This window comes from Cervus canadensis, chromosome 3 (genome assembly GCF_019320065.1).
Source record: "Cervus canadensis isolate Bull #8, Minnesota chromosome 3, ASM1932006v1, whole genome shotgun sequence".
NCBI lineage: Eukaryota > Metazoa > Chordata > Mammalia > Artiodactyla > Cervidae > Cervus > Cervus canadensis.
Genome location: NC_057388.1, coordinates 69,622,888 through 69,694,976, shown reverse-complemented (window position 1 = coordinate 69,694,976; position 72,089 = coordinate 69,622,888).

Genomic DNA, 72,089 nt, shown 5'->3' with positions numbered 1-72,089 from the left:
CTTTATAAATTGAAAAGATGACCAGGACCAGGCAGAATGAAGTTCATTGAAGTTAAGTGCACTACAGATATGTGCAATTGGAGAGTTGGTGAAGTATAATGTTTTCTCCTGCATGGTTGATACCACACATATGTCACTTGGACTAGGAGATAAGAGTATAAGGGACAATTCAGTCATTATAGCAGGCTTCACTCTGATGCTATGGCAGGCAATGTAAGAGGAAGGATTGTCTCGGGATCATTGATTTCAGGTTTTTCAAATGACCTCGAAGTTCATGTTTTCTAAGGCCTTAAATGCTTCAGGCTATAATCCCAAAGGAAAACTTGCGGTACGAATGTGACGTCTATAAAAACATACCTAGAATTTGAATTCCCCCCCAAATGATTTTGGACTCCCAAAATACAAAGCAATACTCTAGAATAGATAGCCTGATTTTGTCAATAGCCACAGCTGCTAATCAAAGAATTCTCTGTGCCTCACAGTAGTAGAAGTAAGTCACTATTTTAATTCTAAATTATTCCTTAGCCATTTTAATTGTAGAAGAAAGTTAAATATATGACATTATATAGGTACTAGATATCACAGTATTTTATTAGATTATAGGAGATTATTAATTTATACACCTAGATCCTCAAAGCAGAGTTTTTAATTGTTTGTCATAATATTTATGTATTTTAAATACAATCTTGGTGATAAATCCATGAAGAATTTAGAGACTCTTTTATGATGTGTTTACTGATTTTTTAGAGCTCTTCAAATATAATAATAAAGTATTCTGAATTTGTAAAGAAAGCATATAATGAGAATGTCACCCAGTAGCACTGACATATTTTAAGTCATCATTAAAATGACTTAACATTAGGCTGATATACAATATGAAAAGAGAAAAACTCAATTCTTAAAATCAGGCCATCCACCAAACGTGATAGTTTTTATAGGAGGAACTTGAACACAGACATAAAAAATATAGATGCATATTAAAAACAAATACACTGAAGAGCTTAGGAAAAGACCTGCTAAACTCATAAAATAGAACTCACTTGGATTAGTAATAATTTTATAAAAGGAGATTTTCTTACATGTTAATATTAGGGACTGTATTGGGTCGAGACCGATGGAAGTCTTAGGTGCAATTACATATTGCTTTCAGTTGGTTGGATTATTTGGGGACAGTTCAACTCAGTTTCTTGAAGCCATTGTTAAAGATTAAATCCTATAGATTTTCAAACACCCTGTAACTGTAGAAAGAACAAAATTAACCTTATTTTCTTCTTCTGAATTCTGTACTCCAAGTTCTCATAGTATATATGTTTAGGTGTGTTACCATATTTTGATAGCAAGTTGGGTTTATATGTTCTTTGATTTTATTTACTCTGAAAATCGCTAGAAAATGAAGATTTTAAGTAGATCAAAGGGACACTAAAAGGAACACTGAAAGAAGAATGGAGAAACTCATGGGAGAATAATGTGGGGGAAGTTAACGACGCATACTTGTACTGTTCCTTGTAAGAAATTATGGACGTTTAAACCAATGTAGTAGCATTGAGGATGAGGAGAAAAAAAATAATCAACTCTTTTTTTTGTTTCTATTTTTCCTTGTTTCATGAAAAATTTAAGGTAGCTTTTAGGGATATACAAAATGCCATGGAAAAACATCATAGCTCATAGGATTATATTACTCTCAAGGGGAATCATGATTGATCAATCAACAACTAGTCTAGGAAGAGGGATAGAGGATAGTGCTTTGGCTTTTTTTGCTTGGAGAGTAGACACATGCAATTATTCTTTACTGAAATAGGAAGTAACATGGAGAAATTAGCTTACCTGGAGAGAAGGTAAATTCATTTTTGTATATATTAAATTTGAGATACCTATGAATCATTCAGGGCTTCCCTGGTAGCTCAGATGGTAAAGAATCTACCTGCAGTGCAGGAGACCTGAGTTCCATCCCTGGGTTGGAAAGATCCCCTGGAGAAGGGAATTGCTACTCACTCCATTATTCTTGCCTGGAACATCCCATGAACAGAGGAGCCTGGCTGGCTACAGACCATGGGGTCACAGGGTCGAAAACAAGTGACTAACACTTTCACTTTAACAAAGCATCCTGGTGAGGACATTAAAATGAGAGTTTGAAATTTTTGTTTAAACTTCAGGAGAATGATTTGAGAGACATTAGCAAAGAAGTGGCAAGTGGTGTAGTAGCAAATACTTGTATCAAAAATTCCAGATAGAAACTATCCCAAGACTCAGTGGTTTACTGACAATTACTTACTTTTTTTATTTTGGGTCTGTGGATTAGCTCTGGCCCTGCTGAACTATAGGGTTGGCCAAAAAGTTCACTCAAAGATTTATATATGATGTTATAGAAAAAACAGAATGAACTTCTTGGCCAACTCAATAGATTGCATTGTCTTCAGGCTGCAATTCATCTCAGCACTGCTTCATGGGTCTCCTTATCCTGCAGTTAGAAATTTCTTAACAGATTTTTTTTTTTTTTTTTATAGTGGATGATGGCAAAATGCTAAAAGAGCTAGCAAAAGCTCATGATGTCTCTTGAGACCTTGGGGTACATCATGCAAGTTGCCTTATGCTCGTAGTCCAGTGACCAAAACAAATCACATGGCTAGGTCCACCATCAAAAGGGCCAAGAAGTATAATCTGCCCTCCATAGAGGGAATGATGGAAATCATAGGAAAGATTCTAAAGAAAAATGCTGTCTCCCATAGGGAGTTATCTGGATTATTAGAGTTGGATGACATCACTCAGAATAGGTAAAAGGAGGATGATGACAGCACCCTCAAAAAACACTGATATTTAAAGAATAACCCCAAGAATGAAAATGATGGAAGGATTATAGAGGGTCCCTACAATCAAATAAGGGGAGCTTCAATGAGTAGGAGGAGGAAAAAACATTATCTTATTCAATGCAAACTTCAAGTCAGGATTGAAATTGTCTGTTGCATAGCAGTTTCAAGGTCATTAATTAGACTTATTTCTGAATAATGGAGGCAAAGACTAATAAATTGAGAAAGTGAAAGTGTTAGTCACTGAGTTGTGTCTGACTCTTTGTGACCACCATGAACTGTAGCCCACCCACCTCCTCTGTCCATGAAATTCTCCAGGAAAGTATACTGTAGTGGGTAGCCATTCCCTTCTCCAGGGATCTTCCCAACCCAGGGATTGAACCCAGGTCTCCTACATTGCAGGCAGATTCTTTACCATCTGAGCTACCAGGGAAGCACAATTTGTGAAATGGATGGAAATGAGGAAGTAGAGATCACTAGAAAACTACCCCTTCAAAAACCTCTGTTATGCGGTCTGAAATTGGTAAACTGCCTATGATTGAGAAAATGATATTCCTCTAAAACCTCTCAGTTGAAAGTTAGAACAGTTGAAAATGATTTATTATTTGTAAATGATAAATCAAGAAAGCCTACACTTTGATGACTATACTTTGAAATCTACTTAAATGTTAGCTTTATATGAACCAATTGATTTATTGTGATTATTATAAAATTCAGCCAATAAAAATTTTATTCCTCTATGCCAGACATTATGAAAATATAGATGTAAAAGTAAGAATAAAACATAACTCTGAAATTCAAGAAAATTGCCAGATGAAAGACCTCTGTGTCTAGAGCGATGGTTGCAAAAGCTGTGTGCGCCCATCAATTCACCTGAGAAATTCTTAAACTATATGAGGCCTAAAAAAATCATGATTTACTCCAAGTACTCATTTTCCAGATTTATTCCAAAGAATGAAAATTTGAATTTAATGGATCAATTTTGCGGATTTCCATTGCTGTAAGTTTATTATTTCACATCTGATGTTTGCGGCTTTAAAAGGTAGAAGTATCAATGAAGATTGCTGCTCTCTTTGGTGGAAATTCATCAACATAAGCAGAGAAATGTGTGGAAAGGACAGAGAAAAAAGTTCTTACATTTCATATAAGGTCAAAAAGGATGCATTGAGGAAAATTATGCATACGCATATTTAAAAGGCAAGGCATTTGGAATCATTGCTTAGCTAGAAAGACTACTCAGTAATGGTATTTATGGGAATTACTCAGTTTTCATATCTCTTGCACTGCCATACATCACTCCTCTGCTGCTGCTGCTAAGTCGCTTCAGTCATGTCCGACTCTGTGCAACCCCATAGATGGCAGTCCACCAGGCTCCTCTGTCCCTGGGATTCTCCAGGCGAGAATACTGAAGTGGGTTGCCATTTCCTTCTCCACATCACTCCTCAGAAGCATCTAAATAGGCTTTTGCCCCTCTAGCCCTCTGATACTGTATTTTAACCAATATGTTACCTACATTTGTCCATTCTTCAGATTCTTAGAGAGTGATAGGTATTTGTAGATTAAATATCCTTAGGGTAGCTTCAGTTCAGTTTCTAACATTTTCTGCTATTTACCAAAGGACATCAGACCATCAGCAAACAATTTTTTATTACTGAAATAGTTAACAACTTGTCCTGATTTTTCATGCTGTATTTTGATGATTTATCTACAACTTGACACAGAATAAAATCCACCTGCAATGCAGGAGACCCTGGTTTGATTCCTGGGTCGAGAAGATTCCCTGGAGAAGCGACAGGCTACCCACTCCAGTATTCTTGGGCTTCCCTTAAGGCTCACCTGGTAAGGAATTCACCTACAATGCGGGAGACCTGGGTTTGATCCATGGATTTGGGAGATCCCCTGGAGAAGGGAAAGGCTACCCTCTCTATATTCTGGCCTGGAGAGTTCCATGGACTGTATAGTCCATGGGGTCACAAAGAGTTGGACATGACTGAGTGGCTTGCACTTCACTTCAAAAGCTTGATTTAAGGCTTCTCTCCTTTGTACCCCCATAGCATCTTCATATGCATATTTATTTTAACATTTATTGAATTACATTATTTTCATGCCTGTTTCACTCTATATTAACCTAAATGGGAAAATAATTTGAAAAAGAATAGATGTGTATAACTGGGTTTTCCAAGTTGGCTTCTCAGGTGGCACTAGTGGCAAAGAACCCTCCTGCCAATGCAGGAGATGTACAAGATGTGAATTTGATCCCTGGGTCAGGGAGATCCCCTGGAAGAGGGCATGGCATACCACTCCAGTATTCTTACCTGGAGAACCCCCATGGACAGAAGAGCCTGGTGGGCTATGGTCTATGGGGTCACAAAGAGTCAGACATGACTGAAGTGACTTAGAATGTACAACTAGGTCACTTGAAAAAAATCAGCAATAGGGTATAAGTATATTTAAATGTATAAGGAGGGGAACCAAGAAGTCTAAAGAAAAATAAGACAAGTATATAAAATCCAGTGGCAGAAGGGAAGAAAGTCTGGTGGAGAGAAGAGTGGAAATGTGTATGAGGGTAAGCATGAGAAAACTCCTGGGCCAGTCACCTGCTTGATGCTTTCATATCCACTCCTATCCTGTTCTTCTTTGTATCATAGGAACTAACCTCTGGAAAATATGTTTTCTAGGGCTCTGCCTTTGGCAATGTATTCTCTAGCTTCTACTATTGCCAACTTCCCAACTTGCCAATAACAGAATCCAAAACATTGTTGCGAGAGATGAGGGGCATCTCTTCTACCTTCTACCATCTTCTACCTTGTAGAAGATGGGATACTTTCAAACTCTTTCTTCATTGAGATGAAGTATTCTCATCAGAGTATGTACATATTCTATATACACCGACTTGTATTGATGTTGCCAGCCTGCAGTGCTTGTGCCATCATCACCATTGCTGGGTTACAGAATGTCTTAGAAGTGATCAGTCTCTTACCCATGTAAGTCATTGATCTTATCACAGACCTCACATCTAAAAGCATCTGCCTTACAGAAATGTGGAATTGCTCACTGAAACTTACATTACAGTTTAGGTTGGGAGACAACATCTTGAAGAGTTGGGTGCTGTCCTGTAGAGAAAATATGAACTTTAACCTATTGACCAAAATACATGTGTCCAGGAACTTAGCAGTAAAATTGAAGGTGCCCTTCTTTTATGTCACTTAACTACTCAGTTACAGAATTTTTGTCTTCTTTACTCATAATTCTGCTCTTTGCTACTTTCCCAATCATGATTTCCAAAAGGATGGTTATATGAGAGGATGCATCAATGGCTTCATTGAATTTGGAAGCTGAAAATGCCATATGGACTATATTTTGACCTCAAGAAATGTGGTGGTTTACACATTGTTTACATGTTGAATAGTTGAAGGTAGACTTCAGCAACCTAATAAAGGCTGTGTCATTAAGGAATCAGACCCTTCAGTAAGTTGCAATAGAAGATTCTTATTTACCAAAAAAAATGGTTTTAAAGATAAAAGGAGTAGAATAAAGCTAACAATAAACTGACAAACTCTCTCTGAAGGATTCTGAAATTCTATTGAAGAACAAAATGATGACTTGAAAAAATGCTTTGGATAGGGGAGACTCATTATCATCACAATAAATATTATCTAAATTAATATATAAATTATTAAAACTGCAACATCCCATAAAAACAATAGAATTTCTGAAGAGCTAGAGAATCTGATTATAAAATTCATATATTAAAAAGAGAAGTAACAATACCAGAAAATTGGGGTCAGGCAGGGGAAGTAATTAGTTGTAACAGTCATTAGCATGTAAAATAAAGCCAAAGTAACCAACATGAGGTAATTGTACACAAATAGAAAGTAGAAACCAATGCCGAGTGCAAATATATGTGTACATACCATACATAGTCAAATCTAGATTTCATATTTTAGCAGAGGAATATAGTTTTAAGTTAATAAAATAAATGACCAAAAACCTAGAGTTAAATTACGTTTAATGTTGAAAGAGTGAATACCTGACCTCCAATATCAAGAAAAAGGTGTAAGTATTACCTCCTACTATTCCTACTCAATAATATGTGTCATTCAAAGGAATAAAAGTCATATATATTAGAAATAAGTAAAACTGTATTTATTTGGAAACTATATGTACAAGTATTTAGGGAACTTGTAGGAATCCACAGTGAACTATGAAAACTGAGGTAACTTTAGCAACTCTTTCTATATGCTATCAGCATACAACTAGAAAAGAAAAATTTTAAATACCAGTTGTAATAGTATACAAATACAAGAAACACTTGAGATAAATGCAACAAAGATGTATAAGACTTGTTAAAGGAAAATTTTAAAATACAGAAGATATTAACATACTAGACAACCCAACATAAAATTTTGAGCAACATTCCCATAAAATATATTACTGGAAAATAAACATATTTAAAGATATCCAACATATTTATTTATTGTGCATTTCAAAGTAAAACTACAGTGAGATACCACTATACATTAACTTGAATAGCTAAAAGTGAAAGACAGACTTCTTATATATTGCTGGATGGAGAGTAAAGTTTTCCAAACACATTGGAAACCAGTTTGAATTTTTTTAAAGGTTAAACATTGTCATATAAAAAATGAAAATATAAAAACAATAGTCACATGAAGGCTTGTAAATAAACTGATTTGTATTAGCCCCAAACTGGAAACAACCCAAATCAAGTGTCTATCAGTTGATGAAATGATGAACAAATTTTGTATATTCAAACAATATAATACTGCTCAGGAATGAAGAAGACTACACTACAGACATAATATGGACAACTTCTAAAACATGATGCTAAGCAGAAGAAGCCAAGTAGTAAGAGTATATACTGTGCATTTATATACAGGGTTTTAGAATAAGAAACTAATATATAGTTATAAAAACCAGATCATGGTTCCTTGGAAAGAGAAGAGAAGAGAAATGCTGAAAGGGGAGTGAGAACACTATTTAGGTATTTATGGAAACATTCTATATCACATGTGTACAATACAACTGTACACTTAAAATGGGTGCATTTTATTGCATGTCAATTATGCTTCAATACAGCTGAGATAAAATAAACAATCAAAGGCAAATGACAGCATGGAAAATTTTTTTGTGTGTGTTTCAAATCTAATTCCTAAGTATTTATATGAAAATTAATAACATAACTAAAAAATTTTAATAACCTATAAAAATAGACATAGAATAGACACAAAAACAAAGGTAACATAAAAAGACATTTTCAATACATTCTTAAGGAAACTGTAAATTAAAATAATGAGGAGACAACATTTTAATCTAAATACGTAATATCAAAACATTTGATTAGACTGCTGGTGAAGTTTATGGAAATGTCTTTTCATGTATTTTTTGCTGGATGACATTTTGATGAATTCTGTTAAAAGAGGGTGACCTTTGAGTTAGAAATTCTGTATCTATGTTGTTACTAATAAATTCACATACATCCAACTTGATTTACATACAGGGATATTCATTGCAGTGTTGTTTGTAATCTCATAATAATAACAATGTCTACAATACATAGCAGGGTAAATAAATTATGTAAAATCAATTCTGTGGATTGCTCCAGAGCCATTATACAGGATGAAACGGCTCTTCATGAATTAGTGGGAAGGAGCTCCCAGATCTTGAATAAATGGTTAAGTGCCAAAAACAAGGTGCAAGACCACACACACACACACACCACTCTCACAAATGCACACAGACCTGTAAATGCTAGGGGGCAATTTTAGATAAAAAAGCTGAATTCTGCTTTTATTTTGACATTCTTTGCTCAGATCATGGTGACAAACTGTCTTTTTCCAAGTGTTTTGTGATTGAGGGAAAATCCTGTTTTCTAGAAGAATTATACTTGCAACCTTAATTAATTTTTAACATTTAATAATTGATCCTGTTCACCCTTCAGGATACATGACTGTCAGAATAAGACATAAATGAATGCTGTATCATTAGCCAGCACACATCACTATTGTACCATATTCAGGGTGGTTTTTCCTGGATTCAGTAAGCCTTTCGATCCTTTGAGAATCCAATCTTGTTAAATCCCTGCTGCTGCTTGCAATGACTTTCAATTAATAAGGTCATTTTGTGGCCTGACATGGTAGTCCAGTCAAACTGATGTCTGTTGTGTGAGCCAAGCATTGTAATTTATCTCTGAAAAGAGCTTTTGATTGTGCCAAAGGAGGAAATGCACTGATAAATTGTGACTTTTCAGAATACTGTCCCTAATTTTAGATGTTGGATTTTCTTAAATGATTTGCTGAAAGTATAAATGTGCAAAATGCTTGAATGACTGTTTAGTGCATGCTGTTTGAAGTCTTGTGCTTGTATTAAGCACAAAGGGAAAGTCATATTAGTGGAAAAAGGAAAATATATAAATCTGAGAGGTGTAAGACAATATCAGTTATAGCTATTTTTTCTACTTAAATGATTGCTGTGACTCCAAAGATTAGATCAAAATTTCCTAGATAAATTATACAGAAACGTATTTAAAACAGGGAGAGGTTCTAGGTCCTCTTTTTCTAAAATTAATTTTTATTGGAATATAGTTGCTTTGCAAACTTGTGTTATTTTCGGCTGTACAACAAAGCACATCAGTTATATGTATATATATTTTCCCTCTTTTATGGATTTCCTTCCTATCTGGGTCACCAAATAGAACACTGAGTTCCCTGAGCTATACAGTAGGTTCTCATTGTATTTTATACATAGTATCAAAAGTATGTCTATGCCAATTCCAGTCTCTCAATTCATTCTACCCCCTTTGATTTTGTCATAAGATTTAGTTATGCCAAAATATATTTTGGTAAGGATACATCATACTCGTGTAAGTTTTTTCATTACAGTTCACTGAGTTATATAATGGTAGTTGAATAAAAGTGAAAGGCAAAGTTAGAAATTCTAAAAAGAAACAAGAGGTGATATTTTATTCATCTGAGTTTTACAATAAAAAGAAAATGAGGTGCTATTCTAAAAAATACCATCAATATTTAATATTCTAATTTAATAGAGTTTCACAATGCAGTTCCTTAAGCAGGTTATAAGCATGGTAAAGAAGAGAGAAAAGGAAAGAAAATATAAATGTGGCTTTAGTGTGTGTGTGTTTGTGGAGGGGGTGCTCAAATTGTTGAGATTGACTCAGACAAATTAAGAAGTCAGGGAACAAAACTGTGGAAGTACATTCTTAGAATTAAAGAGAATGAATGAAGAGGGGGTGGTAAAATGAAGAGATGGCAAGGCAGGGAGATAATTAGGAGACAGAGACTCCAGAGGTTCCAAAGTGTTAGGTAAATTACTCTTGTCAACCGTCTCCCTGAGGCTGGGACTTCAGGGTGTCATTACTTCTTACTTCTTATCAACACTGCTATTAAACACTCTCAGATTTCATTTGCTCTTCAGCTCAAGGAGTTCCCCAGGTGAAAGGTTTTTCTATGACCTCTAGGGGTGTGACCACATCAATTTTCACAGAATGACAGCCTCGTCTGAACTTCAGATCGGAAATTCCTACTCCTGCTCTCATTTTGCATTCTTCTTTTCCACTTGCTGAAAATTAAAGGTTTCCCCTCCCCCCTTTCTCTTTGCATTGCAAAAGAAGTCCTGTAGAAAGGGTAATACGGGTTGCAATAGGAAAAATATTGACTTGTTACTGCCCCAAATCTCTGAAGCACAGTAAAAATATATATTTTTTTCTCTCTTTTATTTAAAATCACTTTCATGGAGAATACATTTTAAGTGAAAAAATTAAGCTGTGTCTGTTAAAAGGCAGGTGTAACATTGTCTTATTATATTTTAAACTTTGAAAATTACTTCTATTATTTCTTTTATAAATACAGCATAGTAAGATATAACTAAAAATGAATGATTCAATAATTGGAGGATGGTGACATTGTGAATTGCATAGGAAATGTTTATTTTACAAATATACTATCCACTTTTTATTAGTTTTTTTGGAAAATGCTTTGCTTGTACTTAGTATATTTCACAATAGTATTGTAGTCTAGACTCTAGACAAATCAGACTTCCAGACCAATTTACTCCTCCTGTTGAACTACTTTCTGAAAACCTAAAAAAAATATTTCTCTTTAAACATTCATTCTGATTTAATCATTCCTATGAAATCAGGGTATTTCTTCAGAGAGCTTAAGTCCAGTCTGCTACTACTTGGTATAATTTAATTTTATGTTTTGCATTTAGAAGGATTTTCTGTTTTAAAAAATAATAGATTGAATCATATGAAATTAACATTTCTGAAAAATAAATTTTTAAAAAATGTCAATATCATATGGACCATTTGTCTATACAGTTGTGTTGTGTGCTACATTCAGCCATTCTAGAGACAACAGTTATCCTTAAATACATACAATCTTAAAAATTACAGTATGTTTTCAGTCGACTAATATTTGTATTTATGTAATTTCATACATTGCCCAACTACCTGTGAACAATTTGCTACCATCTAGTTGTGAAATATTTGATTTTAGAAAAATTCTCAAGGATAGCATTTAAAATTTGGAGAAAGGCAATGAAATTTTGTTTTGTATCTGGAAACTATTTCTTTTATTCTTGCTCTTTTCCTTATAACATTGTTTATTACTTGATATATTCAGTAATTACTTCAAAATGGATCCTTAGAACTTACATAATTTACAGGTTTATTTCAGGATTCTATTATATACCTTCCCTTACACCATTAGTGTTTGTATAGGCAGAGCAGATTGATAACTCTGTGCTAAGATAAATCCAAATGAATTATTATTTTAGAGAATATTCTTTATGACTTCTTAAATCTTGCTAATATATACCTGAGAGACATTAGGATTTATCTGAGATGTGATTCAAACAAAACCAAATGGAAAGAAGTTTTTATTAAATGTCTGTTAAAATGGTGCTTTAGATATTGGCTATAAAGTTGGGACAGATGAATCAAATGCTTTTGACTACATCTGGAGACAAATAAACAGGCATCACAGTCACTAAAACATTGTTGTAGTGTCAACAAAAGCCAGAATTGGAAGGTGGATGATTTCATTTCTCATAATTTTCCCTATCCAAATAGTAGATAGTGGTCTTCAAATGTAAAATCACAAAAGACAACAAAATGCATTTTGATAGTCTGTCTGACTGCTCTATTTGAAACTTCAGATTTTCTAGTTTCCTACATTCAGTTTATCATGTGACTGACAGCCATTGGTACACTACTCAAATGAATGATTGCGAGCCAACCATCGGGGAGACAATAGGTACAACTGACCTTTAGTAAGAGGAACAAAAGGAACAGATTTTTCTGGGTGGTTTCTATTAATTTTAGCACCATCTTCTCTCTCATTTGAAATGTTAAATGTGTATGAATTGATAGAAAGTGCACCTAAGTAAAGGCATTTCATATTTTTGTTCCCATTGTTTAACAACATATTTCCTTAGTTTAAAAGACAAAGTAATAATAATAAGCAAAAGAGTACATTAAATGAATAAAAAGAGCAAGACAGTACATTAAATGAAAATTAATTTACTTTTTAAACATATCATCTAAATCAGCTATACCAACACAATCAAGTCAGACCTGACTGAAAAGATGTACTCAGTTTTTTTTATTGTAACCCAAAATATGTATTGACACTATACATCTAATACTACATGATTATATAAACAATATATGTATGTGATACAATTGATGCTATAAACTTAGAATTTTCTTCCTCGTTCTGACATTGGCCCATTCTCTTAAAATGCTCTCATATAATTTGGTGTAGATGGAGATAGTGAATAGAAAAATGTGCTTCTTTTTCTAACATGGACAATGAATAAGGATTCAGTTAAGTAAAACACGCTGTGATTGTGTGTGTGTGCGTGCACACATTTACTATATTTTCCAATAAAGTTTTGTAAGACAGATGACAGCATCACATCTATAGTCCTGTGACCCTGTATCATTTTACTATAGTTGTTATTTTGTTTTAGAGAATCCCAAGTAATCTTAGAGCCTTCAAGTCTAGGTAACACAAGTAGGTTCTAATGCTTCTGCCAGTTTTGATTACTCCTGGTGGCTATTGGTTGTGTTGAGGATTCTCAAAGATGGTTCCTCAGGATTCTGTGTGGCAATTGCTTGGAAATAGGTGCTATGTGTGTGAGATTAGTAGTACCCTTACATCCCATTTGATATTTCAGACCTAACACTTTTTCTTTTTCTTTTCTTTTTTTTTTTTTTACATCTGAGGAAACAGGGTGGGAAAGATGAATGTCGTTTATTGAATATGTACTATGTTCCAGATCAGGCACTCTGCTAAGCATATTATTGCTTTTATTCCATTTACTCCTGATAGAAACTTCATGGTGGAATTATCTCCACTTTATAGAGGAGGCAATTGAGTCTTATAGAGGTTAAGTTATGTACCTAGAACACAAAGTCAAGTCAGGACTTACATTCAGCAGAGTAACTCCAGATCTCCCACTCAGAATCATTTCACTGTGCTACCATTACTTTCCCAGGGCAATCTGCTAGATTTAGAATGCTATTTTTGGATTAGCATCTATAAGGGTTTTTTTTCCCCATGTTAATTTTTAGTTATCATGAAGGATTTATAGATAAAATATGAAGGGATACTTATGTTTTTCATTAGAAGTATAATTCCCTAAAAAAGAGACATAATTTTTCCCACTGAAAAGGACTTAAAAAATCCAACCCTTAAGGATAAAAATCCTCAAGCCCTCCCTTCACTATCACTGTTAAAAATCTGTCTAGCCTATGATTAAACAACTGTACTAACTCCAAACCTACCAAATTTCAAAAAAAAAAAAATAGTATTTTATACACCTGTGTGTGCTTCTGTCTGCTGAGTTGTTTCAATCATGTCTGACTCTATGTGACCCTTTGGACTATAGCCTGTCAGGCTCCTCTGTCTATGGAATTCACCAGGCAAGAACACTGGAGTGGATTGCCATGCCCTCCTGCAGGGGACCGTCTCTACTCAGGGATCAAAACCAAGTCTCTTATGTCTCCTGCATTGGCAGCTGGGGTTTTTGACCACTAGCGCCACCTGGGAAGCCCTTTATATACCTATACATTTTATTATTTTCAATTAAAGCCATTTGTTGTATTAGTTCTTCTAGTTACTTCTGATTCCTACAGATATGTAAATATATTATGTCAAAAATACTCAGAGATGCTGTTTCATGGAAAGAGCTTTACTTGGAGTATCAGCTAACTTCTATCCTAATTTTACTACTTCTCAATTCTGAAACTTGTAAGTAGATTACACACCTAACATAAAATTCTAATTTCTAAGAGATATTTAATATGTACAATCACTACTCCAGTGTGTTCAATTCAGTAAATGTTCCTCGTGGTCTTTTGTGTGGTAGGTATTGTAGAGGGCTGTGAAAAGAGAAAGAATAAACTGGAATCTTTGTTGATGTGGAAACAAATATCTATTTATCTATCTGGTTGATACAGTTTTATAATTTATTATTATTTAACGTGATAAAGATGTTTACAATGGTAAGGGGACATGGAGGAGAAAGAAAATCTTTAATACATTTCTGGTCTTTGTGTAAGAATAAATGCATACGTACTTTAAGAACAAAGTTGCAGAAAGACAAATAAAATGTTATAATTATTATCATTACCCTGTATATGCTTCTTAGCCTCTTAGCCCCAGAAAACAGCAGAAATTCAATAGATCTTAAAAACAAGAGATTAATTATTTTAAGAATTTGGAGGTGATTTTAGTGAGAGTCACAATTATCATAATTAAAAAGGCAGAAGAACCAGAGATCAAATTGCCAACATCGGCTAGATCATCAAAAAAGCAAGAGAGTTCCAGAAAAACATCTATTTCTGCTTTATTGACTATGCCACAACCTTTGACTGTGTGGATCACAATAAACTGTGGAAAATTCTGAAAGAGATGGGAATACCAGACCACCTGATGTGCCTCCTGAGAAATCTGTATGCAGGTCAGGAAGCAACAGTTAGAACTGGACATGGAACAACAGACTGGTTCCAAATAGGAAAAGGAGTACGTCAAGCCTGTATATTGTCACCCTGCTTATTTAACTTATATGAAGAGTACATCATGAGAAATGCTGGGCTGGAGGAAGCACAAGCTGGGATCAATATTGCCGGGAGAAATATCAATAACTTAAGACATGCAGATGACACCACCCTTATGGCAGACAGTGAAGAAGGACTAAAGAGCCTCTTGATGAAAGTGAAAGAGGAGAGTGAAAAAGTTGGCTTAAAACTCAACATTCAGTAAACGAAGTTCATGGCATCCGGTCCCATCACTTCATGGCAAATACATGGGGAAACAGTGGCTGACTTTATTTTCTGGGCTCCAAAATCACTGCAGATGGTGATTGCAGCCTTGAAATTAAAAGAGACTTACTCCTTGGAAGGAAAGTTATGACCAAATTAGACAGCATATTAGAAAGCAGAGACATTACTTTGCCAACAAAGGTCCGTCTAGTCAAGGCTATGGTTTTTCCAGTAGTCATGTATGAATGTGAGAGTTGGACTATAAAGAAGGCTCAGCACTGAAGAATTGATGCTTTTGAACTGTGGTGTTGGAGAAGACTCTTGAGAGTCCCTTGAACAGCAAGGAGATCCAACCAGTCCATCCTAAAGGAGATCAGTCTTGGGTGTTCATTGGAAGGACTGATGTTGAAGCTGAAACTCCAATACTTTGGTCACCTGATGTGAGGAGCTGTCTCATTGGGAAAGACCCTGATGCTGGGAAAGATTGAGGGCAGGAGGAGAAGGGGACGACAGAGGATGAGATAGTTGGATGGCATCACTGACTCCATGGACATGGGTTTGGGTGGACTGCGGGAGTTGGTGATGGACAGGGAGGCCTGGCCATGCTGCGGTTCATGGGGTTACAAAGAGTTGGACATGGCTGAGTGACTGAACTGAACTGAAAATGATTACTTGTGCCTGATAAAAATGTGGGGCTTTGGTGACTGCAATAGAGCCATCACTCTAGACTGAAAAATTCATACCTTCTAGAAAGTGGCACTTTTAACATCTTGATACCAAATTGTTTCTCTGTTATATGAAACAAACAACACATAAATGAAACAGAAAATAAACTTTTAATGGAGAAATTTGTACAAATTCTGTTATTCCCTGAAAACATATTTAAGTGCAAAGTGGGAACCAAGAGTAATACTCTGAATCTCTGGGTGAAAGGGATTTCCAAAGGTCAGAAGTAATATTTACTGTTGAGGTTTGAGGGCAACCTAGTGTCAAATGTGTTTGATTTTCTTGAACCAAAACTTTGATGTTTGTATAGAATGTATGAATTTTGCTTGTATACAACTCTGCATTTCCATAGTGTTAATTCCTATTTAAACCAGCACCTATTTGTCATGATATCTAGCAAGTGTTTCTGCAGCCTAGAATTAAAATAGACAGATCTGAACACTTATTACAAAGTGATAGATTGATAATCATCAACTCGTGTTTACTTAACTGAATCTCTATGGCAATATGTATGACAAAGTATCCCATGTCTGGTGAGGCAACTTTGGCTATGAAGTCTCATATGTGTTTTTTCATGCATTATCTTTAGGTTTGTTGTTATTCCATCATTAAGTTTTGTCCAACTCTTGTGATCCCATGGACTACAGCACATCAGGCTCCTCTGTCCTTCACTCTACCCTGGAGTTTGCTCAAACTCATGTCCATTGAGTCAGTGATCCCATTCAACCATCTCACATTTGTTGCCTTCTTCTCCTCCTACCTTCAATCTTTCCCAGCATCTGGGTCTTTTTCAATGAGTCAGCTCTTTGCATCAGGTGGCCACAGTATTGGAGTTTCAGTTTCAACATCAGTCCTTCCAATGAACACCCAGGACTGATCTCCTTTAGGATGGACTGGTTGGATCTCCTTGCAGTCCAAGGGACTCCCAAGAGTCTTCTCCACACCACAGTTCAAAAGCATCAATTCTTCGGTGCTCAGCCTTCTTTATAGTCCAACTCTCACATCCATACATGACTACTGGAAAAACCATAGCTTTGACTAGATGGACTTTGTCAGCAAAGTGATGTCTATCTTTTTAATATGCTACCTAAGTCTGTCATAGCTTTTCTTCAAAGGAGCAAGCATCGTTTAATTTCATGGTGGCAGTCACTGTCTACAGTGATTTTGGAGTCCAGGAAAATAACATCTGCCACTGTTTCCTTTTTTCCCCATTTGTTAGCCATGAAGTGATGGGACTGGATGCCATGATCTTAGTTTGTTGAATGTTGAGTTTTAAGTCAGCTTTTTCACTCTCCTCTTTCACTAAGAAGCTCTTCAGTTCCCCCCTTTTCCCCCTGCCTTTAGGGTGGTATCGTCTGCATATCTGAGGTTATTGATATTTATCCCAGCAATTTTGATTCCAGCTTGTGCTTCATCCAGTCCAGCACTTCGCATGATGTACTCTCAACCATATAAAGATTTTTTTGAGCAGTGACATTGTGTATAGCTCTTGTAAGGTATAGGGGAACAACAGGGGGTAAGAAAATTGACATGGCCTCTTTATAGAATTTAATTCCAGTGGGAGGAATCTAAATTTAGATGATCAATAGGCATATCATTACAAGTTGTGCTATATAGAAACAGAATATGAGCCATGAGCGAGCATAATAATAGGGGATCTGCTCTTAATTGGGTGGTCATAGAAGGCCTTTATGAAAACTGGTACTTATTGTGAGATAGAAAGGAGCTTCCACTGTGGAATGGAAGGTGAAAATGGGTTTGGCCAATATAGGTTGTATAATGGGCAGAAGCATTTGCAAAATTCCTAAGACAAGAAAATAAAATATTGACATTGAGTAATTGGAAGATGGTTAGTATGGCTGGGAATCAGTGCAAGGAAGCAGGTTCTAGAGAGAAGTGTCTGGATCCAAGTGATATGGGGTCCTGTTAGCCATGATCGGGTATTGAGACTTTGCTGCCACAGGACGTATTGAAATCTATAAGTCCCCACAAAAATTGAACTCATTACATCATTCGTATGCTTTATACCATACTTTAGAAACTTATAGTCTTTCATTCATTCTTTGATTCATTCATTTTCTGAGTGCCAATTTGAAATATCAAGAATCAAAGAATTAATAAGATAAATCTCTCCTCATCCTGATTTCATAAACAAATGGGGATAGGCAGATTTCTAGAAAGACAAATTATACATACTATAAATTTATATTAATAATAAAACTGAAAGTACAATAACATCTTGTTAAACAAAGGATTTAGGCCTTTGGTGATGGAAGCCAGAGAGTTAGGAAAGAGTTTTTAGAAAATAAGTTGTATACCTGGATACTCTGAAGAACTAGTAGACATGTACTGAGTAAGTCAGGCATTCTAATCAGAGGGCCCAGGACCAGGGAGTTGGTTCCAGGGATGCATCTGTCATGTGCTAGGCAAGGAGGAGATGAGGCCCAAGAGATAGACTGGAAAAAAATTACTAACATGTTTTAATACCATGCTCAATGTTTTAACAAGTAATCTATTAGACCAAAGTCATTTCAAGTGGGAATATGACTCAATAAGGAGGTGGATTTCAGGATGACATTTTTAGGTTTTCAGCATAATTGCTCTGGCCTCTATCCCAGGCCACCATTTAGCTCCTGTCAGTCTCTATACTGTTCTCTTCTTGTGTCTTTGGAAATTTTAGTGGCGCTCATTCTTTATCATGAATATCATCCTTATGATATCCCTAAGCAGTTAGAAACCTAAATTCATTATGGACACTTGATATATGCTAACTGGTTCTTGTATTAGTTCCTTATGCTCTAACAAGTTACCACAAACTTACATTAAAAAATCATATTCTGACAGTTCTAAAGTTCAGAGTCTAAAATCAAGGAGTTGGCAGGGCTGTGTTCTTTCTGGAAGCTTCAGGGGAGAATCACTTTCCTTGCCTTTATCAGTTTCTAGGGGCCACGTGCATACATTCGCTTGTGGCCCCTTCCTCTGTCTTCAGAACTCAGCACTCCTGCAGTTAGTTCTGTGGTCACAACCCCTTTTTCTGACTTTGATCACTTTTAATTACTTTGGCCTTCTCAAAATATTCCAGGGTAACCGCTCTATCTCAAGGTGCTTAACTTAAGCACATCTACAAAGTCACCTTTCCCAAGTAAGGCAGTAAATCTATAGGTTCCAGAAATCAGAATGTGGATATCTTTGGGGGCCTTATTTAGCTGACTAGAGTTCTGCAAATGTCATTGCCAAATTGTGAGCTCTGAACTCTTTGAGTCCCCAAAACTTGACTGAACATTTTTATCTTCATAGCAAAGCAGGGGATGACAGAACTTTAGAGGTGCTGAGTAGGTGACAAAAAGCTGCGTGATTTCGCTTTACCTTTTTACCTGGTTGCGTTTTACTAAAGTGACATTGTCCCACTAAAGCGAACAAGGGAGACTTTGAAATTCTGCCATGTGCAGGACTCTGTGATGCTGAGATCCAGTAGAGCTTTCATTCCCATCTTTCTTCCTCAGAAGGGAGTCTGTCACTCTGCGGGAAGCCTCTTTGAAGCAGCCACAGCTTTGGGATTACTGAGTGCAGGGACTTCTCAAAGAAAACAGTGTTCTTTTCATTTCCTATCAACAAGGAGTTCAAGTTCAAAAGAATATGTTCTCTTTTCTTGCTTTTTCATATGTCTATTAATAGGACAGTGCCAGGGTTCTGACCAGGAGTTTATAGTAGATTCATGGGACTAATGAGAATGGAATTAGGTTACTAGATTTTTCATCTCTTTGTGCAGTTATGAAACAACACAATGGAGACATTAATGACCACTTGCCTATTAGTGAGATCTTACTCTTGAGGACACCAAAAGGTTTTTAAAGACATGAAGTCACTGGTCTTCACACTCTAATTAGCAAGAATGTAAAAAAAAAAAAAAAAACTATGGCCTTATTTTAAAAAATGAAGGCTACATCTGTACAAGTAACCAAATCAAGCAGCCTGAGGATTTAGTCCCTTTCTCATGTTCATATGAGGGATCATATAGTATCATGTCTGGAAAATATTTGCAAAATAGGGAGTCATTGAGGAGGTTCAGCCTAGTTATCAAGTCATTGTGGCATGACCTGTGAGAGCCCAGGTACCTGAGCAAAGCAGTTGATGTATTGGAAATGAATGAAGACTGCCAAACTGGCTGAGTTTTTAAAGAGTTAAGGTCCGGAATCTAGGTAAGTGAATAAACAGCAAATATTTAGAAACAGTGAAGTGCTCTGGAGCTTAGATATTTATCTCTTTATAAATATACCTGTTAAATACAGGTGGTTCTGAGTATATATATACATATATATAAGTTGGTTCTGGATTTACTAGTTAAAGATTGAGCGAGGGCCAGAAGCTGAAGTGAATTTCTCAGGGTTTAATGGGAGGTGAGTCAACTTATTTCCAAGTCTGTAGTCATCTTGACTCACTGCCTTTTCCTAGTTAGCTTAATTTAAAATTTTACTACCAGCTTGTTAAAATTTGATCCATTGTCTTTATAATTTAGTGGGCTATTATTATCAATTTAAAGTGATGTCTATTGATTTAAGCCAGATTAGTGTTTAGAAATTTCAGATTTTGAGTGTCCATGGCAAATGTCCTTCAGTTCTCAGAATTTAATCATGCTCCTCACTGAGGAAATAAAGTCTAATAGTTCATTAGTTTAAAAATTTTTTTTTTCTGTTTTTATTTTTAACACTGTAATATGTTTGGAAATCAGAATGCTTTTTTCCACGGAAACAGTAAATGATGGCTAAAGTGACTGATTGATTACCTTTTTAAATTCATACTTGGCTTGTCTATAAGCCTTCTGAGTTTCTTTGAGGTTTTTAATTAGTGTAGAGATGAGGTAAGAGGTTTTGGTTTCTGGTGGAAGTGACAGTGGAGAGGGCCCTGGGATGTAGAGGGTTTACAAGTCAAGAGGGACCTGGAAATAATTTTCCATTCAATACTACTTTTATTTCTTTAAGTATAACCCCTGAGAGTCCAACACAAGCTGTGATAAGTGGGTTTACTCACCTTTGGTAGAAGTTTTGTAGGCTAAGGGGATGCTCTTGGGCACTCTTAGTACATTTCTTTTTCCATAAACCATGCACATTATAAAGTAATGGGACTTGGGCATTCTACACTTTCCTAGAAGTATACTTTTATTACATCCTTTCTGGAGGGTATTTTGGACAGTATATCAAGGTCTCAAAAATGTATATAACTTTTGAAATAGAAATTCTTCTCCTAGGAATTTTTTCTAAGGAAATAATCACAGACACATGTAAAGATTTATGATTAAAGATATTGGGCTTCCCTGGTGGCTCAGACGGTAAAGTGTCTGCCTGCAATGTGGGAGACCCAGGTTTCATCCCTGGGTCAGGAAGATCCCCTGGAGAAGGAAATGGCAACCCACTCTAGTACTCTTGCCTGGAAAATTCCATGGACAGAGGAGCCTTGTAGGCTATAGTCCATGGGGTTGCAAAGAGTCAGACATGACTGAGTGACTTCAATTCACTTTGGGTTGTTTTATTAATGATAGTGAAATTATGAACAGTAAAGAGGTTTAATTTGAACTGGTCAGTTGTATTGTATCCATCTGGATCCAATCAGGAGATAGAAACATACAGAGGAGGTTTACAATAGTATCATTAAACTCTTATAAAGAAAGTAACTAATACACACACACACACACACACACACACACACACACACACACACACACACACACACACACACACACACACACACACACACACACACACACACACACACACCCCTACACACACACCCCTACACACCTGACTAACATAACAAATACATTTGAAGAAGGGATGATTGAGCTTACTGGATAGTAGAGACAAGCTGGGCCATCACTGGGCAAGTAGGAAGCAGCCCTCTAGAATGCAGGCAAGGAATGGAAGAATTCAGCAAGTGGTAGCCAAAGTGTACAGAGAGGTGAGAATACTTTGGGCTGAAGGAGAGCTGTGAGAGTTAGTGGAGGCTCAGTGAGACTCCCCTGGGGTGTGGGTGGGCTGCATAGGGAACTGCAGAGAGGACAGCAAGGGCACAGGGTCCTCAGGTTGCAGGCATGCTGCTCAGGGAACGGTAGAGGAAATCAGGGTGCTGATGGGGGCGAGACACCTTTAGGGCAACAGCTGTCTGGGTCAGGTGAGCCACAGAGAGTTTATTTCTAGGCTAGGGCTGTAAGGCTGCCAAAGACTCTTGCATTCTGGGGCAGTGGCTACAGCAGAACTCTACCCATTGTCTTCACAGCCATGATGCTGACACTTCTACTTTGTGCTAGCTGGAAGATAGCGAAGGGCCCCTTCCACCTGACTATTTCCCTCCAGCACTCTGTACGAAGAGAGCTGAAAGTCCTGCTTAATAGTCCTGTTCTATTAGCACAGAACATATATCAAATGGTGAATTCCAAGGTAAGAGGTGATAAATTAATCAGTAGCGTATACATGATGGTGGAGCATAAGATAGCATTCTGTGAAGTGAACATCCTGCAAACATATAGCATATATATAGTGTATTCCTTTGCAGCAGAGGTTTGCTTAAATCCAGTATAAGAATTTTGAGTTTCTTAGGGTTAGAATTTCTCACCTATAACACAACTCATTCTGTGTTCACTTTCTGACTCTTTGAGTCACTCTGAGGGAACTGGACTTTAAGTAGACAAATGCTACTGCTGTGAGTACTAACAGAAGTTGCCTTTGGTCTGGGAGTCTCTTGTCTTTTGCAAGCAACCATAAATATATGACAGACTCATGCGTTGAGTTGCAGGTAAAGTAAAATTTCAGACCCATCTCTATTCTTGACTCACTTGAACTAATTAGCTAACTAAACTAACTAGGAGATTTTCTAGACTTGTCAGGTGCTTTTAAACAGATAAAATGAGGGAATAGCTTTAGGGGCACTGCTTTAGTAATGTGGGTAAAGAAGTCTACTTTGAAGAGCCAACTCAAAGTTGAGACATGAATAATAATAAAGAAAATGTCACAGTAAAATTTCAGTGAAAAGTTATGTAATGGAAGGAGCAAATGCAAAGTTCCTGAGGTAGTATCAGGGTTGGCCTGTTTGAGGGACAGCTAGAAGGTCAACATGATAGCAGTGAATGAGGGAGCCACAGGGGTGAAAAGAGGGAAGTAAACAGCAGGACAGAATACTTTAGTATCTGTAGGCTTTAGCAACGAAACAGAAGCCAGGGGAAGGATGATCTGATTGTTTTACAAAGATTATTCTGCCTCTATAAACAGGTGGCTCACATGGTAAAAATCTGCCTGCAGTGTAGGAGACCCGGGTTTGATCCCGGGTCTGAAAGAGCCCCTGGAGAAGGGAATGGCTACCCATCCCAGTATTCTTGCCTGGAAAATCTCACGGACAGAAGATCCTGGCAGGCTGTAGTTCATGCAGTCACAAAGAGTTTCGGACATGACTGAATGACTAAGCACTCAGTCACTCATAAACAGGTTGGAACGGAAGGATTAATGGTAGAGAGAGGAAACCATTAGGAGAGGACCAATATAAGAAGTTTGATGATTGTGGCTTGGATCAGCATTCTAAGAAAAAAAATGAATAAAAATCTAGTTAAAAAAAAATCAGCATTTAAACATAATAATGAATAACTTTCCAATATAAGCTCTGACATGTGATGTCCAAAGAGAAACAAAAGCTTTTATCACGGAATGTTGAAAGGTGTTTGAATTCATGCTTAGAGATCAGAAGTGCTTTGTAAAAGATAATGAATCAGAAATTTCAGTCAAGTATTATTATGTTCATCTGGCATGGAAAATAGGTATGAAATATCTTTAAGAGCCTATATGTTTGTAGAAAATCTCAATGGGACTTGCTACCTCAGGACCAGATAAAGAAAAACTATTACAACTGATAGTACAGAAACACAAAAGATCAGAAGAAATCTTTGGGGGTGATCAAAACCATCTCAAGAAAAAGAAATACAAAAAGGCAAACGGTTTTCTTAGGAGGCCTTGTAAGGCCTAGTTGAGAAAAAAAGAGAAGCCAAAGGAAAGGGAGAAAAGGAAAGATATGCACATCTGAATGCAGAGTTCGAGAGAATAGCAAGGAGAGATAAGAAAGCCTTTTTAAGTGAACAATGCAAAGAAATAGAGGAAAGCAATAGAATGGGAAAGACTAGAGAACTCTTCAAGAAAATCAGTGATATCAAGGGAATATTTCATGCAAAGATGGGCACAATAAAGGGCAGAAATGATGTGGACCTAACAGAAGAAGAAGATATTAAGAAGAGGTGGCAAGAATACACAGAAGAATTATACAAAAAATATCTTAGTAACACAGATAACCATGATAGTGTGATCACTCACCTAGAGCCAGACATCCTGGAGTGTGAAGTCAAGTGGGCCTTAGGAAGGAAGCATCACTGTGAACAAAGCTAGTGGAGGTGATAGAATTCCAGTGAACTATTTCAAATCCTAAAAGATGATACTTTTATAGTGCTACACTCAATATGCCAGCAAATTTGGAAAACTCAGCAGTGGCCACAGAATTGGAAAAGGTCAGTTTTCATTCCAATCCCAAAGAAAGGCAATGCCAAAGAATGTTCAGACTGCCGCATAATTGTACTCATCTCACATGCTGGCAAAGTAATGCTCAAAACCCTTCAAGCTAGGAGGCTTCAACAGTATGTGAACCAAGAACGTCCAGGTATACAAGCTGGATTTAGAAAAGGCAAAGGAACCAGAGATCAAATAGCCAACAACTGCTGGGTCATAGAAAAAGCAAGATGATTCCAGAAAAACATCCTACTTTTGCTTCACTGACTATTCTAAAGCCTTTGACTGTGTACATTACAACAAACTGTGGAAAATTCTTAAAGAGATGGGAATACCAGGCCACCTAACCTGCCTCCTGTGAAATCTGTATCCAGGTCAAGAAGCAACAGTTAGATCTGGACATGGAACAACAGACTGGTTCCAGATTGGGAAAGGAGTACATCAAGGCTGTATTTTGTAACCCTGCTTATTTAACTTCTATGCAGAATACATCATGTGAAATTCTGGACTGGATGAAGCATAAGCTGGAATCAAGATTGCTGGGAGAAATATCAACAACCTCAGATATGCAAATAACACCACCCTTATGGCAGAAAGTGAAGAAGAACTAGAGATCCTCCTGATGAAAGCAAAAGAGGAGAGTGAAAAAGGTGTTAATACTCAACATTCAGAAAACTAAGATCATGGCATCTGATCCCATCACTTCATGGCAAGTAGGTGGGGGAAACAATGGAAACAGTGAGAGAATTTATTTTTTTGGCTCCAAAGTCACTGCAGATGGTGACTGCAGGCATGAAATTAAAAGATGCTTGCTCCTTGGAAGAAAAGCTATGACCAACCTTGACCGCATATTAAAATGCAGAGACATTCCATTGCTGACAAAGGTCCATCTAGTCAAAGCTATGATTTTTCTAGTAGTCATGTATGGATGTGAGAGTTGGAATATAAAGAAAGCTGAGTGCCAAAGAACTGATGCTTTTGAACTGTGGTATTGGAAAAAACTCTTGAGAGTCCCTTGTACAGCAAGGAGATCCAACCAGTCCTTCCTAAAGGTAATCAATCCTGAATATTCATTGGCGGGACTGAAGCTGAAGCTCCAATACTTTGGCCACCTGATTCAAAGAACTGACTCATTTGAGAAGACCCTGATTCTGGGAAAGATTGAAGGTGGTAGGAGAAGGGATGGCAGAGAATGAGATGGTTGGATGGCATCACCAACTCAATGGACATGAGTTTGAGTAGGCTCCAGGAGTTGGTGATGGACTGAGAAGCCTGGTGTGCTGCAATCCATGGGGTTGCAGGGTCGGACATGACTGAGTGACTGAACTGAACTGAAAATTCAGTCCTAGGCCTGATATTCCCCTTACAAGATGGAGAACCAAACATTTTTAATAGCTCTTGCTTTTTTGTTGCAACTCTTAATTATGATTGTATAGATAGATGACAGGTGTGCACTTCAGGGTGTGTAGTTATTTGAAGACCATGCTAATCAGAGGTGCATATTCTCTGTTCTTTTCTCTGTGGCTCTAGGTGCTAGGGTGAATTTTTTAGGCAATCATATAAGAAAATAAAATGACTTTTCTGTCTGAAGGATTCATTGCCATTCCATAAAAGCATTTTTAATATATAATTGTTCTCTCTCATCACAAATGTTTTCACCACAGAGATAATCACCTTGACTTATAAGGAAGGTATGACCATAAGAATAAGAATTTGTCATTTAACATTTCATAGTCACTGTGTGTAGCACTGCTTGTTTTCTGAAAGAATAAAGCAAAATAACAGGGTTTACATTCATTAAAAATAACATGTTTTTAATAAAGGGAGATGAAATAAAATGTTGCACTTGTTTTAACTTTAAAACTTACTTTAACAATTGATACTTCTAAAGTCAGTATCTTATCTGGCATCACATTTTAGTTTTTTTTCACATTAATCTTTCTTCCAACTATCTGGTACTCTTTGATTTATAAACTTTAAAAAAGATTATAAATCAGAAAAGGGTCAAATCACAAGGGCTATGAAAGAAAGTACCAATCTGAAATACATTCATGAACACCCAAAAAAAAAAAAAGTTAAAAACAAGTTTGTAATTTATAGCTGCCCTGAGGCAGCGATAACTAATACACTGAAAATTTACCCATTTTATGCATCTATTTTGCTTGTTTTACTACTTTGCTTTTCATAAAAAACACATTTATTTCAGCAACCGTCGCTTCTTTTGGCATTTATGTGATCTCTGAGCTATGTGTGAAAATACACATATTTCTACTTTACAATTTTTATTGAAAAATTATTTCTTTTACAAAATTATATCAATGCTTTTTTTTCTAAGCTAGAATTATTTTCATTGTTCTTTTTTTCTATCAGTTACTTCAGAAAGTCAGTGTTACAGATTATTTTAACATCTGCTTTAAATCTTTTTTTCAATTGCCATTTGAATAATGTTTTATTGTTAAAGAGGAAGAAGTGGAAATTTTCAGAATCACAGGTCATACCAATTATTTAATAAGAATAACACTGTAGATTACACTTAAATGACACTGCCCTCATAAACACTGCATGCGATTCACAGCTGTAACCTAATGAGTTTTCATATTGTTCCTGGGAGTCAGTGGAATAGTGTGAACAAATGATTATTTTTATATATATGATAGTAGTATATGCTTGAGCAGAGTAAACAGAAGCAGGTGGCATCTCAGTACTTGCTTCCCAAAAGAATAGCCATGAAGACGCTGAGGCTTGGATTTCATATTTTATTGAATAAAACTTTAGATAATAAGGCAAGGGCCTGGTAGCGGGTACCTCCTGCTTTTGCCTGCTTAGCGTTCATTCTAGCATCTTCTGGTGAAAGCATCCATATATTTTCACTCTTGCATGTGTATTTAAATGTGGCTGTCTGAATCCTGCTTTATGATGGTGCCCTGATGCAGGCCTGGTCCTTTAGGACCTTACTTCCTCTTGAGTGCAGTAATTGATTCAATAATTTGCAAGTAACTGATTCAGTAATTTACAAGCAACCACTCAATTTACTGTTCTGTCTACCAGATACCTCTCAGTCTTCCTTTGTGACATAGTCCTTGTCACAATTTGAGAACTGCAGAGGTTATTAGGAGTCTCTGAAGAGATCTAGGTTTGGGGTAAGGGAGAGAACCTAACTACACATCCTAGGCTACTATGCTTTACACTTCCTTAGAAACCAAGACTGAAGACATTAAGATGAGTTCTTGATTGGGGAGACAGGTAGGATGGTGAGTTGGCAAGAACACCAAAGCCTGTTGCTAACAGTAACAATATCAGAGTAAGCTATAGATTAAAAAATCCTGATTCAATAAGGCCTCTGTGGTGGACCAAATGCAACCACCCCAAGCTCTACTCAACTCTGAAGGGAGTGGTATTGACAAGAAATTAACATAAAAAGGGTTTGTTATTGTTCATGCCCTATAACAATACCTGTAAAGTAATCTTCTATCCTTATCCCACATGAGTCAAGGAATTATCTGTTATCTACAATGAGTGATTTGATTCTAGAAATTGTGTTTTTTAAAACACTTTTCAGATAGTGTCATCACCCAGACTAGGAAGCTCTGATTCATCCAAAGTTTGCCACATATGCACAAAGAAGTTGGCTCTAAAATCCTTCAGTTCAGTTCAGTACCCCTAGTCATGTCCAACTGTTTGCTACCCCTTGTTCTGCAGCATGCCAGGCTTCCCTGTCCATCACCAACTCCTGGAGCTTGCTCAAACTCAAGTCCATCGAGTCAGTGATCCTTATGTATTACAATTGTGGTATAACATTGGATTGTCTGTCTTTAGAAGTAAGGACATACATTTTTAGTTAAATGTAAAACTGAAATAGGAGGGAAGCGGGCAGGGCACAACCTTTAAAAGAAAAGACATGGCCACAGGACATGACAAAAACTAGTTAGAGCCAATGAGGTCCAAGATGGCAGATGTGACATCCTGTAGACCTTGAGCTTCATCATATGCTCTTTGTAATATATTAGCATGCTAAATGAAACACTCAGCAGCACTATGACAGTTCTGAGACTAAGCATAAAAGGTCAAAAAGTGGGTGGTGACTCAATTCCGGGAAACCATGCCCCCTTCCCCCAAACAATTGGAATAATCCTCTCATTCATTAGCCTATGAAATTACTCAGTCCATAAAAACTAACCATGCTGTATTTTGAGACTCTCTCTCACCTTCTGAGATAGCTCACACTCTGTGGAGTGTGTTTCTCTTTACATAAATCTTCTTCTTACCTATTACTTTGTCTCCAAATTGTTTCACGAAGAAGAAAGAACCTTAAATCCACCAGCAACAGAACCATTGTAAAAGTTTGATAAACATGTGCTTTTTGATCCATACAACAAACATATTTCAGAATAGGTGTGGATTTATAAAAAAAGTTGTGAAGGTAATAGAGTTCAGATAAACACATGGCCAGTTTCTCTTCTCATTAAAATGTTACGACACATTTTCCCAATGAATGAAACAGTAGTTTTACATTATCCTAAAGTCCATATCTTATTCAGATTTTCTTAGCTATTACCTAGTTCGGTTCCAATTATTGCATTACATTTGCGTCTCCTTAGGTCCCACTTGACTTTGACAGTTTCTCTGACATTCCTCAATTTTGATGCCTTTGATAGTTTTGGTGAGTACTGGTCAGATATTTTGTAGAATGTCTCTGAATTGGGATTTGTCTGATGTGTTTCTCATGATTAGACTTGGGTTATGGGTTTTTGGGAGTAGGAACCACAGAGCTTAAATACCATTCTTGTCACATCACATCAAAGATAAATACTACCGACATGATTTATGACTGTTGATGTTGGTCCTTTATCACCAAGGCTGAAGTAGTGCTTGTTAGGTTTCACTACTGTAAAGTTACACTTTTTTTGCTCCTTGTACTCTTTAGAAGGATTTCACTATTGTGCAACACAAACTTACATATGGGAGAGTTATGCTCCACTTCCTTGAAAATGGATTATCTACATTAATTATGTAGTATTCTTCTGCAAGGCAGATTTGTTTGCCCTCTATTTATGTAGTCAGTCTCCTATCTGTATCAGTATAGACTCTGTTTTATACTTCAAGTTGAGTTATAATCCAATGCCACTTTTTTGATCGTCATGTTGTTCCAGCTTTGACAGTAGTAAGCTTTTTAAAGTGGTCCTGTGTCTCTTGACATACCCCCAGTCACTGGGTTTTTTCCAGAGTACTTTCTGGCATTGTAAGGTGCACCATGCTCATCTTATATGTTTCCTGCCCCAGCAGAAAAATAAGCCATTTTTCCAAGAAGCCTTAGTTCCTGTGTCAGAGGATAATATTAGAAATAAAGATGAGTGCTAGGTATGATTGTTCCCAGCAGTGTCAGCTGCTCAGTCGTGTCTGACTCTTTGCAACCCCATGGACTGTAGCCCGCCAGGCTCCTCTGTCCATGGAATTCTCCAGGCAAGAATACTGGAGTGGGCTGCCATTTCCTTCTCTAGGCAACCTTCCCGACTCAGGGATGAAACCTGTGTCTCCTGCATTGCAGGCAGGTTTGGGTCTGGGTCACCAGGGAAGCCCAAATATAATGTAAGTGCTATGTAAATAGTTGAAGATGAGTGGTAATTCAAGTTTTGATTGTTACTACTGGGGTGCCATTATTTATTTCTAGGCCCTCTCAGCTGACAGATCAAAGAAATATATCTGCATTCTTAATTGGCATATATATATACATATCTTTAAATATTAAGATATTTATTACATATTAAGGTACACACATACCTATAGCTATTAAGCTAAACTTGATTCTGTATTGGTGTTTCCTTTACCACAAGAATCATTCTGGCCTCTTCCCTAGCTTTGCTGTAACCGTGAATGTCAACAGTGTGAAACTCAGTTCCCATCATGCATTATTCATTTGCTTAATTATTTCATTATAGAATAAATTTGTAGTGAGCTCAGAATTGTTTACTCATACCCTTTTGGTAAACAACTTTATCAGTTATAGCACAATGGTTATGTGTAGTTCCTTTTGCCTTTAGTCTTACAGAAACCACGCATTTCTGAAGTTATTTAGCTTAGCCTCCTTGTCTCTTTAGATTGTTTCATGTATTTGTACTATAGTTAGGTTTTTGTGTCACAACCTATATTTCATCCTGGGGTCCTCAGCTTCCAAATTATTTTCATCTTTAAGGCTCATTCTTAAATAAGAGTGTAAAGTTGTAATTGTTCTGACAAAAACATAGTTTGTATATCTACCATTTAAGTATCACATAAAAATAACAACCTTAAAAAATTCTTTATACCTTGTCTGTCTCACCCTCCAGATCTCTCCTACCCCTAAACCTTTGGCAAACACAGATCTATTTACTGGGTTTCCCTGGTGGCTCCGTCAATAAAGAATCCGCCTGCAATGCAGGCTACCTGGGTTCTATCCCTGGGTTGGGAAGAACCCCTGGAAGAGGGCATGATAACCCACTCCAGTATTCTTGCCTGGAGAATCCTCATGGACAGAGGAGCCTGGCTGCAATCTAGTTACTGAATCTATAATTACTTTTTGCAAATACCATATAACTGAAATCATGTAGTATGTAGCCTTACTTCACTTTTCAGTAAGTAACGGAGATTCATGTGTCTTTATATGGCTTGAGAGTTCACGCCTTCTTATTGCTGAATAGTATTACATTTTATAAATATGCAACATTTCATATATCTATGTACTTCATTGTTTCCTGTTTTTGGTAATTATGAGTAAAGGTCCTGTAAGTGTTCATGTGCAGTTTTTTGACTGAACTTAAGTTTTCAAGTCATCTGGGTATATACCTTGTAATGTGTATGTTAGATCATGTGGCAAGACTATAGTTATTTTGTAAGAACTGGCAAACTGTCTGCCTAAGTGACAGAATATTTTGCATTCTTACCTAGCACTGAAAGTTAACATCTGTTGTTATTGTTAGGTTTGAGGATTTTGGATATTCTAGTAGGTATGTTGTGGTATTTCATGGTATTTTTATGCAGCCTTTTCCTAATGACAAATGATCAGTTCAGTTCAGTCACTCAGTGACTGTGTGCAACTCTTTGTGACTGCAGCACGCCAGGCTTCCCTGTCCATCACCAACTCTCAGAGCTTGCTCAAACTCATGTCCATCGAGTTGGTGATGCCATTCAACTATCTCATCCTCTGTTGTCCCCTTCTCCTGCCTTCAATCTTTCCCAGCATCAGGGGCTTTTCCAATGAGTCAGTTCTTTGCATCAGGTGGCCAAAATACTGGAGCTTCAGCTTCAGCATCAGTCCTTCCAATGAATATTCAGGACTGATTTCCTTTAGGATGGACTGGTTGGATCTCCTTGCAGTCTAAGGGACTCTCAAGAGTCTTCTCCAACACCACAGTTCAAAAGCATCAATACCTTGGCGCTTAGGTTTGACAAATGATATTATGTATATTTTCATCTGTTTATTATTTCTGTATATTCTTTGGTGTCATATCTGTGTTCTTATCTTTTGCCTATTTTTTAAAATGGGCTGCTTTAAGTGTTCTTGGTGTATTTTAGATACAAATTCATTATCACACATGTATTGTGCAACATTTTCTCCCAGTCTGTGGCTTATCTTTACACTCTCTTATCAATGATTTTCACAGAGATTTTAAATTTAAAAAAAGTCCAAACTATCAATATTTTCATTCACGGATTGTGTTTTTGGTGTTGTATCTGAAAACAGTTTTACCAAGGTAACATAGATTACTCCTGTTTTCTTCTAAAATTTCGATGCATTTTATATTTGTATATAATAAGTTCAGAAACATTCCCCCCCTCCTCTGTGTTTTGGAAGATTTTGTGAAGGACTGGTGTTAATTCTTTTTCACATGTCTGAAGACATTGTGTCCTGGGCTTTTGTTGGAGTTTTTTTAAATTACTGATTCAATTCCTTACTGGGAATCACTGTATTTGGATTTTTTATTTCATGATTCAGTCTTGGTAGGTTGTATATTTCTAGGAATTTATCTATTCCTTCTAGGTTGTTCAATTTGTTGGTGTATAATTGTCTCATGATTCTTTGTATTTCTCTGGTATCAGTTGTCACTTCTCTTTCATTCCTGATTTATTTGAGTCTTATTTTTTTCTTGATTTCCTTTAGGGTTTACTGGTTTGATCTCCTTGCTCCTCAAGAGACTCTGAAGAGCCTTTTCCAGCGCCACAATTCAAAAGCATTGATTCTTTGGCATTCAGCCTTCTCTATGGTCCAACTATTACATCTGTACATGACTAATGGGAAAACCATAGCTTTGACTATGTGGACCTTTGTTGGCAAAGGGATGTCTCTGCTTTTTCCATATGCTATCTAGGTTTGTCATAGCTTTTCTTGCAAGGAACAGTTGGGTCTGACTCTTTGCAACCCCATGGTCTGTCCATGGAATTCTCCAGGCAAGAATACTGGAGTGAGTTGCCATTCCTTCTCCAGGGGATCTTCCCAACCCAGGTATTGAACCCAGGTCTCCTGCATTGCAGGCAGATTCTTTATCATCTGATCTACTAGGGAATCCCACCAAGGAACAAGTGTCTTTTAATTTCATGACTGCAGTCTCTGTCTGCAGTGATTTTGGAGCCTAAGAAATAAAATCTGCCACTGTTTCCACTTTCCCCCCATCTATTTGCCATGAGGTGAAGGGACCAGAGGGCATTATCTTTGTTTTTTGAATGTTGTTGTAAGCAAGGTTTATCACTCTCCTCTTTCACCCTCATCAAGAGGTTCTTTTTTTTTTTTTTTCAAGAGGTTCTCTTTTTCCTCTCGGCTTTGTGCCATTAGAGTGGTATCATCTGCATACGTACTCTGCATAGACATTAATTAAGCAGGGTGACACAATATACAACCTTGAAGTACTCCTTTCCCAATTTTGAATCACTCTCTTGTTCCATGTCCATTTCCAACTGTTGCTTCTTGTCTTGCATATAGGTTTCTCAGAAGATAGATAAGGTGGTCTGGTATTCCTATCACTTTAAGGAATTTTCCACAGTTTGTTGTGATCCACACAGTCAAAGGCTTTATCATAGTCAATGAAGCAGAAGTAGGTTTCTTTTTTAATTCCCTTGCTTTTCCTATGATCCAACAGATATTGGTAATTTGATCTCTGGTTCCTCAGCCTTTTCTAAATCTAGCTTGTATGTTTGGAATACTTGGTTCATATACTGTTGAAGCCTAGCTTGAAAGATTTTCAGCATTACCTTCCTTGCATGTGAAATGAACGTGATTGTATGGTAGTCTGAACATTCTTTGGCATTGCCTTTCTTTGGGATTGGAATGAAACCTGACCTTTTCCAGTCCTGTGGCCACTGCCGAGTTTTCCAAATATGCTGGCACATTGAGTGAAGCACTTTAACGGCATCATCTTTTAAGATCTGAAATAGCTCAGTGGAATTCCATCACTTCTACTAGCTTTGTTCCTACTAATGCTTCCTAAGGCCCATGTGGCTTCCCATTTTAGGATGTCTGGTTCTAGGTGAGTGACCATACCACTGTGGTTATCCGGGTCATTAAGACCTTTTTTGTATAGTTCTTCTGTATATATTCTTACCACCCCTTCTTAATCTCTTCTGCTTCTGGTTAGACGTTTATGAATGTATTCTCCCCTGCACCTCTCCAGGAACCATCTTTTTGTTCAGTTGTTATTCTCTATTGTTTTCATTGGTTTCTATTATAATTTTTGTTTCATTTTTCTTGTGTATGCTTCAGGTTTATTTTCTGTTTTCTAGTTTTATATGGTAAAAACTTGTGTTATTAGTTCTTTCAATATATGTATTTAGAGCTATTACCCTTCTCTAAGCATTGCTTAAGTTATAGCTCACAAATTATGAGAATAATTTTTATTTTTGCTGAGTTAAAAATTTTTCTACCCATAACTTGCCTCAGTTTTGTATTCATTTTGCTAGTAAAAGTAAAGTGTAGAAAAAGTTCTTCACATTAACATTTTTTATCCTCCTACATTTATAATAAATTGTCATAACCTTTTATCTACATTTAGAAGTGGTACATTTAGAGCCACTACAGAGTGTGTTATAATTTTGCTTCAATTGTAAAGCAGTTTAGAAAATAGAGGAGAGTCTATTGTATTTACCATATTTTTACTTGCCACCTTTTTCTTTGCGATGTTCTAAAGTTCCTTCTTTTATCGTTTTCTTTTTGTTTATGAAATGTCCTTTAGCTGTTCTTTTAGGGGAAGTCTGCTGGTGAAAAATCTCTTAGTGATCTTTAATTCTAGAATGCCTTAATTTCTCTTTCCTTTCTATAGGGTATTTTTATTGGAGCTAAGATTTTTGGTTAATGGATCTTTTCTTGCATTATTTGCAAAACATGGTGCCATTTCCTTTTTATTTCCATAGTTTTTGATGTAAAATTCACTGCTATTTGAATTTTCTTTTCTCTGTAGATATGGTTTCTTTTCTCTCTGGCGCCTTGTAACATTTTATATTTAGCTGGCAGAATTTGAATTTTTTGTGTCTTTGCATTGATTTATCTCATTTATGCCTTGTTAGCTCCTTTAAGCTGTAGTTTTATATTTTCTGCCGTATTTGAAAAGTTTTTAGTCATTATTTCTTCAGTACTTTTTCATTCCTCCCCTCTGTCGTCTTCTTCAATAACATAAATGTTAGGACTTTTATTATAAATCTCCATGTCACTGTACTTGTTTTTGTTTTTTTAGTCTAATTCTCTGTTTAAATTGAAGAACTTCTATTTTTAATCTTTCAAGTTTTTTTCTCTATCTCCTCCACTCTGCTTCAGAGTCTATCCACTGAGCGTCTTAGGTAGTATTACACTTTAATCTTCTAAAATTTCCATTTATCTCTACTTCTTTTTCTTTCCTAAAACTTTCTATTTCTTTGAAATATTTGAGGCTTTTAATTCTTTCATCACTCTCAAGCATGTGCGTAATTGATTTTAGAGCTTCTTTATGACAGCTGCTTTAAAACCTTTGTGAAATAATTCTAACAAATCGTTGTGTTCATATTGAAATCTTTGTTTTCCTTATGGTTGTTATAGCAAATTACCACAACTGTAGTGGCCTAAAGCAATATAACTTTGTTATCTTATATTTTTATTGGTCTCTCTAGTTGAATGTCACTGTATTGGCAAGGCTGTATTCCTTTCTAGAGGCTCTAGGGGAAACTTTTTTTCCTTATCTTTTCAAGCTTATAGACACTTCCTGCATTCTTGAATTGTAACTCCCTTCCATTTTCAAAGCCAATAATGTCTGGTCAAATCTTCAGTTGTATCTCTCTGTCACTGATGCTTGTTCATTTGTCTTATATATTTAAGGAAACCTGTGCTTACATTGAGCCCATCTAGCTTAAAGCCAGGTAATTAACAAACTGAATTCTTTTATGTTGATTTTTTTTTTTTTCATTTAACCAAACATATCCACAAGTTCTGGATGTAGACATCTTTGGCAAGGGGCATTATTCTATTACATTATGGCCCCCAGAGATGTACCACCCTATCACACACAAAATGCCTCCATTCCATTCAAATACTCTCCTAAATCTCAACTTACTACAGCATCAGCTCAATTTCAAAATCTTTATCATATAAATCATAGAATCTGAGGAGTCCCAAATCTCATTATCTAAATAATAAACATAAGGATAGAGTGAGTCTCTGAGTATAATCCATCCTGAAAGTGAAAGTTGCTCAGTCGTGTTTGACTCTTTGCAACCCCATGTACTATACAGTTAATGGAATCTCCAGGCCAAAATACTGGAGTGGGTAGCCATTCCCTTCCTCAGGGGATCTTCCCAACTCAGGGATTGAACCCAGGTCTCCCTCTTTGCAGGCAGATTCTTTACTGTCTGAACCACTAGGGAAGCACAATTCATCTTCATTTGTGAACCTCTGAAACTCAAAAATTAAATTCTCTGTTCAAAAATATACTGAGGGAGACATAGAATAGTGAGAGGGTAACAGGCAGGAAGGCCAGGGGTCTCCAAACGGAGGAAATAGGCTGCAAGTGTAAGACATTTTTAATCTCTCTTAAGCCGCAGGAGGAAACAAACCAGCTATATATTTTTTTCTTCTCTATACAAATTTAAAAAGAGGTTTCTCTTAAAATGCTGTGTTGCCATGACACCTGGTTTCACCTGAAGCTAACTACTCTCAAACCTTGAGTTAACCAATACATTTCTTTTTCTAATGGAAATGTTGTCTTAAGCTATGTTAATGTACCCCAGACTCTATCTTCAAGTTGGTTCCGCCAAATGGCCTAACCTACTTACTCAGATATTGTTCCCTGATCTATGTAAATGAAACTATTTGTTGGTAATCTGCCCTTCTACAAGATTCAAGTCAATCGTTTTATGGCCAGGGATGAATTATCTGGTGCCATTCTAAATTCTAAGACATTCCTTTCTTTTCATTAACAGACTGTGAGTGACTATATAACTTACAGCTAAAGACTAGGAGCGGGGTACTCTTTTGCCCCCTTCTGATGCCTATGTCAGAAGCTTTCTCTATCTCCTTTATACTTTAATAAAACTTTATTACACAAAAGTTCTGAGCGATCCAGCCTCATGTCTGGCCCGGATTGAATTCGTCTCCTCAGGAGGCCAAGTATCCCGGCGTCTTATCGTTCAGCAACAACCCTTCAATAGTAGTTATAAATATTCACATTCAAAAAGAGGAAAAATAAAGGGAAAGCACAGTTATTGGCCCCAAGCAACTTTCAGATGTAGTTGGGCAAACATTTCTTGTCATCAGGGCCTGGGAATAATCTTATGAGGTTCACAGATTCACTCTTTGAAATCACAACTTTGTCATGGGCTTTTGACTTCATCTTCTGAGTCATTTGTCCCCTTTCATGGATAATAGAAAATGTCTATAGCTGAACAGTGTTATCAACCTATTATCCTGCTTATAAAATGTTGCAGGTTCAGTAGCCAGCTATCATTTTCCTTCCTTCTCTTTCAAGCCAAACTGGGAGAGTTTCTATTCTTAAAACATTCTGAGGCACCTTGTAGATCTCCCACATATGCCCAAGGGATTTACTGCATTATCATGAGATTTGTGCACAGGTCTTTCTTGAAACAATCTTCTCTATTTTTTATTTTTACTGACATAGCAGAGGGAATTAAGTCAACCTTTAATTTCTTTTTTTATTGAAATATAGTTGATTTTACAATATTGTATTAGTTTATTATAAAAAGTGAAGTGATAGTTATACATACATATTTTTTCCAATTCTTTTCCATTATAGAGTAGTATAAGATACTGAATATAGTTCTATGAGTTATTTAGTAAATCCTTATTTAATCCCTAATTTCTTTAAAAAGACTTCTCTAATGGCATACTGTGAACTTTTGATCCTTTGAAAGCATTAGAAAAAAACCTAAAAAGCCCAAATCTCAGATTTTTCTCTATAGGATACTTTGACAGTAAATCTCTTAATTTCAGCATCTTTTGCCATTTGTGAAAGATGAGGGTTTTCAAAATCATCATGCCTTGGTTCCTTTATGTTTAAAAATCTGTCTCTTATTTTATCTGTTTCTTGTTGCATTTTACTAAAAGCTCAAGAAGAAATAAGGCCAATATTATGTTTCAACACTGTTTGGAAATCTGCTTAAATATCTACTTTTTTTTCAATCCTAAAATTTTTTGTTTCTTCTTTACATTTTTTGGGGGGGTTATATGTTCTGTATTTTTGCTGAGTCATTATATTTTGCTGTTTGATTTAAGCATGTTAACAGGTACTTGTTGATCATTTATTTAAATGATGTCAGCTTAATGTCTAACATGTCTGTCACCTTTGTTGTCTTCTACTGAGATATTTGTGGTTCTTTGAGATCTTTGTGGTTCTTGATATGATGAGTGATAGTTTTTTTTAAATTGGAACTTGGACATTTGGCATACTTTTTTATGAGACTCTGAATCTTATTTAATCCTATATAGTTGTTTTTCTCTGGCACTGTTCCTGCCAGGGATGAGGGGTGTTATCTCATCACTGGCCGGTGAATATAGAACATGCTTTCACCATTTGGCTCTTACTGAAACCCACGGGAACATTCTCATTACTGCTGGATAGGAGTGGGAGTTCCAGCTATTCACATAGTCATCACTGACACCACAAATAGGGACACCTTATTATTGGATGACGACAGAGGATGAGATGGCTGGATGGCATCACAGACTCGATGGGCATGAGTTTGAGTAAACTCTGGGAGTTGGTGATGGACAGGGAGGCCTGGCGTGCTGCGATTCATGGGGTCGCAAAGAGTCGGACACGACTGAGTGACTGAACTGAACTGAACTGATTATTGGATGAAAAAAGGAAAGGTCTGGTTTTCAATTTGGCCCTGATCAAAGTATTGTTCCTAGTGTCTATTAACTGGAGGCACAGGAAGAGGTGATTAGAGATTTTAGAGACAGCACAATAATTTTAATGAGCTCAAATATTTCCTTATGACCAAAGATGACTGAGATGCTGATGTAGGCTATAAGGAGGTCATGCTCCAGTTTCTTTATGTTTAAAAATTTGTCCCCTTGGAGAAGGGAATGGCTACCCACTCTAGTATTCTTGCCTGGACAATCCCATGGACAGAGGAGCCTGACAGGCTATACTGCATGGGGCTGCAAATAGTTGGACATGATGAGTGACTATTACTTTCAAATTCTTAAACCACATCTTTCCTATCCAACTCTGAAGCTGGAGAAGAGTAGTTTTCTTTCTTTCTTTTTTCTCTTAGCTATCTAAATTCTGAAAGTGCTTATACCTACTTTGAATTCAACTTTACAAATAAAAAATACATGTTATGATTTAAAAAATTGTCCTTTAATTTCTGTCTTTAAAATTGCAGTTTACTAAAAGTGCAAGAAGAAATTAGGCCATACTATATTGCAATACTTTGCTTGGAAATCTCCTTAGCTAAATATCTAAGTTAAAAGAAGTGAAGGCAGAGGTACTATAAAATAGCATATATGGGTGTTGATATTTCCATGAAATTTTGGTACATTCATGGAGAGGAAGGCTAAAATATTCAACAAATAAATACAGATGATGGCTCAATCTAGAAGAGCATCAGTAGAATAGTATTTTTGAGGAAATATACATGAAACATCAACTGTGAGTGTCAAAAGGGCAACTAATCCACTCACTCTGAGATCTGTCAAGAATAGAGAAAAATGAAGAATGCTTTTTTTTTTTAAAATCAGAGAATAATTTCTTTACAATATTGTGCTGGTTTCTGCCATACAGCAAAGCAAATGAATCATAATTATATATATATATATATATATATATATATATATAAATCCCATCTTTCTTAAGCCTCCCTCCCCCGTCTCATCCAACCCCTCCAGGATGTCAGAAAACACCAAGCTGGGCTCCCTGTATAATATTATAGCAGCTTCCCACTAGTTATCTATTTTACACATGATAGACTATATGTCAATGCTGCTTTCACAGATTGTCTTATCCTTTCCTTCCCCCACTGTTTCCACACATTCTTAAGAAGAATGCTTCTGTTTGAACGGTTTTAGCAATGTCTTTGGGTTACAGCAAGGTTTTCAGTTCAGTCACTCAGTCGTGTCTGACTCTTTGTGACCCCATCAACTGCAGCATACCAGGCTTCGCTGTCCATCACCAACTCCTGGAGCTTGCTGAAACTCATGTCCATTGAGTTGACAACGCCATCCAACTATCTCATCCTCTGTCATCCCCTTCTCCTCCTGCCTTCAATCTTTCCCAAAATCAGGGTCTTTTCCAATGAGTCAGTTCTTTGCATCACATGGCCAAAGCATTGGAGTTTGAGCTTCAGCATCAGTCCTTCCAATGAATATTCAGGACTGATTTCCTTTACAATGGACTGGCTTAATCTCCTTACAGACCAAGGGACTCTCAAGAGTCTTCTCCAACACCACAGGTCAAAAGTATAAATTATTCGGTGCTCACTTTTCTTTATTGTCCAATTCTCACATCCATACATAACTACTGGAAAAACCATAGCTTTGACTAGACAGACTTGTTGGCAAAGTAATGTCTCTGCTTTTTAATATGCTGTCTAGGTTTGTCATAGCTTTTCTTCCAAGGAGCAAACATCTTTTAATTTCATGGCTGCAGTCATCATCTGCAGTGACTTTGGAGCCAAAAAAAAAAATTCCTCTCACTGTTTCCATTGTTTCCTCACCTATTTGCCATGAAGTCATGGGACCAGATGCCAGGATCTTAGTTTTTCTGAATGTTGAATTTTAAACCACCCTTTTCACTCTTCTCTTTCATTTCATCAAGAGGCTCTTCAGTTCTTCTTCGTTTTCTGCCATAAGGGTGGTGTCATCTGCATATCTGAGATTATTGATATTTCTCCCAGCAATCTTGATTCCAGCCTGTGCTTCATCCAGTCCAGAATTTTGCATGATGTACTCTGCATAGAAGTTAAATAAGCAGGGTGACAAAATACAGCCTTGACATACTCCTTTCCCAATCTGGAACCAGTCTGTTGTTCCATGTCCAATTCTAGCTGTTGCTTCTTGACGTGGATATAGATTTCGCAGGAGGCAGGTTAGGTGGCCTGATATTCCCATCTCTTTAAGAATTTTCCACAGTTTATTGTGATCCACACAGTCAAAGGCTTTGCATAGTCAGTAAAGCAGAAGTAGATGTGTTTTTGGAACTCTTTTGCTTTTTCAGTGATCCAACAAATGGCAAGTTGATCTTTGGTTCCTCCGCCTTTTCTAAACCTAGGTTGAGCATCTGGTAGTTCATGGAATTCCATCACCTCCACTAGCTTTGTTTGTAGTGATGATTCTTCAGGCCCACTTAATTTCACATTCTAGGATGTCTGGCACAAGATTACACCATTGTGATTATCTGGGTCTTGAAAATCTTTTTTTGTATAGTTCTTCTGTGTATTCTGGCCATGGCTTCTGCTTCTGTTGTCCATACTGTTTCTGTTCCTTTATTGTCCCATCTTTGCATGAAATGTTCCCTTGGTGTCTCTAATTTTCTTGAAGAGATCTCTAGTCTTTCACATTCCATTGTTTTCCTCTATTTCTTTGCACTGATCACTGAGGAAGGCTTTCTTATCTCTCCTTGCTATTCTTTGGAACTCTGCATTCAAATGAGTGTACCTTTCCTTTTCTCCTTTGCCTTTAGCTTCTCTTCTTTTCTCAGCTATTTGTAATGCCTCCTCAGACAACCATTTTGCCTTTTTGCATTTCTTTTTCTTGGGGATGGTCTTGATCATTATTTCCTGTACAATGTCATGAACCTCCATCCATAGTTCTTCAGGCTCTCTGTCTATCAGATCTAGTCCCTTGAATCTATTCGTCTCTTCTGCTGTATAATCATAAGGGATTTTTGTCATACCTGAATGGTCTAGTGATTTTCCCTACTTTCTTCAATTTCAGTCTGAATTTGGCAGTAAGGAGTTCACAATCTGAGCCAGAGTCAGCTCCCAGTCTTGTTTTTGCTAACTGTATAGAGCTTTTCCATCTTTGGCTGCAAAGAATATAGTCAATCTGATTTCAGTATTGATCGTCTGGTGATGTCCATGTGTAGAGTCTTCTCTTGTGTTGTTGGAAGAGGGTATTTTCTATGAGCAGAGCTTTTTCTTGGCAAAACTGTGTTAGCCTTTGCCCTGCTTCATTTTGTACTCCAAGGCCAAATTTGCCTGTTACTCCAGGTATCTCTTGATTTCCACTTTTGCATTCCAGTCCCCTGTAATGAAAAGGACCTCTTTTTTGGGTGTTAGTTCTGGAAGGTCTTGTAGGTCTTCATGGAACCATTCAACTTCAGCTTCTTTAGCATTACTGGTCAGGGAACAGACTTGGATTACTGTGATACTGAATGGTTTGCCTATTGCACCCAAATACTGCATTTTGGACTCTTTTGTTGACTGTGAGGGCTACTCCATTTCTTCTAAGGGATTCTTGGCCACAGTGGTAGAATAATGGTCTTGTGGGTTAAATTCACCCATTTCAGTCCATTTTAGTTCACTGATTCCTAAAATATCAATGTTTACTCTTGCCATCTCCTGTTTTACCACTTCCAATTTGCCTCAATTCATGGACCTAACATTCCGGGTTGCTACACAATATTGTTTTTTACAGCATTGGTAACTGCTTCCATCACCAGTCATATCCACAACTGGGCGTTGTTTTTGCTTTTGCTCCATCTCTTCATTCTTTCTGAAGTTATTTCTTCACTCGTCTCCAGTAGCATTTTGGGCACTTACCGACCTGGGGAGTCCATCTTTCACTGTCCTTCTTTTTGCCTTTTCATACTATTCATAGGATTCTCAAGGCAAAAATACTGAAATGGTTTGCCCTTCCCTTCTCTAGTGGACCTCATTTTGTCAGAACTCTCCACCATGACCCATCCATCTTGGGTGGCCCTATATGGCATGGCTCATAGTTTCATTGAGTTAGACAAGGCTGTGGTCCATGTGATCAGTTTTCTGTGATTGTGGTTTTCATTCTGTCTGCCCTCTGATGGATAAGAGGCTTATGGAAACTTCCTGATGAGAGAGACTGACTGTGGGGGAAACTGGGTCTTGTTCTGATTGGCAGGGCCATGCTCAGTAAATCTTTAATCCAATTTTCTGTTGATGGGCAGGGCTGTGTTTCCTCCCTATTGTTTAACCTGGAGGCCTTACTAAGTGCCCCCAACCCTGCAATAGCCTACCGCTGACCCACACCCCTGCCAGAGACTCATGGACACTCATGGGCAAGTCTGGGTTAGTCTCTTGTGTGGTCAATGCACCTTTTTCCTGGGCCCTGGTGTGCACAAGGTTTTGTTTGCACCCTCCAAGAGTCTGTTTCCCCAGTCCTGTGTAGGTTCTGGCAGCTCTACAGTGGGGTTAATGGTGACCTCCTCCAAGAAGGCTTATTCCACACGTAGGTCTGTTGCACCCAGAACCTTGCCCCTGTGGCAGGCCACTGCTGACCTGTACCTCTGCAGGAGACACTCAAACACTCAAAGGCAGGTCTGACTCAGTCTCTGTGGGATCTCCTGGTGCACAGAATGGTTTATTTGAGCCCTCCCAGCGTCTCTGGCAGGTATGGGGTTTGATTCTACATGCAATTTTGCCCCTCCTATCGTTTTGCTGGGGCTTCTCCTTTGCCCTTGGATGTGGGGTATCTTTTAATGGTGTGATCCAACATTCTGCTGTCCATGGTTGTTCAGCAGCGAGTTGTAATTTTGGAGTTCTTGCAGGAGAAGATGAGCGCACATCCTTTTACTCTGCCATCTTGTTTTAGCACGGTCTTTGGGTTACAGAAGGTTTTGATTAGAGCAAATAATATGAGTAGCTTTCAGAGAAGAGATAGATGACTAAATTGTACTCATATCAGAACGTGAATTACAAAGGAAATGGTGGTTAGGGAATCACAGCCAGGTGGAAAATGGTGCTGATGATAGATGAACAGATGTATGCTCTGTTTTATATCTAGATTGTGATCACCTTTCTGGGAGGCTTGAGTTTTTGGCAGTGACTGATATGTGCAGCAATGTAATATAATGAGGTTAGTTTGGTTGGTCTTTCAGGAGACAGAAAAACAATATCCTTTGGAGATTTCACTTAGGCAGTTAGTCAGATATTTGATGTCACAGCTAGGGAAGGGCCACTTTGCATGGACTGTGGAAATGGACAGGCTTTCTTTAAAAACTTCAGCAGGTGATGTCTCATTTGGAGTAGGGTGTTCATAAGCCAGGGCAGCTCACCAGCTTCCTTTGAAACTTGTTAAAGGGTGTGTTTCAGCTAAGACTTGGGTAGGATTTAGTAAGAGCATGTTGACCTTTAGGAACTTCATTTAAATACCTCCAATAATTTAAAATCTAATAATAAAAAATGTAGCAATGCAAGATTTGTGGAAACTCTGATATGAGAGTTGCAAAAGTGAGTTATCACTGATTTCATTGGGTAAGGGTCATTGAGATGATAACTTTTTTTTATCTAGCTCTAATACCAACACATAAAGTAGAAGGCCATTCTTGACAGGAGTTTCATGACTGAAGTTGGGAAAGCGGTATTAGAGACTTAATGAACAAATATAATCTCAAAATGTAATGGGACGAGAGCAAAAGCACATCACATAAAGAATGTGATGAAGATATTCAAGAAAAATAGAGGTGAGAAGGGAGAAAAATAAAATAATGGAGAAAAGGTTTGAATTTATAAATAAAATTTGAGAAGGAATTTTATGAATTATCTGGGGAATTTTAACTGCAGAATTTAGTATCTGAGGAGAGACTAAAGATTTTGAATTTCTAACAAACTCCCTAGGTTTGAATTTCTAACAAACCCAGAGCTGCTGGGTTTTGGGAAAAAAAAGTCTGAGTAAAATGGGAAAAGTGAGATAGAAAATAGAACACAGAAGAAAGGAGAATAATGCGGTGAGATAAAAAAAAAAAAAGTAGAGTTCATTTGAGGTCATTGCTCTATACCTATTCTGCTGTATTTTGGTTAGTTCTTAAATGGCATAAAATTTCTGATTCACTTACAGTCTTTTTAGTGATGATTTTTTAGAGGGAGCTTGAAGTTGCTATTGGTAGGGAAAAATAAAAGTAGGAAAAGTCAGACATGTACAACATTTTGAAAGACCCAATGTTATTTTTCTATTTGCATCCCCAGGTGGCTTCCAGAATCCTAGCCATTTCCCCAGTGTGGTTATCCAGCCTGGCACATACTTCCTCCTCGTTAGCTAAGTCTAAGTTCCTTGTATTTTTGATGGAAACTCTGGCCTTATAGAAAGCATTTAATTCAGTGGATTCACATGAATTTTTAATAACTATCATGCATTTAATCCTGTTGAGGGACTTGCATTTTAGAGAAAAGTTTGCTTACTCAAGAGTAATACATCTTAAATAGCACATCATATTTGGGTGAGGCTGACTTTCCTCATCTTCATAAATAATCTCATGGACCACTATTCTTCTAGGAATAGGAGATGTAACACTCTCCTGGTGCTCTTACATAGTTTTCTCAAAGGATTTTAAAACATTCTGAATTTTTACTTTTTTATAGCAGTACAAAGAAGTTAAGATTTTGTTAACTCTTACTTTTAGTATATATTATGAATAGATTCAACTCAACCTAGGTTTAAAGAAAAGCATGGCTATTTCTTTTTGAAAAATTTATATATTATTCTGTTTTATTACAAGTCTCTTCCAGAATCTATTTTGGTAACAGAATGAGGTCTGCCATCACCCACTACTTCTGATAATAATAGTGACTTCCATGCTGCACATTTTTCAATTTGTGTTGTACTTCTGCCACTGCTCCATAGTGAGAGGAGCGGATGATTTCTAGCTATTGTGTGGCTCTTTCTTCCCTTGGACTTCTGGTGTGCTCAGTTACAGCTCTGTGTCAGATGTTTTCCAACCAAACAACAATTATATTGCTTTTTTTTCTTCAGTTCTGTGGTGGATACCTTAGTCACTGGCATGCAACCAAGCTGGAATGAAGTCTTAGAGATATATTTTAACTTGCGAGGCGATCATGAAGGTTGGCCTTGTATTTGCATAAGGCAGTTTGTATTTTCTTACACAATTGTATTTTATTATCCCTTGCCTACATGACTTTACTTGCCTGATGGAAATCAGCTGCCTCTTAATGTGTGTGACTTCACCCAACTATTATTTTCAATTTTGGTATTTTCCAGGCAAAAAGTACATTATATTTTGGCATAGAAATTATATGAGCCTGCTTTTGAGCCACCTATCAGGGATTTTGTTTTAAAAAAGTGATAAGGGAAGAAAATGAAGCTGAAATCCATATCATACATGACTACTTGGGTAGAGATAGTAAGCAGTCTAGACATCCTGGTTCACTTTTAAATATATCATGGGTATACAGTGCCTGCTTTAAATTTGAAGAAGTTAGAAATAGCTTTTAAAATCACCATACCCATATAATCCCCACCAATATTGTTATATCATTGGGCTATGTTGTCTGAGAGAATTTAGTCTATTCTTTCAGTTATTTCTTTTAAAGCTTATATCTTTTCTCATTAGTTTTCCCAGGATTATGCAATATAATTGAAAGTCATCACCAGATCTTATTTACTTGACAGTTACTCTCAAAACATATATAATGCACAAAAATCCTAGAAACATGGACTACCTTTATAAAAAAATCTTAGTGAACTCACTTTAAAGTTTGTCAACTTATGCTATGAAGCTCTGGTCCAAAGTAAAGCAGCTTAGCTAATATATTTATTCTTGCCTCAACTGTTGAGTTTTATGACTAGGTGAAGTGTTTTCACTTTCTGCTTTCTTTCTCTTCCTGTTTGTATAACTGCTTACTTGCTCTGTTTTGTAATTTCATCTCTTTCATCTGTACATAGTTGAGAGAAATAGCTGCAAGAAAAGGGTTATTTGCTACTTTCCCCAACAATCCACTTTTCAATTATTCAGGTTTCCAAAAGGAAGAGCATGAGGTAAGACATGTACTCATTTTATTCAGTGAGGGTGTGGGTGCCATTTTACAGAAACAAATGTGAGGATAAAAGGCAACCAGGGCAGAGAAAGCAGTGTGCTGCAGAATTGACAGTTTTACTGGAAAGTACAGCTGGTTACAAGGGTGATGAATCTGCTAGGGGAAAAAAGAGTTTATCTGGCTTCTTTCCATTTCCTATCCATTGTTGGTGAAAATTCATTCTACAGGGCATTAACATTTTCAGGTGATGTCATCTGGCTCTTCCAAACAGTCATGGCAGAAGTCAGGTTCCCTATGATTCTAGCAACCATAGTGGGCTAGCAGACAGGTATGAATGATCAGCTCTGTCTGCTTGTAGGTCGGGTATGAAGGGGGTTCTGCACATCTCATCATCAGAGATAATAGGAAAGCTCCAGAGTGGCAAGCTGGCAGTGTGCACAATTAATATTGAGGACAGGCTGTGTTTTGCTTGACTTGAGAGGAATGGATGGGGAGAAGCGAATTGAGCTGCAGAATGGTCCCCCATCACTTGTGATGACGAACTCAGAGTTCTACATGCTTTTCTCCATTGAAGACTGAACCAACCTGCCTCTCTATGTGGGGTCTAAGAGTGTCTTCCATTTTTTATTGGCTTTTATCTACTCAAAACACTTTCCTGAGGGTTAGTTTTATATTCTGGAGTAGTTCAAAGCATTGTGATGCTGCTTCCCACTCCTTTCTAGAGGTGCCTCACATTCAGATTTTCCTGTCTAATCATTTATCTGAATTCTTCAATGGAACTTTCTCTCCTCATGTGTTCATTAACACCTTCTCACCTTGCAGAGTCCAAGCAAAGAGTTTCTAGATAGGGTCAAATAGTATCTTAATCAGTTCTGGCTGCTTTAACAAAATACCGTAGACTTGTGTGTGTGTGGTGGTGGTGGTGGGGTCTCATATACAGAAATTACTTCTTAAAGATCAGAGACTGGAATTCAGATCAGGTTGTCAATATGGCTGGGTTATAGTGAGGGCCCTCTTCATTGTTGCAGACTGTTGAGGTCTTGTGTTCATGTGGCAGAAAGTGATCAACCTATGTGTGTGGCCCTTTCTTGTAAGATCACCTGATCACCTAAAAATAACATCATAATGGGAATTAGGTTTCAACATATGAATTTTAGGGAGACATAAGCACTCAGTCTGTAACACTCAGTTTGAGCTAATTGATCTTTTCAGTTACCCCCACATCGGAAAGTCTAAAAATGGAAATGGTATACTGCATTTTTTACAGAGTGCTTACCAAATATATAAAAGGCTTATAATTTGAAACTCAGAAGAATTTCAAAGTATATATTTCCAGTTAAAATCACTTCTGCCTTTATTGAAGGACTGACTAGAAAGAGTGCATTATTATTATAGAAAACTGGAAAAAGAACAATAAAATATTTCCTTATCCTTCTATTACCTCCCCCCGCCCCTCAACCTAGAGTGAAAGTAAATCTTATGCTTCCTTGTATTAAGGAGAAAGGAATTTATTTCCAGTTTTACCTGTAGCAGACTGTGGAATCTATTGATATGCTAAGCCAGGTTCTTTTGGACTTCCAGACCACACAATGTATAAATCAAATCATCTTGTCTTTTTGAGATGTCTTTTTGTAGCTAGTTAGGTTAGCTCGTGTTTTAACTGACTCCCACGTCGCATGCACAGTTTGGCTTCCTTGGTGTGTTCTGATGATAGGAGGAAAGTTGATAGGAGTGGCAATCACAGACTCACTCAACGTGTCCCTTTCAGAGAATGCTGCTAGACCTTTTCCTTTTACTGAGCAAATCCTCTTATGTCTTTGAAGAAAGAAGGTGGTTCTCCCTGCCTGTTGAGCAAGTTCAATTTAAAACCTTGTGGGGAGAATTTCACAGCATGCAAGCAGAAACAGTTTTATTGCCTCTATTTTCAGGATCTCTTTTCAAATTACAATAATATGCCCAAAAAGAATATGAGAAAAGACAATCTTTTGGGGGCTAAAACAGAGCTTTTTATCTTTTAAACCCAAAATCTAACTAAAGAAATCACTTGGCTTATAGGAGTTTATTTTCCAATTTTAAACTCCATATTTTAGGAAATGTTACAGTCTTGTGGATGTAAAGAAATAAATGCTTGTATGAAACAACTCTTTTGTATAAAGATTGAAACTCTTTATAATGTTTTATCCAGATTGAAAATCCTCTCAATTTACCACCTGTAGAAGTAGATAAATTTTCATTTCCACAAGAAAGATTTTTAAAAGATATTATATTAATGTGTGCTTAAATTTCCTTAATTTCAAATGTATTATGTTACTCATTTTTATTATTCATCATGCTTCAGAAAAGCTTGGTTTAGCTCCTGTGTTTCATAATCTCCTAAGAAGTTTTCATTCACATTCTTAGGGGAAATTAAAGCATTTATATTTTGATCAGCATGATTAAGGATTATTGTAACCCAAATAAGGATATAATGCCAAATATTATTTTCCATAGAATAGCTTACTTTTAGTTACATGTTTCTTACTGTAAAATTAAAATTTGTTGCTCCTAATATTTACCATGGGAGGTGGGCCTAGCAATTGAAGTTAGATCAATCTCTGTAGAACTCAAAAATTGTTATTGAAAACTCACAATGAATTAAGCAACATGGAAGATAACTACTTTTGCATGTTTGGGGACTGATGCATTGATTAATGCATCAACTAATTTCATGCATAATCTACTTCCTAAATGGAGTTCTTTGAGGATTCTGGATAATGTTTACATATACACAATTAATTATGAATTTATGCAGGGGAAATCAGGTACTAATGTATCTGGCTATGAGAGAAATTTCTAAGTAGATAGTCACTTCCTTTGTTGGTGCATTCTATAGTACTTGCTAGGGTTGCAAAGCTGTAGCATAAAGAAGAAAATCTGTATTTAGAACTCGGGCCAGTTCTTTGCTATTTTACTGCTAACACTTTAATAACTCGCTCTGAAATGATATCTCTTTCATGTTTAGGATAGATGAAACAAACTTATTTTCTGATTAAGTACTTGCTTTTTTCAAAAAATAAAAACAGGCATATTACAAATGCTAAAAGAAAGCTCACTGATACCTTAGCAAGAATGTAAAAGTAAATAGTTTTTGGCTTTTTGAAGAAAAAGGACCACTTAAGATATAATCAAAATAGTATTTTTAATTAGTCATGAAAAAAGTTTTTTTTTTAAAGCATTAATTTTTTTAAGCAATTCTCCCGGAGTTGAGTCACTAATAACTAAGATCTATAGGAGATATTTTAAAGTCCAAAATAAGATGAGAGCAACATCTCTAGGCAACTAAAATAGTTATCCTAGAGTGTAAGAGAACTGACACTCACTCATAAACAGAAATCCAGGAACTTAATAATTAGAAGGAGGAGGCATAATAACTACAAGGCAAATATCTACATCCCTCTATCCATATTTTAAAGTGAGATTGGTTATTTTGTTCCCCAGTTGATTGCCTATTAGAAATCACCACTAAGAGGGTGCTGACACCACTAGGGGCAAGTGATATGATACAAAGAGAGGGAAAAACCTGAATAGATGCTATCAAGGAGGAGGAAAAAGTGTTTCAGGTAGCTGGAGACTGTGTAGTATAAGGATAAACAATCTATGGATGGGTCCAAAAGTTCTATGGGGTTTTCCCATCACATCCTATGGAAAAACCACAACGAAATTTCTGGTGAGCCCAGTAATAGTCCCAGGCATCCCTGAGAACATCTAGTAGGAAAGTGAAGGTGTTAGTTGCTCAGTCGTGTCCAACTCTGCGACCCCATGGACTGGGGCCCACCAGGCTTCTCTGTTGGAATTCTCCAGGCATGGATACTGGAGTAGATTGCCACTACTTTCATAGGATCTTCCCTACCCAGGGATCAAACCCAGGTCTCCTGCATCACAGGCAAATTCTTTACCATCTGAGCTAATAGGCAAGTGCATAATAGTAAAAACTTTGTTTTAAACAAAAAAAGGTTAATCTATTTATTTTGGTAAATTCACTTTTAAATACAGTATTCTCTGACAGTGCCAACCATTTTTTTCCAGTATTAGATAATACCTTTTAAATTTTTTAACATATAAGAAGCTTGATTAATTAGATAGATATCATTATTCAATGAGATCTTATTTCAAATCCTCCAGGTTAGCAAAAATTAAAGTCTGAAAATACTAATTGCTTAGACAATATAGTGTAATGCAAACTCATAGCATGCTAATGGGAGTCCTGAAAAACAAGAACAAGCTAGTTAACTGGACTGTGTATGTGCAGAATTACCACCACCCATAGAGAAAAATCACTCATGTATTAGTGCATATGGAAAAGACTGTTCTTAGCAGCATTGCTGTAATTGAAAAGAAAAAAAAGTGGAGGAAAAAAATAGTCATCAAAAATAAGGTTGATCATTAATAAATTATAGTACAATCACTCAATTGTATACTTTAAAGCACTGAAAATAAATGAGAGCCATATGTAAAAAATATATGTTAAATAATATTGAACAGAAAAATAAGCTTATAGAAGATTACTTGCAATCTGACTTCATTTTTATAAAGTTCACTGCAAGCTGAACTAAATATATGATGGGGTTAGTGTTGTGGCAAGATACAGTCACTTCTCCCTTGAACGATGTGACGTGGCTTTGAACCATAGGGGTTCACTTACATGCAGCTTTTTTCAATAGTAAGTAGTACAGTACTACATAATTAGCAAATACAGAGCCACAGTTACAGAGGGTGGTCATCCCTAACACCTGTGTTGTTCAAGGCTCAACTATAGTTGAAACACACTCTATGAGAAGAGACCTAATTTCTCTGTATAGGAAGTTTACTGCAAGTGAAATCTCAGATGTTATTTGCAGGTGAGTTTTTATTTTTATATGAAAACATTGTTTCACTCCACCATCTTTAGTGATGAGAGCTTCTCTGTTCTACTATTAGTTGATAATGTGTGCCTGAGTGCATGTTCTGTCGCTAACTCATATTTGACTCTTTGCAACCCCATAGAGTGTAGTTCACCAGGCTCCTCTGTCCATGGGATTTCCCAGGCAAGAATACTGGAGTTGGTTGCCATTTCCTTCCCGGTGGGACCTTCCCATCCCAGGGATCGAACCCACATGTCTTACATCTCCTGCGTTACCACTGGTGCTACCTGGGAAGCCCATAGGGGTGCATGGACCAGTGCAATTAGTAGACACTAAGAGTTATTATAAAGGGAGATGAATATTATTTGTGTTTATTTTAAAAATAAAGTTAAGAATTAAAATCTTTTGTATAGATTAACAAGGGTATCCTCCTTTATTCCACAGATGAGATTTTCCTATGCCTAATACGGCTCCTGAGCTGTTGTAAGGAAAAATTGGGTTTCTCATTATACAGAAGAGCAGCTTTCACTATAATGCTTTGTAGTTTCTATCATCTCATCCATGATTTCATTAACAACTAAATTCACCCTCATATTACATGTGATATGAATAATGTAAACATCAGTGATGTACCACTCCTTGACTGAAATGTTGATTCATTTCTACATGTAAACTGTAATAGTTTACATGTTTACAGAATAGACTATTCTACATGGACACTAGTCTCTTTCTTGGGTATAAGATGAGGTTAAAGTAGTACATGTAACAAGAAATCTGTTTAAATTTTAAATTAACAAGATTCTTTAGCAGTCTACTCCAGGTGGCTCAGTGGTAAAGAATCTGGTGCCAAACAGGAGATGTGGGTTCAATCCCTGGGTTGGGAAGATCTCCTGGGAAAGGAAGTGGCAACTTACCCCAATATTCTCACCTGGGAAATCTCATGGACAGAGGAGCCTGGCAGGCTACAGTCCATGGGGTCACAAAGAGTCAGACATGACTTAGTAAAAACAAGCAAAATTAATGATGAAACTTGTCTACGTATATACAGTATTGAGCTAATGATAACATGAAGCCCTCATGATTAGGAAAGTTTTCAAAATCTTAGCACCAAAAATATAAGTAAAAACTATTATTTATTTCAGTTGGAATATCTGAAATTCAGTACAAAAAATGTGTGTTTTAGAATGTTTTCACTAAACTTATAAATGTCCAGCAGGTGATTTTGAAATTTCTACTTAGTAGTAAAAGTTAAAACATCAAATACCATTGTAGAAAGAACAGTATAATACTTACTAGTCACGTACCTTGGGCAGGATCTCGTGTTGGAAAACAGTTCCTAAAATTTAGAAAACAAAATGTATTGAATGCATTTGAGAACAATGTATTGAGTTTAGAAGTTTTGCTATATGGTAGGTTAAAAATAGATTTCAAAAACCAGTCTCAGATTGCTTGACACAGACTTTCTAGTAATGAAACTTATCATTTCTGGTACATTAGCATTCTATGAAAAAACAGTATTGACAATACAGGTTTTCTTTCATAACAAAATATTTTAAGGTAAAAATTGAAAATGTCATTATCAGTGCTGGAACCAGTTTATCTGAGATTTTAAAAAGAATTTAATGTAGGTTTCCAGCTATAACTACATACCTGTAATGCATTCCTTACATCATTCAGAGAAACAGTTCAGAAACAAAGACATGGAAACCCAAGGTGAACAAAATACTATGGGGTATCATCAGTGTGGTTATTTTTATAAAAACAGGAGCTTTAATAGTAAAATCCCTGAATATTAAGTAATGACATGGGTATGGCTTTTATATTTCTGTATTAAAAAGGTTACCTGGATATTAGGGTAAATAACAAAAATAACTAACAGAGTTAGACATAAATTGAACATTTTCTTTTCACCAAGCCAGCAGTTTTATAGTACTTGACACTTTCTGTGATACAGTTGTTAGTCATGTGCTGTCTATCAGATTGTTCTCAACTTAAAAATAAAACAATTTGTCCCTTAAAAATGTATCTAACAGAACTTCTAAAGAGGAAATACATTTATGTAGTTCAAAATGTGAGAATAAAAAGTACCATATAGTGAATAGAATAGTCTACTCTCTCTGGCTAGTCTCTTAGATATTCTTGCAGATTTTATGCCTCTCTCTTTTCACACAGAATTTAGCATATTATACAAGCTATTTAAAACTTAAATTTCTTTTAAAAAACACTGGTCTTGGAGGTCTTTCCATATTGATACATACAATAAGTCATCATTCTTATTTTTAAAACAACAGCTTGTGATTCTTTATATGGATTTCACACAGTTAATTTACAACCCCCCCACTGGTGAATATTTCTGGTAGGCTATGTCATTGTTCACTGCAATCTCCATTTCCTGACTTCTGAGATCACATTTCTCTATTCCTTTCCAGCCACATGTCTTGCCTTGACCAGTGAAATATGAGTGACAATGATGTATCACTTACAGTAAAAACTTTAAGGGACAGTGAATATATTTTTGTCGTATTCTGTCTTCTTCCCCTTCTCTCTCAACCAGACAAGAGAACCAGTACAATTCCTTTTCAACCTGGAAAAAGGTACTCCTTCCATGTGAGTATAATAATTAGGACCTGTGCTAAATGCTATGTGTGAATGAGAAATACAATTGCTAAAATGCACAAAGCATATATTTTTTCATTTGTTGCCATAGCTTTATCTAGATGATCATAATTGATATGAAGAATGATACCAGAATTTGTGCACTACCACACATAGACCTATGTGTTGTCATCATCCTGGTTAGGAAATAAATTGCAAGAATTTTTTTAAGTTGGAAGGATAGAGGTCTGCGTTAAGTTTTGGAGAAACAGTGATAAAATGGTAGTCTGCAATAACTTGACAAGTCACTAACATCCTTCATACTTTGGTGAAAAGGTTGGGAAACAGAATACGAGTAGTGTGGGGTTGTCTGTTAACTAGAAGAAGAAAAAAGCCCAGAGCAGAAATTGCCAGTTTGAAAGGGAAAATGGAAAGGAAGATAGTCCTGAAAGTTAGGACTTGTGATTTGTAAGTGGAAACTGTGTCTTGATTTCTAACAATAAAAGGCAAAATTAAGAGAAAAAGCCTGTGAAATCAGCCTTGTAGCAAAGATCATATAAAACCTATGGACCATAAAACAAGAGCTGGGAACAGATTAAGAGACTAGCAGTAGATTCAGCATGTTAGAAAGACAGTTTATTTTTTAAAAAAGAAAGAAATAAAAGATAGAAAAGAAAAAGACTAAGTGTACTTTTCTTTAAAACTCTGATAGCTCAAGGTATGCACAGTTATGTACACATAGATGGGCGTGTCTTAGGAAGAGTTGTGACTTTGGCTATTTGTATTTACATAATGCTGGTTGAAATCAAATAAATAAGAGGTCAACAAATTATTTCAGAGAGTTATCCTATCAAGACAAATGCTAACCTGAACTGAAGTAGACTATTGTGTTTCTAACACTCTGTGGGCAGAAAATGGGCTGAGAAAGCTTTTCACCACTTAAAAAGTTGTCACATATCTTCTTCAGTCGTAGCCTAGGAAGATAATGGAAAAAGAATTGCATCCCAGAGGGTGTACTTAAGGATCATGGATAACTGTGGCATGGGGACTGCTCTTAGGAAGACAAATCAAAGGTTTATTCCCGTTTCAGGACAAATGCTCTTTTCTGTATATGACCAGTGTGAATTGGCCTTGCTAAATATGAGTAATTGTATATTTCTTGATATTTCTCCATCTAAATGGAGGTGTCCATAGCAGAGTTGCTGTCCTTATTTCACTACTGTGTTTCTGGTAAAGAGTGTCCATCTGCATGTGGTAAATTGGAATGACTGAGACCTAGGGCTTTAATAGCAAAGAAGTAAATTGATGAGGTGTTCTAGTAGTTGCGATTGGAGGGGGAGCAATAAGTATCTGAGAAAGGAAACCAAAGATTTGTGATCTGAAAAGAAGACTGGTCAGTCTAAATTATAGTTCATCAATATATAATTTCCTACCATGGAAGAGAATCATAATCAAATTCCTTCTCGCATTGGCCAAAATTGGCCAAGTGCCTTGCTTCCCACCCCCCCCACCAAAAAAAAAAAAAAAAAACAACTAAAAATACCTAGAACTTATGTGGTCAGAATTTTTATAGCATGGGGTATATTTTGTCATTTTCTTTTCCATCACTGCAGCCCTCACCATTTCCAGACAGTTCCTGTTCCATAAGTAGATGGATATATTCTTTAAGCAGAATCCACTTAAAACTTTACTGCTTTAAACCATTAAAGTCCTGGTACACTTCAGCCTAATGTAGCCTACTCTGATGTATAAGCTTTCTCCAGCCTTTTGCTCTATCAAATAAAACTACAATGACTTAACATACATCATTCTGAAAATGTGTCAAGGGACCTGGAGTTTAAATTCTCAAAAGTGGAATTATCACTTTTTGTTTACTAGGCGTTTATGAGATGCTTATTTATTAACACTTGACAGGAAAGTTTTGGTAATACGTTTAAGATGGTGAATCTGGAAAGCAAACATTTTGAAAATGAACAAAAATATTAATGTTTGTGAAACAAACTCATACCTTGGAGAAAGAATTGTGTCAACTGTTGTTTAAAATAGTTCTATGTGAGTCTGAAGCAAATACAAATATGTATTATAAAAAATTTTATCTTCTATAAAGTTATAAATATAGATACATAGAAATAGAATTTTCCAGCAAAGATTAAAGTCTTCCATACAAAGAGTTTCAGTGGGTTTTGTATTTAATTAAAATATCTGTAACAACTGATTGTTTGAAAAAAAAACTAATTTATGTAAGAGAAGGTATATATGCATTCACTAAGGAAATAAAGATACTAAAGGGGGAACATCATATGATAACATTGCTACATGTGTAAATAATATTTGATAAAGTTCAGCACTCTGTAATAGAAGAAACTCCACTAGGAATATAGGTAGTTTCCTTTACCTAATAGATGATATCTAAGAAAATATTTGGTAGACATTATTATTAATGAAATACTGAAAACTTTCTGCTTGAGATTAGGAATAAGAGGATGATGCAAGCTTATGACATTTCTGTTAAACATTGTATTAAAGATCTTAACAGTGTTGTAAGTCATGAAAAGGAATGAGAGGCAGATCTGCCATGATTAAGACAACATGACTGTGATTAGAGAAAATCCAAAGAATGAACAAATGACTTAAATTTAGCATGGTCACTGACTATAAGATCAGTATATAAAATCAACTGCCCACCTACATCAGCAATAAACAACTAGAAATGACATTTTTAAAAGTTATCAACAAAGTAGGGAAAATGTTACCACTTTATAATAGATAAAAGCCAGCAAATTTCTAGGAACAAATCTAATAAAATGTATATATCTCCACATCATAATTTTTCAACAGCAGCATTACAGAACTGCAAGTGCTGCTACTCTATACAAAAAGAAGTGGCATACCATCAAGAAGAAAAATTAAAGTAGGCCTAAATATGGGGATTTATGATGTTTACTCATTACAACGTTCAGGACTATGAAGATGTCAGTCCTATATAAATTGATACATAGCTTTACAGTCATCCCAATAAAATGTCTACCTATTTTGCCTGTTTGGAAATTAACTGGTTGGTTTTAAAATTTATATGAAATGCAAAGGAGAATCATTTAGGTAACAGAAGGTGAATTTGGTCTGTGCTACTATTCTCACACTCCCAAGGAAGTGCTTTTCCTCCTCTGACAAAATGAGGGAAAATCCAATTTTCTTTGTCATCACAATTTTTCAAAATACCTTTACCTCCCTTTCTCTGTTGACAGTCTCTGCAGTCCCCTTACTGTAATGCTAAGAAACCTTTCTTTTCTTGGCCTAGGGACTTTTAGTTGCTTCAAATGTAGTGTAGAAGGCATGGGTAACTGAATTAAAGCTTGCTTAATGTTTTCTGGCATTGTTAAAGCCTGTATGTATTAAATAAAGACCTCCTTTGATCTAGTAGACAAAAGAACCTTCTTACAGTTATACCTTTAACAAAATAACCTTTAATAGGACTAATATCAATACATCTCAGTAAGACCAACTAATTGATATCTCTGCCTCCAAGAATCCAAATGGCAATAAACAAAATTTACAAAGTCTGGACTTTAATCTTCTATTCATATATGACTCTTTCTTAGTCTCAGTATGCCTTTCCCAATAATTTTCCATCTCATCAAACTCCTGGTCTCAAGATAAATTTCTGCAAAGTTTTCTCAGCCTTCTCATTCTAAATCAGGTGCTTCTCTGTGTAATCTAGGGATGCTGCTTATTTATCTCTCATGGATCATTGTAGTGTAAATGTTGTGTTACAGAAATTTCAAATGCAATACATTTGTATTCAGTCCAGCTAAGTTTCAGAATAAAATGCCTCAGTGTCTCAAAACCAATACAATGTCTCAAAAACAACAGCAGTTTACTGATCACTCAAGTTAACAGTTCAAGGAGAGTGTGTCTAGTTCTTAGGCATCTCATCCATGAACTGAGGCATCATCTGCTTTTTCTAGGACAGGACAGTCGCTAGCATTCAGTGGCAGGAGGCAATGAAACAAGAAATATGTACAGAGGAATTTCTTGTCTAGGTGTGGAAGTGCTACACATCACTCTGGCTATATTCCCTGGTGCAGAGCTCAGTTAAGTGGTTCATTTAACTACGGTGTATCTGGGAAATATAGATTGGCTATGTGGCCAGCCAGGGGGTTATGTTCAGTTCAGTTCAGTCACTCAGTAGTGTCCGACTCTCTGTGACCCCATGGACTGCAGCCCTCCAGGCTTCAAGATCTGTCAAGAATAGAGAAGAATGCTTTTTTTTTTTTAATTGGAGAATAATTTCTTTACAATGTTGTGCTGGTTTCAGCCACATAACAAAGCAAATGAGTCATTATATATATATATGTATATACATAATCACCTCATTCTTGAGCCTCCCTCCCCCATCCCATCCCACCCCTCCAGGATGTCACAAAACCCTAGGCTGGGCTCCCTGTATTGTGTTATAGCAGCTTCCCACTAGTTACCTATTTTACACATGATAGACTATATATACACACTACTTTCTACTTTCTCAACTTGTCCTATCCTTGCTTTCCCCCACTGTGTCCACATGTCCTGACAGAAGAATGCTTTTATTTGTGACTACTTTGGCAATGTCTTTGGGTTACAGCAAAGTGTTCAGTTCATCACTCAGTCATGTCCAACTCTTTGCAACTCCATGGAATGCACAATTCTAGGCTTCTCTGTACATCACCAACTCCCAGGGCTTGCTTAAACTCATGTCTATTGAATCAATGATGCCATCCAACCATCTCATCCGCTGTAGTGTCCGTCTCCTCCTACCTACAATCTTTCCCAAAATCAGGGTCTGTTCCATTGAATCAGTTCTTTGCATCAGGTGGCCAAAGTATTAGAGTTTCAGCTTCAACATCAGTCCTTCCAATGAATATTCAGGACTGATTTCCTTTAGGATGGACTGGTTGGATCTCAGTGCAGTCCAAGGAACTCTCAAGAGTCTTCTCCAACACCACAGTTCAAAAGCATAAATTCTTCTGAGCTCAGCTTTCTTTATAGTCCAAATTTCACATCCATACATGACTAATGGAAGAACCCTCGCTTTGACTAGATGGGCCTTTTTTGGCAAAATAATGTCTCTGCTTTTTAATATGCTGTCTAGGTTGGTCATAGCTTTTCTTCCAAGGAACAAATGTCTTTTAATTCCATGGCTGCAGTTACTATCTGCAGTGATTTGGAGCCCCCCAAAATAAATTCTCTCACTGTTTCCATTGCTTCCCAATCTATTTGCCATGATCTTAGTTTTGTGAAGGTTGAGTTTTTTTCATTCGCCTCTTTCACTTTCATCAAGAGGCTCTTTAGTTCTTCTTCACTTTCTACCATAAGGTGGTGTCATCTGCATATCTGAGGTTATTGATATTTCTCCTTGAAATCTTGATTCCAGCTTGATGTACTCTGGATATAAGTTAAATAAACAGGGTAACAACATACAGCCTTGACGTACTCCTTTCCTGATTTGGAACCAGGCTGTTGTTCCATGTCCAGTTCTAATTGTTGCTTCTTGACCTGCATACAGCTTTCTCAGGAGGCAGGTCGGGTGGTCTGGTATTCCCATCACTTTAAGAATTTTCCACAGTTTGTTGTGATCCACACAAAACTTTGTCATAGTCAATAAAACAGAAGCAGAATTTTTTCTGGAACTCTCTTGCTTTTTCAATGATCCAACGGACATTGGCAATTTGATCTCTGGTTCCTCTGCCTTTTCTAAAACCAGCTTGTGCATCTGGAAGTTCACAGTTCACGTACTGTTGAAGCCTGGCGTGGAGAATTTTGAGCATTACTTTGCTAGCGTGTGAGATGAGTGCAATTGTGCGGTAGATTGAGCATTCTTTGGCAATGCCTTTTCTTTGGAATTGGAGTGAAAACTGACCTTTTCAAGTCCTGTGGCTACTGCTGGATTCTCCCAATTTGCTAGCATCACCTCCACTAGCTTTGTTTGTAGTGATGCTTCCTAAGGCCCTCTTGATTTCACATTCCAGGATATCTGGCTCTACATGAGTGATCACACCATCATGGGTATCTGGTTCATGAAAACTTTTTTGTATAGTTCTTCTGTGTATTCTTGCCATCTCTTCTTAATATTTTCTGCTTCTGTTAGGTCCATACCATTTCTGTCCTTTATTGAGCCCATCTTTGCATGAAATGTTCCCTTGGTATCTCTAATTTTCTTGAATAGGTCTCTAGTCTTTCCCATTCTACTGTTTTCCTCTATTTCTTTGCATTGATCACTGAGGATGCCTTTCTTATATCTCCTTGGCATTCTTTGGAACTCTGCATTCAGATGGGTATATCTTTCCTTTTCTCCTTTGCCTTTAGCGTCTCTTTTTTTCTCAGCTATTTGTAAGGCCTCCTCAGATAACCATTTTGCCGTTTGTCATTTATTTTTCTTCGGGATGGTCTTGATCATTGCCTCCTGTACAATGTCACGAACCTGCGTTCATAGCTCTTCAGGCAGATTTATCAGATCTATCTCTTGAATCTATTTGTCACTTCCATTGTATAATCTAGTCATAAGGGATTTGATTTAGGTCATACCTGAATGGTCTAGTGGTTTTCCCTACTTTCTTCAATTTCAGTCTGAATTTGCCAATAAGGAGTTCATGACATGAGCCACAGTCAGCTCCTGGTCTTGTCTTTGCTGACTGTATAGAGCTTCTCCATCTTTGGCTTCAAAGAATATAGTCAATCTGATTTCAGTATTGACTGCCTGGTGATGTCCATGTGTAGAGTCTTCTCTTGTGTTGTTGGATGAGGGTGTTTTTATGACCAGTGTGCTCTCTTGACAAAACTATGTTACCATTTGCCTTGCTTCATTTTGTACTCCAAGGCCAAATTTACCTGTTATTCCAGGTATTTCTTGACTTCCTACTTTTGCATTCCAGTCTCCTGTAATGAAAAGGACCTATTTTTTTGGGTGTTAGTTCCAGAATGTCTTGAAGGTCTTCATAGAATTGTTCAACTTTAGCTTCTTCAGCATTACTGGTTGGGGCATAGACTTGGATTACTGTGTTACTGAATGGTTTGCCTTGGAAAGAAACAGATCATTCTGTCATTTTTGAGACTGCAACCAAGTATTGTGTTTTGGACTCTTTATGAGGGCTAGTCCATTTCTTCTTAGGGATTCTTGCCCACAGTAGTAGATATAATGGTCATGTGAGTTAAATTCACCCATTCCAGCCCATTTTAATTTACTGGTTCCTAAAATGTTGATGTTCACTCTTGCCATCTTCTGTTTGATCACGTGAAATCTACCTTGATTCATGGATCTATCATTCCAGGTTGCTATGCAATATTGTTCTTTGTAGCATTGCACACTACTTCCATCACCAGTCACATTCACAACTGGATATTTGCTTTGGCTCTATCTCTTCCTTCTTTCTGAAGTTATTTCTCCACTCGTCTCCAGTAGCATTTTGGGCGCTTATCGACCTGGGGAGTTCATCTTTCATGTCCTGTCTTTTTGCCTTTTCATACTGTTCATGGGATTCTCAAGGCAAGAATACTGAAATGGTTTGCCTTTCCCTTCTCCAGTGCACCGCATTTTGTCAGAATTCTCCACTGTGACCCATCCGTCTTGGGTGGCCCTACATGGCATGGTTTATAGTTTCATTGAATTAGATAAGGCTGTGGTCCATGTGATCAGTTTGGTTAGTTTTCTGTGATTGTGGTTTTCATTCTGTCTGCCCTCTGATTGAGAAGGCTGAGGCTTATGGAAACCTCCTGATGGGAGAGATGGACTGAGAGGGAAACTGGGGCTTGTGCTGATGGGTGGCCATGCTCAGGAAATCTTTAATCCAATTTTCTGTTGATGGGCAGGGCTGTGTTTCCTCCCTGTTGTTTAACCTGGAGGCCTCACTCAGTGCCTTCGGCCCTGCAATAGCCTACCGCTGACCCACACCCCTGCCGGAGACTCATGGACACTCATGGGCAAGTCTGGGTTAGTCTCCTGTGTGGTCACTGCACCTTTCTCCTGGGCCCTGGTGTGCACAAGGTTCTGTTTGTGCTCTCCAAAAGTGTTTGCCCAGTCCTCTGTAAGTTCTGGTGGCTCTACAGTGGGGTTAATGGTGATCTCCTCCAAGAGGCGTGTGCCATACCCAGGAATAGTAAAAGCCTCTAACATAAAGTTCAAACAAATTCATTGTTTCCTGATGACAATGAATAATCAGACATGTGCTTAGTTATATTTCATTACAGTCCTAATGTGTGTCATTTCATTTCATTCATTCTCTGAATCTGTAACATGAAGAATCTTCATTTTACTCATTTGATTATGGAGTCAAAGGAAGATCATTCAGCTCTTTGAGGGTACTAGCTCAGCAATATGCAAATAGACCTTTCTCCACTCAACTGCATTGTTTTTTTTTTTTTTTTTTATCTGATATGAGTATTGCGACTCCTGCTTTCTTTTGGTCTCCGTTTGCATGAAATATTTTTTTCCAGCCCTTCACTTTTAGTCTGTATGTGTCTCTTGTTTTGAGGTGGGTCTCTTGTAGACAGCATATATAGGGGTCTTGTTTTTGTATCCATTCAGCCAATCTTTGTCTTTTGGTTGGGGCATTCAACCCATTTACATTTAGGGTAATTATTGATAGGTGTGGTCCCGTTGCCATTTACTTTGTTGTTTTGGGTTCACGTTTATACAACCTTTCTGTATTTCCTGTCTAGAGAAGATCCTTTAGCATTTGTTGAAGAGCTGGTTTGGTGGTGCTGAATTCTCTCAGCTTTTGTTTATCTGTAAAGCTTTTGAATTCTCCTTCATATCTGAATGAGATCCTTGCTGGGTACAGTAATCTAGGTTGTAGGTTATTCTCTTTCATTACTTTCAGTATGTCCTGCCATTCCCTTCTGGCCTGGAGGGTTTCTATTGATAGATCAGCTGTTATCCTTATGGGAATCCCTTTGTGTGTTATTTGTTGTTTTTCCCTTGCTGCTTTTAATATTTGTTCTTTGTGTTTGATCTTTGTTAATTTGATTAATATGTGTCTTGGGGTGTTTCGCCTTGGGTTTATCCTGTTTGGGACTCTCTGGGTTTCTTGGACTTGGGTGGCTATTTCCTTCCCCATTTTAGGGAAGTTTTCAGCTATTATCTCCTCGAGTATTTTCTCATGGCCTTTCTTTTTGTCTTCTTCTTCTGGACTCCTATGATTCGAATGTTGGGGCGTTTCACAGTGTCCCAGAGGTCCCTGAGGTTGTCCTCATTTCTTTTGATCCTTTTTTCTTTTTTCCTCTCTGCTTCATTTATTTCCACCATTTTATCTTCTACCTCACTTATCCTATCTTCTGCCTCCGTTATTCTACTCTTGGTTCCCTCCAAAGTGTTTTTGATCTCATTCATTGCATTATTCATTTTTAATTGACTCTTTTTTATTTCTTCTAGGTCTTTATTAAACATTTCTTGAATCTTTTCAATCTTTGTTTCCAGGCTATTTATCTGTAACTCCATTTTGTTTTCAAGATTTTGGATCATTTTTATTATCATTATTCTAAATTCTTTTTCAGGTAGATTCCCTATCTCCTCCTCTTTTGTTTGACTTGGTGGGCATTTTTCATGTTCCTTTACCTGTTGGGTATTTCTTTGCCTTTTCATCTTGTTTAGATTGCTGTATCTGGAGTGGGCTTTCTGTATTCTGGAGGTCTGTGGTTCCTTTTTATTGTGGAGGATTAACCCAGTGGGTGGGGTTAGACGATTGGCTTGTCAAGATTTCCTGGTTAGGGGAGCTTGCGTCAGTGTTCTGGTGCATGGAACTTGATTTCTTCTCTTTGGAGCGCAATGGAGTGCCCAGTAATGAGTTTTGAGATGGGTCTATGTGTTAGGTGTGTCCCTGCATGTATGTTGATGTTCAGGGCTATGTTCCTGCGTTGCTGGAGAATTTGCGTGGTATGTCTTGCTCTAAACTTATTGGCTCTTGGGTGGTGGTTGGTTTCAGTGTAGGTATGGAGGCTTTTGGATGGTCACTTATTACTTAAAGTTCCATGTAGTCAGGAGTTTTCTGGTGTTCTCAGGTTTTGGGCTTAAGTCTCCTGCCTCTGGATTTCAGTTTTATTCTTCCTGTAGTCTCAAGACTTCTCCAACTATACAGCCCTGATAAGAAAACTTCTAGGTTAATGGCTAAAAGATTCTCCCCCGTTAGGGACACCCAGAGAGGTTCACAGAGTTACATGAAGAAGAGGAGAGGGAGGAGGGAGATAGAGATGAACAGGAGGAGAAAAAGGGGGACTCAAGAGGAGAGAGACAGATCTACGCAGCTGTCTGTTCCCAGAGTGTTCTCCGTAGCCCAGTCACCTACAAGGATTCACAGAATTGGATTGGGAAGAGAAGGGGAAAGGAGGAAATAGAGGTGTTCAGAGGTAGAAAACAGAGAGTCAAGATTGGGAGAGAATAATCTTCGGTTTAAAAATAGGGCTTCTCTTCTTTTTTTTTTTTTTTTTTTTAGTGTATTGAAAATGAAAATTAAGGAGTAGTAGAGGAGTACTAGAGGACTTTAAAAGAAATAAGAGAAAAAGAAAAATAGAAAATAGAAGAGAAAAAGGAAAGAAAAAAAAAGAAAGAAAAAGAAAAAAAAAAAAAAAATTTTTTTTTCCCCCTAATTAAAAAATCGTAAAAGTCTGTGGAAATGAAAGTTAAGGAGTAATGGGGGAGTAATAGGGGATTTTAAAGGAAAATAAAAGAGAAGAAAGAAAAAAGAAAAAAAAGAAAAAAATAAAAAAAAATTAAAAAAAAAAAAAGAGAAAAAAGTAAAATTATATCTAGGAGTTTCTCTGGAGCTGTTGCGGTCAGTGTGGGTTCGGCTCAGTTTCAGATAGCTCCTCGTTCCAGCTTACGCTTCTCGATATCTACAGGCCCCTCCGGTGTAGTCAGCGTTTCCTAGAGGGATTTTAATCTGTTGCACCAGTCCCTTCTGAAGCGGTTCCCTTTGTTTATTTGGCTTCTGTTTGCCGGTCTCTTCAGAGCCTCATTTCCGCCCTGACACAGGCGGGCGGAGGTGGACTCTTACTCAGGTAGCTAGTTCCGTCGCTCTGCGGGGCAGGGAGGGGCTTGCGCTATGGGGACAGGCTTGCGCCGCGGGGATGGGCTGGGGCTGCCGGGAGGGGCTGACGCTGCTTTCTCCGTCTGTGCTGCTCAGGCTCCCGGCTGTTCTATATGGAGCGCGCCCCGCGCTGCGCGAGGTTCCAGCCCTCGGTGTTCCACAAAAGCGCGGAAGGAAAAGCTGCGCCTGCTCTCTGTGCCTTCCCCGTCAGAGCGGTCCAGGCAGCCAGGGGCTTGGTGGGCGCACTCTACCCAGGTGTGGCGCGCCCCCTCCCTTCCGCGGACCCAGACTCAGTTTCCGCTGGCGCCAGTCGGGCGTGCGCGCCTTCCGCCCTCCGCGTCCCCAGCCCCAGTCCCCGCCCGCGCCGGTCGGGTGCCTGCGGCCTGTGTCTCGCCGCGACCTTCCCCTCCCCGCTGCCTCCTGCCTCCGGCGGGGCTGGGCCGGTCCGCAGCCTGCGAGCTCCTCTCTGGACCCTCTCGGTCTCTTTGTTCTGCGAACGGCCGGCAGTGTGTTCGGGCCGGTTAATTTACTCTCTCTCTTTTGGTCTCCCACAGTTCAAGTTGGCAACTCACAGAAGTTCCCTCCGATTGTCCTCAGGGCACTCGGCCCAGACCCTACCCCAAGCAATGCCGCCTAAGAGCTCCCGGGACGGATCTCCGTCCTTAGCTCTTTTGTCTCACTTTTTATCTTTTATATTTTGTCCTACCTCCTTTTGAAGACAATGGGCTGCTTTTCTGGGCGCCTGATGACCTCAGCTAGAGATCCGAAGTTGTTTTGCGAAGTTTGCTCTGCGTTCAGTTATTCTTTTGATGAATTTGTAGGAGAGAAAGTGGTCTCCCCGTCCTACTCCTCCGCCATCTTGGCTCCTCCCCCCAAGTCATTGCCCTCATCTAGATAACAGTATCTTTTACATAATTGATTTTGAAAGTCACACCACCACATTATACTTCTTTATTAAAACACTTTCCAAAATCTAAGCAATGAGTTCTAAAAGTTTATAAATATGCTATTGATATTCTCTTAATTGAGTCTCCAATATGAGTCTTTTTTAGAGGCTCCCATTTCCTAGGGGTTGAAAATGAAACCCCAATATGGCGTTCAATGCCTTTCATAATTGGGATTGCTATCTCCAACAGCCTTCTCTCTCCTTTTTACCCCTCCTCTGTACTTCAGACACAGGATACTGTTCCCTGCCCTTGAATAAAATATGCAATTTTCAGTGTCATTCTTTCCTTCCTCTGCCAAAAATAGCCTTTTCTCTTACCCCCTCTCTCATTTTCCTTCTCTGCCTTCTTGATATAGCTGTCCTTAAAGGTAACTCAAGGCTGCGACGGCGCAGGGGCGGTGGCCGAGAGGAGCTACTCCACGTTCAAAGTCAGGAGGGGCAGCCATGAGGAGATATCCCACGTCCAAGGTAAGAGAAACCCAAGTAAGACAGTAGGTGTTGCGAGAGGGCATCAGAGGGCAGACACACTAAAACCATAATCACAGAAAACTAGCCAACTTGATCACAGGACCACAGTCTCGCCTAACTCATTGAAACTAAGCCATGCCGTGTGGGGCCACCCAAGATGGTTGGGCCATGGTGGAGAGGTCTGACAGAATGTGGTCCACTGGAGAAGGGAATGGCAAACCACTTCAGTATTCTTGCCTTGAGAACCCCATGAACAGTATGAGAAGACAAAATGATAGGATACTGAAAGAGGAACTACCCAGGTCGGTAGGTGGCCAATATGCTACTGGAGAGCAGTGGAGAAATAACTCCAGAAAGAATGAAGGGATGGAGCCAAAGCAAAAACAACACATAGTTGTGGATGGGACTGGTGATAGAAGCAAGGTCCGATGCTGTAAAGAGCAATATTGCATGGGAACCTGGAATGTTAGGTCCATGAATCAAGGCAAATTGGAAGTGATCAAACAGGAGATGGCAAGAGTGAATGTCGACATTCTAGGAATCAGCAAACTAAAATGGACTGGAATGGGTTAATTTAACTCAGACGAACATTATATTTACTACTGTGGGCAGGAATCCCTTAGAAGAAATGGAGTAACCATCATAGTCAACAAGAGAGTCTGAAATGCAGTACTTGGATGTAATCTCAAAAACGACAGAATGATCTCTGTTTGCTTCCAAGGCAAACCATTCAACATCACGTTAATCCAAGCCTATGCCCCAACCAGTAACGCTGAAGAAGCTGAACAGTTCTATGAAGACCTTCAAGACCTTTTAAAACTAACACCCAAAAAAGACATCCTTTTCATTATAGGGGACTGGAATGCAAAAGTAGGAAGTCAAGAAACACCTGGAGTAACAGGCAAATTTGGCCTTGGAGTACGGAATGAAAAAGAAAAGGAAAATGAAAATTGGAAAAGAAATGCAAAAGGCAAACTGGATGTCTGAGGAGGCCTTATAAATAGCTGTGAAAAGAAGAGAAGCGAAAAGCAAAGGAGAAAAGGAAAGATATTCCCCTTGAATGCAGAGTTCCAAAGAATAGCAAGGAAAGGTAAGAAAGCCTTCCTCAGTGATCAATGCAAAGAAATAGAGGAAAACAACAGAATGGGAAAGACTAGAGATCTCTTCAAGAAAATTAGAGATACCAAGGGAACATTTCAGGCAAAGATGGGTTCGATAAAGGACAGAAGTGGTATGGACCTAACAGAAGCAGAAGAGATTAAGAAGAGGTGGCAAGAATACACAGAAGGACTGTACAAAAAAGATCTTCACGACCCAGATAATCACAATGGTGTGATCACTCACCTAGAGCCAGACATCCTGGAATGTGAAGTCAGGTGGGCCTTAGAAAGCATCACTACCAACAAAGCTAGTGGATGTGATGGAATTCCAGTTGAGCTATTTCAAATCCTGAAAGATGATGCTGTGAAAGTGCTACACTCAATATGCCAGCAAATTTGTAAAACTCAGCAGTGGCCACAGGACTGGAAAAGGTCAGTTTTCATTCCAGTCCCAAAGAAAGGCAATCCCAAAGGATGCTCAAACTACCGCACAATTGCACTCATCTCACATGCTAGTAAAGTAATGCTCAAAATTCTCCAAGCCAGGCTTCAGCAATATGTGAACCGTGAGCTTCCAGATGTTCAAGCTGGTTTTAGAAAAGGCAGAGGAACCAGAGATCAAATTGCCAACATCCACTGGATCATCGAAAAAGCAAGAGAGTAACAGAAAAACATCTATTTCTGCTTTATTGACTATGCCAAAACCTTTGACTGTGTGGATCACAATAAACTGTGGAAAATTCTGAAAGAGATGGGAATACCAGACCACCTGACTCACCTCTTGAGAAACCTGTATGCAGGTCAGGAAGCAACAGTTAGAACTGGACATGGACCAACAGACTGGTTCCAAATAGGAAAAGGAGTACGTCAATGCTGTATATTGTCACCCTGCCTATTTAACTTATATGCAGAGTACATCATGAGAAACACTGGGCTGGAAGAAGCACAAGCTGGAATCAAGATTGCCGGGAGAAATATCAATAACCTCAGATATGCAGATGACACCACCCTTTTGGCAGAAAGTGAAGAGGAACTAAAAAGCCTTTTGATGAAAGTGAAAGAGGAGAGTGAAAAAGTTGGCTTAAAGCTCAACATTCAGAAAACTAAGATCATGGCATCTGGTCCCATCACTTCATGGCAAATAGATGGGGAAACAGTGGAAGCAGTGTCAGACTTTACTCTTTTGGGCTCCAAAATCACTGCAGATGGTGATTGCAGCCATGAAATTAAAAGACACTTACTCCTTGGAAGGAAAGTTATGACCAACCTAAATAGCAATATTAAAAAGCAGATACATTACTTTGCCAACAAAGGTCCGTCTAGTCAAGGCTATGGTTTTTCCAGTGGTCATGTATGAATGTGAGAGTTGGACTGTGAAGAATACTGAGCGCCGAAAAATTGATGCTTTTGAACTATGGTGTTGGAGAAGACTCTTGAGAGTCCCTTGGACTGCAAAGAGCTCCAAGCAGTCCATCCTAAAGGAGATCAGTCCTGGGTATTCATTGGAAGGACTGATCCTGAAGGTGAAACTTCAGGAGTTAGTGATGGACAGGGAGGCCTGGCGTGCTGCGATTCATGGGGTCTCAAAGAATCGGACATGACTGAGCGACTGAACTGAACTGAACTGAAAGGTATGACTCAAATGTTATACATTTTGCAAGGTTTCCCTTTCTTAATACCCATAATCTCAATCAATCACCATTTCCTTTTTGCTCCCACAGGAAATGTTTATATTTGTTTTACAGCATTTATCACTGCAGACTTGCATTGTAGTTACTTGTGAATGTATCTCTTTCCCTTCACCCAGGATAGCTGAAATTCTTGATAGTAGTTAGAGCATCTTATCCACCTTTTTGTCTCCAGTGTATGTACACAAATAAAATAGTTGTGGGATTGAATTCTAACTATCTGGGTACCTGATTTATTAATGTTTTAAGAAAAAGCAAAAACCCAAACATCTCTTATGTGTTTTTCTTTGATTCTTACAGAGAGACCTTAGAAATAGTTCTTAGGAAGTTTGAGAACATTTTGTAAATGAATATAAAAACCCATGTTTGAAAAGGGAAAAGAAAATATGTGTTAATGTTAACAACCTAAATTAATCTTTTAGAATAGCATTAATCAAGTGTTGCGAATGGATATTATATACTGCTATAAAACTATATAACCTAAGCCACGTGGGCTCCACTAAGAATATGCAATGAGTATTTTAAAATTCTATGTAGATATCCTTCAGGATGTGAGTGATCTATATACCAAGAATATATTTTCTATGGTTATGAAAGAGGGCGAAGGAACGTACTAGAAAATATATGGATGAATACAAATTTGCCTTTGACAGGCTTATGCAAGAAAGACAGCTAAGGTAGTTTATCAGTGACTGACAAGTACTTTGCAAGTCAGAAGACTGTTTTTTTTACTCCAGAATTAGAGGTCAGAACCACCTTTGTTCAATGGAGAAGGCCAACTTTTGCCTTTTTCCAGACCCTTTCATCTCCTATGTAGACTAATCTCTGCTTTAATCAAAGAGTATTTTACAAAGAGCTCCAGGTCTACCCGATGGTGAGTATAGAATACATCTTCCTGCTAAGATGTATTAAATATTGTCTGTTATATAACAGTGTGAACTGTGAACAGCCCCTTGTCCCCTGAGAATCAAGCCTGTACCACCCACTGCCTCGGCCTCTAGTCTTATCTAGGACTTCAGCTCTATTGTTTGCAGCTCCGATACTTTAACACTGTGAAGCCCTGTCCTCTGGGTGATGAATCCTTTTCTGCATCTTCAGTACTAACTAAAAGCTTATAGAGGTAAGCTTTCAACCTCAGACCTGTTTTTTCCTATTATCTACTTTCTGGGCTCTGTGCCTATGATATATGTTTTGGTTTGAACTTCAACTTCTGACTTGATCAAATTAGGCAAGGCTTTGTCTCTTAAGTCACTAAGCATTGAATAGCAGGGCTCTCCCTTCCCATCTTGTTTTCCAAAGAGCTAATCCTACAAATTGGGTCCATTTTCCCAGCTTGCTCTTATCTGCCTGTTTCTGCCCAAGTTGAAGAGATCTTAGTTTTAAGTTTTTTGATCCAGTTTTGGCCTACTTAAATGGTTACTACAAAATGTTTCAATTTTTGTTTGCAGCAGCCACTGTTTTATCTGTAAATGAACATAATTTGTCCCTTGATTCCTCTTATGCTAGTGACCCAAGCCATATGATTTAAGCCATAATCACATGCATGTTGCAAGTCTCTACACAGCATATGTAGACATATTTAGTAGTTTTCATACCTGTTTGTGTAGCAGATGTGAGCTTGTCTGTTATTCTGACATATTTAATGACTATTAAACTTGTAGCTACTTTCTTTTCTCCTCCTCCCTTCTCCACACAGTCAGAGTAACGGTATTAAGGCAGCTGGCACAAAGGAAATATCACAGTAGGTCAGAGGGCAGATTATGATATTTTATCATTGAATTTTGAAAAAACTAGCTGTGTTTCCTTAGGCAAATCATCTACCCTTTCACTGCAGTCATTTCCCTTATCTGTAAAGTGGAATAATTATATATATTATTCTGAGAATTTATAATTGGACTCAATGTAAAGGACTTGTTATAATAGCATATTAAAGGCTTAGTGGATGTTAGCTATGATTATGGTAAACATTTTAAATGTTTACTAAATAAATGAGACCAAATAAGAGATCATTAGAGCAGGAAAACAAAGGGAAATTATTGTTTATGGAATACAAACTAACACTACCTGTGCACATAAAATCCAGGAGGATATTTTGATGTAATGGTACTTGAAGATTGAAGAGTTATCAGGAAAAAAATTGTATTATTTGGTTCTGTTAGAAAGACATTAGAAACATAACTAAAAAAACATGTATAGAAGAAAGTTTCAGTAATATAATATGTTGTCAAGTTGGCAAATTAAAGGTAATAATTACAGAATGGTGATATTTACATGGTTCCTCTTTTTAGTTCCTCCTTTTCAATTAAAAATTAGACATTTATTCATGAACAAAAGTACTTGTGTAAAAGTTGTGGGATCCAGCACCATATGCCAAGGGACCTATGAGGAGTCATATGAGGAGTCTTGCGCATCTGAGCATCTAGCAATAAGTAGACAGATCTTAGGTGTGGACTGTGGAACCAAAGAAGAAGCAAACTTACAACCTCTTTTGCTACAGTTGGGGAAAAACCTGAACTGCTGACCTGGGCAGATTCCCACAGATGAGAGAGAGATTTATGAAGTCCAACCTTC